Source organism: Triticum urartu, chromosome 3A (genome assembly GCF_056163025.1).
Source record: "Triticum urartu cultivar PI428250 chromosome 3A, HENAU_Tu73, whole genome shotgun sequence".
In the NCBI taxonomy this organism is placed as follows: Eukaryota; Viridiplantae; Streptophyta; class Magnoliopsida; order Poales; family Poaceae; genus Triticum; species Triticum urartu.
The window spans coordinates 181,034,196-181,106,284 of NC_141875.1; the positions used below are offsets into that span (position 1 = coordinate 181,034,196).

The window sequence follows — 72,089 nt, forward strand, 5'->3', positions numbered from 1 at the left end:
TACCAGTACTGTGATCACTCAAGCAAGTTGTCTGGCATCGACATGACCCTGCGCTGCTGGTATGTGTCTCGTAAGTCAAGCAGCGTGCTGTAGTCATCATCACCTGTCCACTTCCCGTAGCACATATTCGCTTCTCCATCTTTGTCCGCACATAATCTCGTCCAATCTTCCATCCCCGCTAAGGCGCCTCCCCCCCCCTCGTCTGAAACCCAAGCACTAACAATGGCAGAACCAAGCAGCGTCCGCCGAAAGAGTGGCTGGAATTCGCTCCCCACAGAGGTAATCAAGCTCATTGTTTCGCATGTGGACAATCTCACTACCATGCCGCTCGCCGCGTGCTCGTCGGGGCTGTACCATTTACTCAAAGCCCTCAGGACGGAGCTTTTTAAGCCAGCTCCTTGCTTGCTGATGCCGCCTAATCTTCAGAAATGGCGCGTCACGCAGCATAACGATCGTAGGGTGGCGAGCATCAACCCCCTTGACTGCGATCCAATCCCCGTCAGCCTCAACTACATTAATGGTATGTACTGGGTCGGCATGAACACGTCTTGGATGGTGCTCGTCGACGGTCGCGGCAGCTGGATGCTCGTGGAGGTCTACACCCGGCGATTGATCCCCCTTCCTTCGATTAACACTGCACTGCTTTGGCACCGCGGCCCAGAATACTCGGAATCTTACAGTAGCCAACATGATACCAAGTTTGATTTGCTCAAGGTTGTAATCTGCCAAGTGCCCACAAGATCTGCGAATTATAAAGACTTCAGGCTAATTGCGTTCTTCAACCGCGGTCTCGCCTATCTAACAGGTCACTGCGGTAAGTGGATAAATCTGCACGTCCATCGCAGGATCATACATCCTCCATGGTTCTCTGATGCCATTGAACACAAGGGCTTCATTTACGCTGTCGACTCCTTCTATGGCTGGACGTATTGCTGGCCTACTCCAGTCATCGCTACAAACGGCTATTACAATAGTATGTTACTTTCCTATGATATCATGATGGCTTGCTTATATTACTATCAACATTTGCTGAAAAAATATTCATGCTCATAACATGCTGTTCTTAAGATTGACTAAACCAAGAGCCCTTTTTTATTTGACTCCAACTTGATATGATGTTGTAGGCCGCCTGGTGTCCCTACCCTTCCCAATCTCAGAACCTTTCAAAGAAAAGCGGCATGGCAGTTGCAGGTGGTTCCTGGCTCGATCAGACGACGGCGAAAGATTGATGATCGTTCGCACGTACCGGACGTGTTGTTTCGCGGAATACAATCACAGTCACTGCTAGGTCTTTGAGCAGGATCCCAGCTTCTTTGGGCCTTCAGGAATTTTTGACTGGAGGCTGGTAAGTAGCCTTGGTACACGCTCTCTGTTTGTCGGACTGAATTATCCGATTAACCAGGAGATAACCGACGGCAAGGATCATGATGGCAGCGCGGTTTCTTTCATCAGGCAAAAGAATATGGTCAATGTCTGTTAAAAGTAATATCAAAAGGGGTTGAAAATTCCAAAAAAATTATAGCAAATGGGATATAAGTTTCTTTTTTTGTTTTTGTTCTTCACTGATATCTTATACGTATTTCATTGGATTTAACATGACATAGTACTAATTTATTTTTAAATTTGTTTTAGTATGGCTATTAATTTTTGGATTAAGAATATTTCGTTCCCCAGCAAAATTTGCGAATTTTCAAAATTTCCCACATATTTAGTTAATTTTTTGACCCTGGTACTGACCAGAAAATGACCAGCAATTCTAAAAATGGAAAACGGGCTGCAATAAATTCCATATGAATTAGAAAATGAGTAAAAATTATAAAAATAATAGCAAATGGGTTGTACACGCCACAGATTTCGAGGCTGACTTATTTACGCAAGGCTTTGTCAGTGAACACATGATTCTAGCAGCAGTTAGTGTTGGATGTCCATCCAACGGCCGACGTGCTTCTTCAATCTCTGATCTTCTTGCTCCAGCCGCCTAAACTAGCGCCAGCGGGACTGCCTGCTCCCTCCTCTTGTAGCCCGCTGTGATGCCGCGCAGGCTTCTCCGACCCACCCTACTCCTTCTGCTGGCCTGGCCGCGCGCAATCAACTAGCTCCTTATTACGCGAAAAAAATGATTCCTCCCACTGACATCTGGGGCGCACTAGTTGGGAGGCTGACCTATGGGCCTACTAAGTTGACGCGTACGCAGGGCTTGTCAACTTAGTCAACAAACGATTCTAGCAGCAGTAACCGTTGGATTTGAATCGAACGGTCCTGCTGCTTCTTCAATCGCTCCTCTTCTTACACCAGCCGCCCAAACCAGCGCCGGGGAGACCGCCTGCTCCTGCCTCCAGTGGCCAGCTATGCTGTCGACGAGGCATCATCGCCCCCTACTACTCCCACCGCTAGCCAGGCCCTGCGGCGACGACAGCCTCACACCGTAGCCGAACCAGTGAACCCTTGTACTCCTCTCCGTGTGGGCATCCACTGTCGCGTATTCCCCGGCTCTGCGTCGTCCCCTTCCAAGGCCTCGTCGTCGTCCACCGTCGTGGTGCTCGCGGCGCGGCGTGGTCAACGTGGTCAACGACATTCCATCGGAAGAGTATTGTACGTGGAGAGGTTGACAGCTGGGTCCCCGACCACAGCCCAGTTTTTTTGTGATTTCCCAAGTAAGTCGCTTTGTCAGGCCTGTTGGGCTGCAAATCTTTCAAGATGAGGAGAGCTTTCATTCGGCTAGCCGAGAAAATGGCCCATCAGTAATGAGAAATGGGTTGTACATTTTTAAAACACATCAAACAGGCAATTAGTTTCAATTATCTTTTCTTCATTTCGAGATTTGAAGTTACATTAATTTTTATGCGTGGAGAATTTGTTGGATTTTATATTGATATACATTTATTTTTAAAATTAGTTTGAATGTGAGTCGAAATTTTGGGATTAAAAACAGTTCGGACCGCACCGAAATATGCAAAATTTCATATAATTTTTTAACCGCGGCCACAATATGGGCTGTAATGCTAACAAAAAGAATATGGGCTCCAAAAAAACCTTAATAATTAGCAAATGGGCTGTAAATTATTAGAAATAATGGCAGATGGGTTGTATGCTGTTTTCCACGGATTTGAGGCTTTCCTAAAAAAAGGTTGACGCACAAGCAGTGACTGTTGGATGGCCATCCAACGGCCGTCGTGCTTCTTCAATCTCTGCTCTTCCTGCTCCAGCCGCTCAAACAAGCGCCGGCGGGACTGCCTGCTCCCTCCTCCCCACGGCCGGCTCTGCTGCCGCGCAAGCCTCACCACCCCACCGTACTCCCATCGCTGGCCTAGCCATCCCTCTACTCACCCACACCTGCTGTTATTCTCCGGCGATGGCAGAGGAACCAGTAAACCCTCATACAGTCGTACTCCCCTCCGCGTGGGAAACAACTGTCGAGTCTTCCCTGCCTCCGTGTCGTTCCCTTCCTAGGCCTCGCCGTCGTCCACTGCCCTGGTGCTCTCTGCGCGGCCTGGTCAACGTGGTCAACGACCGACATGCATCTGAAGTGGACTGTACGTGGAGAGGCCGACAGCTGGGTCCATGGCCGCACGCAAGTAAATGCCTCCTTATTACGCGCAAAATAATGATTCCTCCACCTGACATCAGGGACCCACTGAAAAGGCCTCTGTATTTCACGAAAAAACGTTACCGCCGGTGACAGCTCGGACCCACCAGCTATATCTTCGCACGCAAGGAAGTGCCTCCTTATTACGCTCAAAAAAATGAATACCCCCTGCTAGCTGGGACCCACCTTGGTGGGAGGCTGACTTGTGGGCCTACTAAGTTGACAGGGACGGAGGGCTTTGTCAACTTAGTCAATATGCACGATTCTAGCTCAGGTGACCGTATGATGTCCATCCAATGGCCGTAGTGCTTCTTTAACCTCTGGTCTTCTTACTCCAGCTGCCCAAACCAGCATCGGTTGTGCCTCGTGCTCCTACCTCTCGTGGCCGGCTGCGATGCAGCGGAGGCCTCACCGCCCCCTACTACTCCCACCGCTGGTCAGGCCATCCCTCTACTCACCCACACCCCCTGTTATTCTGCGGCGACGGCAGCCTCACACCGCAGCGAACCAGTGAACCCTCGTACTCCTCTACGCGTGGGCATCCACTGCCGCGTCTTCCCCGGCTCCGCGTCGTCCCCTTCCTAGTCCTCGTCGTCGTCCACCGCCCTGGTGCTCTCGGCGCGGCGTGATCAACGTGGTCAAGGAACGGCTTCCATCGGACGTGGACTGTACGTGGAGAGGCTGACAGCTGGGTCCACGGCCGTAGCAAGGAAGTGTCTCCTTATTACATGCAAAATAATTATTCCTCCACCTGACAGCGGGACCCACCGGACGGGCCACCCTATTTCGTGAAAAAAAACATTTCCTCCTGATTGCTGGGACCCACCAGCTATATCTTCGCATGCAAGGAAGTGCGTCCGGGCAAAAAAAATGATTCGCCCCCTGACTGCTGGGACCCACCAGCTACATCTTCGCAGGCAAGGAAGTGCCTGACAGTTGGGACGCACCTGGTCGAAGCGTACGTAATGTTGTCAATCTTGTCGCGAACATGTACGTACATACTAATCGATGTAGAGGCGCGCACGTGTCGTAGTAGAGGCACGCACGTAGCATTTACACGTACGTACAGCGGCCAAGGTGCAAGAAAGAAAATATGGCCACGTATGTGTACATACGGGCGGGGTCTCGAACGCCTACTCGCGCATACGTACAGCCAGGGCTCGTGTACATGGCTGAGTCGGAACGGAGAAATAGCGTCGTCGTCGTGTTCATGGGGAGGCAACGGAATGCGTCGTGTTCATGGGGAGGCAACGGAATGCGTCGTGTTTATCGGGAGGGCTTGGACGGAACAGGCGATGGAAACGAGGCCTGGTGTACCGCAGAACGGAGGAAACGGCCTTGTGTTCGACCGGCCACGTTCGAAACGGGATCATGTTCATCGGGAGGGGTTTGGCGTACCACAAAACGGAGGAAACGGACCTCCTACGGTTGAAACGGGGGTCCTGTTGATCGGGAGGGGTGTGGCGTACCGCAAAACGGAGGAAACGGACTTGTGTTGGAGCGCTACGGTCGAAACGGGGGTCCTATTCATCGGGAGGGGTGTGGCGTACCGCAAAACGGGACTCCACGGGATACTGTTCATCTCCACCGCGACCTCCTCCAGCATCCACGGGCTCCTGTTCATCCAGCCTCCACGGGCTCCTGTTCATCCAGCCTCCACCGCGCACTACTCCACCGGCTACTGTTCAACCACCCCTCCACCGTCTAATGTTCATCCAGCCCTCCACACCACGCGGTCCTGTTCAACCACCCCTCCACGGGCACCCCTCCACCGTCTATTATTCATCCAACCCTCCACACCACGGGGTCCTGTTCAACCACCCCTCCACCATCTACTGTTCATCCAGCCCTCCACACCACGGGGTCCTGTTCATCCACCCCTCCACGGGCACCCCTCCATCGTCTACCGTTCATCCAGCCCTCCACCACACCACGGGGTCCTGTTCATCCAGAGGCAATGCCACCGCTCACTGTTCATCCAACCCCCCCACCCCCCCGCACGCGCAACGCTCACTGTTCATCCCATCGATCAGCTTCAGTTAGCAGCAGTAGCGAAGGAATCGCTCGATCGGGTTCAGTTAACAGCCATCGATCGATCGCTCGGGTTCAGTAACGCGTAGCCTGCAGTGCAATCGCTCGGGTTCGGTTAGAGCCCAACGCCTTGCTCGGGTTCAGTTAGAGCCAACGCCTCGCACACACGCGTGTACGTGTACGAGAGAAACGCGCATCGCTCGGCCCCCGACCTCCCACCGTAACCGGGAACTCCCCGAAATTTTCCTCCCCCTCACTTCTACCATGGTTTTTTCCGTCATGGACGGCCCAAAGAATGTCATGCAGCTGCGTCTCCGGCCCTCCCAGGACGAAAAGCCCATTTTCTGTCATGATTTTTTGTCATAGAAGTAGGAGCCCACCACATCTATGATGATATCGGGTTTTGTCACAATTGTCGTGTACATGGCTGGGTGGGAACGGAGAAACAGCGTCGTCGTCGTGTTCATGGGGAGGCAACGGAATGCGTCGTGTTCATGGGGAGGCAACGGAATGCGTCGTGTTCATCGGGAGGGCTTGGACGGAACAGGCGATGGAAACAAGGCCTGGCGTACCGCAGAACGGAGGAAACGGCCATGTGTTCGACCGGCCACGTTCGAAACGGGATCCTGTTCATCGGGAGGGGTCTAGCGTACCACAAAACGGAGGAAACGGACCTCCTACGGTCGAAACGGGGGTCCTGTTGATCGGGAGGGGTGTGGCGTACCGCAAAACGGAGGAAACAGACTTGTGTTGGAGCGCTACGGTCGAAACGGGGATCCTGTTCATCAGGAGGGGTGTGGCGTACTGCAAAATGGGACTCCACGGGATACTGTTCATCTCCACCGTCGACCTCCTCCAGCCTCCACGGGCTCCTGTTCATCCAGCCTCCACTGCGCGCTACTCCACCAGCTACTGTTCAACCACCCCTCCACCGTCTACTGTTCATCCAGCCCTCCACACCACGGGGTCATGTTCAACCACCCCTCCATGGGCACCCCTCCACCGTCTACTGTTCATCCAGCCCTCCACACCACGGGGTCCTGTTCAACCACCCCTCCACCGTCTACTGTTCATCCAGCCCTCCACACCACGGGGTCCTGTTCATCCACCCCTCCACGGGCACCCCTCCACCGTCTACTGCTCATCCAGCCCCCCACCACACCACGGGGTCTTGTTCATCTAGAGGCAACGCCACTTCTCACTGTTCATCCACCCCCCCCCCCCCCGCAACGCTCACTGTTCATCCCATCGATCGACTTCAGTTAGCAGCAGTAGCGAAGGAATTGCTCGATCGGGTTCAGTTAACAGCCATCGATCGATCGCTCGGGTTCAGTAACGCGTAGCCTGCAGTGCAATCGCTCGGGTTCAGTTAGAGCCCAACGCCTCGCTCGGGTTCAGTTAGAGCCAACGCCTCGCACACACGCGCGTACGTATATGAGAGAAACGTGCATCGCTCGGCCCCCGACCTCCCACCGTAACCGGGAACTCCCCGAAATTTTCCTCCCCCTCGCTTCTACCATGGTTTTTTCCGTCATGGACGGACCAAAGAATGTCATGCAGCTGCATCTCCGGCCCTCCCAGGATGAAAAGCCCATTTTCCGTCATGATTTTTTGTCATAGAAGTAGGAGCCCACCACATCTATGATGATACCGGGTTATGTCACAATTATCTTCATAGATGTGTCATATTTATGACATAAAAAAATTTTGTTCGGCCCAAAATGTCACGGATGTGTCTTTTTTTTGTAGTGCGGAAAGCGGGGGTGGCTACCCACTTGGTACTTCGGGGAGCTGTGATGTAAAACCACTCCCGCTGCCATAAGTTGGACACCTCCAGGAAGGAACCCTTCGGCCATGGAGCGTCGGCGCCTTTGCTTATTATGGCACCTCCACATTCTGCGTGTCGCCCATCGATCATCTTCGGCTTCACAGTGAAGGTCTTGAGCCATAAGCTGAAGTGTGGGGTGATGCGGAGGAAAGCCTTACACACGACGATAAACGATGAGATGTGAAGGACGGAATCCGGGGCTAGATCATGGAAATCGAGCCCGTAATAGAACATGAGCCTTCTGACAAAGGGATCAAGACTAAAACCTAGCCCTCGAAGGAAGTGGGAAACAAATACGACGCTCTCGTTGGGTTCGAGAGTGGGGATGACCTGACCTTGAGCGGGCAGCCTGTGCGACATTTCGGCGGTCAGGTACCTGGCTTCCCTTAGCTTCTTGATGTCCCCCCCCCCCCGTGTGACAAAGGATGCCATCTAACGACCTCGAAGGCTGGATCCGGACATGGTTGAAGGTCCGAAGCGCGTAGCCTGAGCCTTGGGTGTTGGAACTCGAGGTGAGGGGAAGGATTGAGTGCGAGAAGAAAAGGACAGGCCTTGGCCCCTTTATAAAGAGGGCGAATATCAAGCGTCCTCCGCATGCCCATTTGGAACTTTCCTAAAATCGAGGAGTCACACCAGCAGGCGCGGTTGGGTTACCCACACCAGTATTAATGAGAATCCCATGATGAGGGGACACGATCTCTGCTTCGACAAGACGTGCCAAGAAAACCGCCTCGCAATATGTGTAGTAGTTGGTTGAGAAAACGGTTCGAATAATGACCGGGCCATGGTGTGATGTCACGTTATGAAAAGTTGTCAGCACATTAGATTTGTGGAAATATTATACTCTCTACGGTGGTATGTGGAATTTGTTTTGCAGAGCCGGACACTATCCTTGTGTTCAAAATCCTCTATGGAGTATTCGGAGAAGGAACCCGCCTTGCAATGCCGAAGACAATCTACGTGCCGGACTCGTCATCATTGAAGCCTGGTTCAGGGGCTACTGAGGGAGTCCTGGATTAGGGGGTCCTCGGACAGCCGGACTATATACTTTGGCCGGACTATTGGACTATGAAGATACAAGATTGAAGACTTCGTCCCATGTTCGGGTGGGACTCTCCTTTGCGTGGAAGGCAAGCTTGGCAGTTCGGATATGTAGATCTCCTCCCTTGTAACCGACTCTGTGTAACCCTAGCCCCCTCCGGTGTCTATATAAACCGGAGGGTTTAGTCCGTAGGACAACAACAATCATAATCATAGGCTAGCTTCTAGGGTTTAGCCTCTACGTTCTCGTGGTAGATCAACTCTTGTAATACTCATATCGTCAAGATCAATCAAGCAGGACGTAGGGTATTACCTCCATCAAGAGGGTCCAAACCTGGGTAAACATTGTGTGCCCCGCCTCCTATTACCATCTGCCTTAGACGCATAGTTCGGGACCCCCTACCCGAGATCCGCCGGTTTTGACACCGGCACCCTCCGGGATCCTCCTCCATAGCCTCCGGTAATGATGGCCCCCTCTGGCAGGGTGCCAGAGAGGGCCTAGATTGATTTCTCGTGGCTACAGAGGCTTGCGGCGGGGGAACTTCCGATCTAGGTTATTTCTCGAGGTTTGGGTATTTATAGGAGAGGTTGGCGTCGAGAACAAGTTAGGGGCCCCACGGGTAGTCCACGAGGCACAGGGGCGCGCCCCAGGGGGGTGTGCGCGCCCCCACCCTCGTGGGGCCCACGAGACTCCCCTCTGGTATATTTTTGTGACGCCCGGATAACTAAGCTACAGTAATCCCCTTCTGATAGTGCCATGTCACCACGATTACTGTTCTTAAACTCGCGTTGGTTCGAAACCGGTTGAAATTTTCAAATCTAAAACAAAGTCAAACAATAAAAGTTTTCAAATATTAAAACAAAATGCTCGAATAAATCTATAAATTCCCGTGTTCATTGCCATGTTGAAACTAACTTCACTTGACTCACAAATCAATTCCTAGGAAAATAATAAATGATCCAACATCACATAAAATGGCCTTTTCAAAATAAATAATTAGTTAAGATTGTCCAGTTAACCCCAAACCTTGTGTGCACCCTTAATATATGGCCTAGTATTTATGTGCCAATTACTTTGTGGAAAGAAATCATTTGCTATTTCTATAAAAATGCAAACAGTGAAAGAAAAGCAAATAAATAAAAAGAAATAGAAAAGGGAAAAGAAAAGGACCTACACTACTGGACCCAGGCCTATCAAGAAAAACAGCCCAGCCCACCTCCAGCATCCCTTACCTCATGCTACAGGAGGCAGAGGAAGGCGTCGCGCGCATCCGAGCCGCCTTAGCCATGGATGGGAGTTAATTGCACAGAAGTACCACAATTCGGGCATCACATGTAGATTGGTACCATGATTGCTAATTTTTGTGTGTCAGTACCAACATTGGTGTAAGTTTTTGCAAATTAGGCTAAAACATGTATTTATACGTATTGACGCCCGATCCGACAACTCGGGCCCACCCGTCAGGTGCCACGCTGGCCAATCGGCGCGTGCCCGCGCGTGCCCACGTGCTGACTAGGACGAGCCGGTGCGCTGCTGCTCTCCAACCTAGTCCGGTCGCACCAGTTCCAGCCCGGCCGCACCATTCCCCTCCCCTCCTCCTCCTCGCTCGAACCCTAGTCCATGGCGTCGGCGATTCCGCCAGGCGGCGGTGAGGGCGTCCACAGCGGTGGTGAGATGCCGTTCTGGCCTCCTAGCGGAACGGCTGGCGTCGACTGGGATGGCGGCGACGACTCCAGCTCCGCGTACTCGACCGACGACGAGGAGTCGATGTTACTCACCATGGAGCAGCGGTTGCGGTTGGCGCATCAGTGGGTGGCGAACCCTAGCAGCAGCCATGAGTTGACGCATGGACTTGGCGGCGTGCTATAAGTACCCTTGTCCTCTTCCTCCTCTGATTTATCCAATTGGGCATTTTTAGGGTTTGTTCATCTTCTGCTTTATCCAGTTGGGGATTAGGTTTTATCCAATTGAAGTGACTAGTATAGGACAATTAAACTAACCTAGTAACATAGTGTATTGCACTCTCAAATTAGTTCAATGACAGTAAAAATTTGCGATTATTGTGGCTCTCCAAGTTGTTCTGTACTATCTGGTACTGTTACTTTAAATTGTTTTGTACTGTACTGTTGCTCTCCAAATTTTGCTATTGTGCTCAATTAGTAAATAATAGACTTACACGTTACTTTAAATTGCATTGTACTGTACTGTTGCTCTGCAAATTAAGAGTAATTATAATGAATACATGAAATTTAATTTGTTCTGTAGTTTGGATGAAGACATTTGGGAAGTAAGGATCCATTTTGATGCAAGAGAGCCATTGGAGATGAAGCTGTGTGGTTCAGATATTACTTATCTGAATTTGGTTGCAGTGATGGAAACCCAAGGATTTAATGCATATGATTGTTTGTTTCACATTGAAAATCCATCTTTAGGAGAGAAAGGGCTGGATTTGGTAGACAGTCATGCAGAATTACAGATGATAAAGAGGAAGATCCAGGACAAATTGGTGCTTAATTTGCTAGTCAGGGCTTGTCCACCCCGTGATACTAATTTTGAGAGCCAGCATTTTGAAAAGCCAGACTTGTCCACTGTGGTGTACCAAGAGCCTCTTGTTTATGATCTGAGTGAGCCTCCTATCTTAGCTGTTGATAAGGAAGGAGTAGTCTTTGACAGTCAATGTAGCACACATCACCCTGCTGGTCATGCTGGTGTTTGCACACAAGAAAGCAAAAATGCAACAGACAAGTTGAAAGCAGTTTTGGAAGAAGAAGAAGAGGGATATCAAGGATTTGAGGCTTATGAGGACAGTGATGCCTCTGATGAGGATGGTCAAATTGGAAGTGACCCTAATTACATGGTTGATGATGAAGATGTAGAGGTGGAAGAGGGAAAGAGACAGAGAGAGCTAGAAGCACAAGAGGAAGAATCAGATGATGATCAATCAGAAGAGGAAGAAATGCTGCATTATGAGGGTGACACTGAAGTTGAGGACCCATTTGAGGTAGAACAAGATAGGACTTTTGAACAAGAAGAAGAAACTATAGTTGAACCTGTAAAGAAGAAGCAGAAGCTGCTAGTTAGAAGAGGCCCAACTACTAGGTCACATTGTAGTGAGCTACCAGAGGTTGAACCTGATTTCAGACCATCATCAGATGAAGAAGAGAAGGGGTTGTTGAGGGATAGTGATGATGATGGTTTTGAGCCACTCTCTTTTGTCCTACCAAATAAAAGGAAGAGTAGGGCAAAGAAAAGGCCTGCTAGGAAGTGGTATAATGAGAAATTGGAGCAACCACATGAGCAACTGTGTATGAAGTTGTGTTTTAGGGATCAGCATCAATTCAGAGATGCTTTGTTGAATTTGCACATCACCTAGGCCAGGAATTTCAGGTATCACAGGAATTCAGATTAGAGGATAATTGTTGAGTGTCCAGATAAACAATGCCACTTCTTAATGGTGGCAGCAGTTATAAAAGGGGAGAAAACCTTTGTAATTAAGAAGATGAGACTAGAACACACTTGCCTAGTACCACAGAGACCACCAGGGTTAGTGCTAAGTGGCTAGCACAGAAATATGAGCATCTCTTTAGATATGATATAACTACTGGTATTCAGACTATAATTGATGCATGCAATGAAAAATATGGTGTAGATGTGCCCAAGTGCATGGCATATAGGGCAAAGAACATAGCTATTGAAGCTGTGTTAGGAGATCACAAGAAGCAATATCCTAGGCTTAAAGACTATGCTCAGACTGTCATGGACACAAACCCTGGGAGCAGAGTAATAGTCACTACTGTTACTCCAACACCAACTGCAAGAATACCCTACCCAGGCCCAAGATTCAATGCCATGTTCTTTTGCATGAATGGAGCAAGGGAGGGGTTTCTCAATGGGTGTAGGCCATTCATTGGTTAGTTCCTAAACCTTGTGCACCATTTACATATTGTAGAGTACTACATTTTGTTTCTCACTTCAATGTATTTAATGTTTGGAAATGTTGATTATGCAGGTGTTGATGGGTGCTTCATTAAGCTCACTACAGGTGCTCAACTCCTTGCTGCCACTGGTAGAGATGGCAACAACAACATATATCCACTGGCATTTGGCATAGTTGGACAAGAGGACAAAGCTAGTTGGTGTTGGTTTCTACACCAACTGAAAATTTGCCTAGGGGGAGAAGTGGGCAAGTTTGGACCTTATACTATAATGTCAGATAGACAAAAGGTATGTGTTTTGCAGAAGTGTTTACATTAGCTTAGAGTTTCATTATGTTTTGCACAAGTGTTTATAGTAGATTAGAATGCATATTTAATTCATTGGTGCATATTTCTTTAGGATGTAGCTTAGACTTGTTATATTGTTTGTGTCAGGGGTTACTGTATGCAGTGAATGCTGTGTTTCCAAATTGCAACCAAAGGTTCTGCCTTAGACATATATATGCAAATTTCCAAAATGCTGGGTTTAGGGGTGAAGATCTTAAGAAGTGCATGGATAATGCTAGCTATGCCTACAATGAACACAAATTTAATATTGCAATGAATGATCTTAGAGCTGAAAGTGAGGAAGCTTGGGAGTGGCTTACTGCAATACCAAAAAAGACATGGGCAAGGCATGCATTTGACACAAACTGCAAGACTGACTTGGTAGTGAACAACTTGTCTGAGGTGTTCAACAAGTACATTCTAGATGTTAGGAGAAAACCTACAAGGACAATGTGTGATGGGATAAAAGATAAGCAGATGGTGAGGTGGCACATGAAGAGAGAGAGTGTGTTAAGGAAGCAAGATGGGAGATAACACCTCATTACAGTGAGAAGCTAGAGGCTGAGAAGGAGAGGGCCAGATACTGCAAGCCAATACAGGCAGGGGTCAACTTATGGAAAGTTACAAGTGGGCAGCAAACACATGCTGTCAACCTGGAACTTCAGACATGTGGATGCAGGAAGTGGGACCTTAGTGGCATACCTTGCAACCATGCCATCTCTGCAATAAACAAGGCTAAAAGGAAACCAGAGGATTATGTCAGCAAATTCTTCAAGAAAGATTTTTATGCTGCAGCTTATGAACCAATGATCTTTCCTGTGCCTGGTGAGCATGATTGGACAAGGACCCCTGGTCCAGACATAGAACCACCTGCATTCAAAATCAAGAGAGGAAGAAGGAAAGAAAAGAGGATCAAGGGCAAATTTGAAGTACCAAAGCCAAAAGAAACTTCAAGAATGGGGACCATAACATGTGGCAATTGTGGTCTCCAAGGGCATAGGTACACAAACTGTCTTAAACAGTTGAAGCCTGAGCTAGCTTTGAGGAAGAATAAGCATGTGGTAATAATTTTTCACCTTGAAATATACTAATGTTTTCTTTCTTGTACATTTCTTTCTAGCATTATTAATTGTTTCCTTTTCTTTGCAAGGCTACTCCAAGTACCTCACAGCCAAGAGTTGCTGGTCCTTCTACTCCACCAACAGCAAGACAGCCAAGACCTGCTGCTTCTGCTCCTACACCACCATCATCTGGAAGAAGAGGAGCTGGCAGAGGAGCTGGTGCTACTTCTACTACAACACCACCATCTGGAAGAGGAAGGGGAGCTGGCAGAGGAGCTGGTGCTACTTCTACTACACCACCACCATCTGGAAGAGGAGCTGGCAGAGGCAGAGGAAGAGCTGGAAGAGGTGCTCCCAGGCAATATGCTGACATTCCTACTGATGGCACACACACTGGATGGATGTCCTACTTCAATGCTAGCATGGGAGGAGGAGGAGCCATGTAATGTGAAATATTGTGGTGTTATTTTGGTTGAACTTGATGCTTGAGGTGGAGTACTAGTGGAGTACTCTAGTAATGTTGAACTTGATGCTTGTAATGTTGAACTTGAGGTGGAGTACTGGATATGTATAACTTGCTACTGGATATGTGGTTGAACTTTAGGTGATTATCTGAATGTTGAACTTTAGGTGGTTATCTGAATGTTCACCTTTAGGTGGTTTTCTGAATGTTGAACTTTAGGTGGTTTTCTGAACTACCAGTATTTGCAAAGCAGTACCAAAATTGCAGTTACTTGTGACAAATTAGTACCAATACTGCTGCTATCTGTTGCATGTCAGTACCAATATTGGGGCATCACATAACATGCAGTACCACATTTGGGGATTCTGACATGTGGGACAGATACCTCTTCTACTATTAAATTGACAGCACCAGATCTCAGAGTGGGGAACGAAACTAGGGTTCATCCACGGAGCCACCTAAGCCTAACCATTAGGGTTTACGGTGATTCGGGGTCGACGGAGCCACCTAAGCCTAACCATTAGGGTTTATGGTGACTCGGGGTCGACGGAGCCACCTAAGCCTAACCATTAGGGTTTACGGTGACTCGGGGTCGAGGAAGCCACCTAAGCCTAACCATTAGGGTTTACGGTGACTCGGGGTCGAGGAAGCCACCTAAGCCTAACCATTAGGGTTTACGATGACTCGGGGTCGACGAAGCCACCTAAGCCTAACCATTAGGGTTTATGGTGACTCGGGGTCGACGGAGCCACCTAAACCTAACCATTAGGGTTTACGGTGACTCGAGGTCGACAGAGCCACCTAAACATAGGCTTCCAATGCATGATATAACATAACCATCTAATAATCCAGTGCTAACATAACCATCAAATAGTCTTCCAATGCTAACATAATCATCAAAACCTAGTGCATGAGAAATCATAATCTGAAGTCTAGCAAACATAACATAGAATATCTGATCCAGCAAACATAACACACATAACACACAATACTTACTACAGTTCAACATATTATAAAGTACACAACCATTGTTCACAATACATAGTGGAGTTTTGATGCATAGTTCATCCTTTTCTCACAAAAGGATGAAAAGCATATCTACTACATACATACATAGCCATAGTTCATCTTACAGAAGTTCACATTTAGTAGAGCCATACACTACACAACCATCATGCCCAAAAGGTCAGCATTGCCCACTACTCTCATATTCATTTTCTTCACTTCTCTAAGATGGCCTGGATCCCCTTGATCTTCCCCTTCAGCTTCTCCTCAGACTTTGTGAGCTCTGCATTCTTCAACTCCAAGTTCATCTTAGCTTCAGTAAGCAATTGCTTATCAGTAATATGCTTCAACTTCAGGTTCTGGATGACTGTAGCTTGAGCTCTTGTCAGGTTCAGTAGCACATCATAATTCTCCTTAAACTTCTCAAACTCTGCATCTTTCTTTGCCATCTGTGCATTCATATCAGCCACCAGTTCACTTCTGCATTCATGCTGATATGTAATGGCAGACTGCAGATGTCTGAAATCCACCACCCTATCCTCCTGGAAGCTCATAAGCTGATGCACATCTTGGACTAGCTTGTCATAGTTGGCCTCCAGGTTGTTCTTCTCTTCTGTCAGATGGTGGATAGTGAAAGAACTTTCAAGATTTTCATTCACCCTAGCACTTTTGGCATCTTCAACCATTGCCCATAGCTTCAATAATGCATTCTGCATTGTTGGGGGCCACTGGTGATCAACCCATTCAACAAAGCCACAATTGCTACCTTCCTGCAAAAACAACAACAACAACAAAACAGTTCATACATCAAGTAATTACACAAAATCACTGCAGTTGCCAAAAAGAATGTCTAAATTTAGCATCAGACCACTACATTTAACAAGAGGAGCAGCCACTTGAGTAGCTGACTGACTAGTTTAGTTACTGTACTGTTCATATCAAGGAGTGTTCAAATATTTGTAAGCTACTCTACTACCACTATTAACATAAATTACTATGTTAGCACCAGACCACTACATTTAACAAGAGGAGCAGCCACTTGAGTAGCTGACTGACTAGTTTAGTTACTGTACTGTTCATATCAAGGAGTGTTCAAACATTTGTAAGCTACTCTACTACCACTATTAACATAAATTACTATGCCATTGTACTCCAGCAAAATATACTCATGCTTGACCTAAATAAGCTACTCTAACCACTATGAACCAAAATGTTGACAGCAAGGAGAGTACTCCAGCAAACAGAGTTCAATATGGCACTGACCAAGTAAGAAAAAAAATCAGTATGCCTACAATCCTACAATCCATACCGGATGTGCACATGCTAAAAACCTCCTGCCTGTGTCTGTTCCTTCAAAGGCAACAAGCCTCTCAGATGCCATGCCGTGCTTCTCACATGGAGACATCACATCCAGCTCAAGCCCCTTGTAATCTGGATCTTCAATGCTGAAAGGGACCTGCAGAAGCTCGCACAAAGACAATGGCCAAATCAAAACCTAGCGATATTAACCAAATCAAGAAATCCCAAATCTGAAACCCTAACCCTAACCCTGTACTGACCTCGTTGAGACAGTCTGTGGAGGAACACTGCATGTACGGGAGGCTAGAATGGTCGTCGCTGCTTTCGTCCTCCAAAACCATGGCGTCGGCGGGGTGGTGCGGCGGCCGGCAGCCGGGACACGGGCGGCGGCGACGGAGGAAACGAGCGACGAGGAGGAGGGGAGGGGAATGGTGCGACCGGGCTGGAGCTGGTGCGACCGGACTAGGTTGGAGAGCAGCAGCGCACCGGCTCGTCCTAGTCAGCACGCGGGCACGCGCCGATTGGCCAGTGTGGCACCTGACGGGTGGGCCCGAGCTGTCGGATCGGGCGTCAATACGTATAAATACGCGTTCTAGCCTAATTTGCAAAAACTTACACCAATGTTGGTACTGACACGCAAAAATTAGCAATCATGGTACCCATCTGCATGTGATGTCCGAATTGTGGTACTTCTGTGCAATTAACTCCATGGATGGTCTCCACGTCGCCCCCCACGACCTATAAACGCGTCCACCGAAAACCCTAGATCGAGCTCGTCCGATCCCCATTCTTTCCCCATCGTGCCCCCTCTCCTTCCGCTCGAAAACAAGCCCGCGAGAGCGCGCTGTGGCTATGTCTGTCATCGCCGTTGCCGTGGCCTAAGTACTCCCCGGCGTTGGAGGAGTTGTCCAGGCGAACCCCTGTCGACCACCGCGTCTTCTTCGAGTCCTCGTTCGTCGGGAGCAGCACCACACGACGGCATCGACCGGCTCCACCAACCTCGACCGCCGCCATCTCGCCATCGTCCTGCGAGCTCCGGCCGTCCCCAACCCCCTCGAGCTCGTCCACGACCTCCCCGCAGTGAGTCCCTCGTCAAATTCCCCTTCCCCCTTAGAATTTGTGCCGTAGCCGCCGCCCTTAAGTTCGCCCGAAGCTCCGCGTGCCCGTTGGCCTGTGGCCGCGCTCACCGCGCCTAGCCCGCGACCTGGGCTCCTCCATGCCGTGCGCACGCGCCCAAGACATCCCCTGGCCGCGTCCGCCTGGGCGTGCTGCGGCGGCCGCGCGTGCCCGTCACCCACTCGCTCGGCTGCCCATACTGCTGCTTTTGCCGCCCACACCATAGCCGCCCGCTCGCCCGACTCGCTGTTGCGGCTGCGCCCGCCGTTGGCCTCGCCCCTCGCGTTCGCTCGTGTGCTCCCCGCAGCCGCCGCAACTCGCGAGCCTCCCTGCAACGCCCTATAGCGCGTGCACACGCCCGTGGCCTCGCCGTCGCTGCCTAGCGCCCGCACGGCACCGTTGCACTCTGCTGCTACTCTGCTACAGTAACATTCAGTTACTGTAGCAGTAGCTAGCTTGGTTGCTGCTACGCTAACTGGCCCTCTGTACAGCCCCTAAACAGTAGCTAAACAATAATTAATATGAGTAAAATTCATGTGGGCATGTAGTACACTTGATAAGGTTCAAAACATCCCATTGGACCAAATTCAAAAGATGTAAGGATTAAATTCTATGAAAATCACAAAATCCTATGTTCGTAGATTTTAACAGTTTCTGGAATTAACTTCAAGTGGCACTTTTCAAGCGCAGTTTTGATCAAGCAAATGAACTCTAATATGGATGAAAGTGATACTAACATGTAGATCGCAGAGAAATGCTCACAATTGATATAAGGGACAAAATCATAGAACGTACAGAACACTAGTTATAGCCTCCAGAAAATAGCTAAGTAATGTTTAAAACTGGCGAATTCTTAGACTTAGTAAAATTTCAGGGATTTTTAGAATATTGGTTAAAACTTTAGAAATTCATATAAAATAAATCGTAGTTCAGATGAAAAAGTTTTATACATGAAAGTTTCTCAGAACAACGAGACGAATCGGAATACGCTCTCCGTTCATCTGTCACATGCCCCTAGCATAGCGAACATCGAACCTTTCCCCTCCGGTTCGTCTGTCCAAAAATGCAAACTTCGGGAAAACTTTCCCGGATGTCCCCCCCCCCTTCGCCAGTATCGCCTAGTACTGCGTTAGCTCACCCCTAGCACCACGTTTTGCCTTGTTATGCCTTGTGATGCATTGATTGCTCTGTATTTACTGTTTCTTCCCTCTCTTCTCTCCGATAGACCCCGAGACCGATGATGCCGCTGTGATCGACTACATCACCGACGACCCTTCCTTCCTGTCTGAGCAACCAGGCAAGCAAACCCCCCTTGAGCATTTCGATATCGCCCATTTCTTTCCCTCTCATGCTTGCATTAGAACTGCTACTGCTTTATGTATGATCCTACTCTGATGTATAGTCTGTTTTTGTTACCTGCTTTTATACCTTACCTGCTTATCCTAATCTTCTTAGTATAGGTTGGATAGTGATTCATCAGTGACCCCCACCTTGTCCCAGTTGCCTCGCTTTATGTTCGATGACTCGATCAACGTGATCGACGTCCAGGCCCCGACACCGCACATCACCCCCCTAGTTGTACGACTCTCTAGAGTTACCATCGAGTGCCGAGGGTGGAACCTCTTACATCACTCCTGATGAGATCTCTGTAGTGTAGCTATACGGTCGAGGTCATTGAGGGTGATTTCCTCCTTAACCACTTCCGTTACGGCTCTGTCGTGCAACCCATCAAATGTGAACCTCGAGGGTGGATCCTCTTACGTTCACCTTGACGACAACATCGAGTGGAATTCACCGGGGGTGATTCCTCGGGTTTTCCCCTTGGTGTTAGACACACAGTTACTATGGTTACTATGACTTTGCACTGAGCCATGTTACTAAGACGGGTCGGCCCTGAGGGGTACCCGCGCGAGCTTAATAGCGAGTGATGTGGAGTCGGGTTGACCTGGAAGGTGCCCGCGAGATACTTACGAGGCGTGGCCGGGCATTTTTAGCCCTTGCTGCAAGTACTCGAGACGGGGCGACGGGGTCACATCTTTCGTGAGTCTCTGCTTGTTACCGCGCGTTCCTAATCCACTACGATTTGGATATTTGATCCGAGGGGCCTCTGGCCTGATAGCACTAACCATCACGTGGGCATAGTATGGGCGTTCTGCGTCGTATACATCAGCCGAAGCTTAATAGATGTCAGCGACTGAGAGGCGCGCGCTGGGTTGGACTGGAAAGCACCTACCTTGTTGAAGGAGGTAGCTAGGTCTGCTCACTGGCCGCGTACGCAACGTGCAGGAGTTCCCGGGGAGATGGCCCGTGACCCCTGGGGGCATAGGTTTGGTCCGGCGTGCTGGCCTCTCTATTAAACCTAGGTCGGGTTGCGGCGTATTGTTTGGCCGAGGCCGGGCATGACCTAGGAAAGTGTGTCCGGCCGGAGTAAATCGAGTGTGGTGGGTAAGTTGGTGCATCCCTGCAGGGAACAAAACATCTATCGATAGTCTGTCCTACGGTAACGGACACTTGGAGTTGTATCTCGATCGATACAACTAGAACTGAATACTTGTGATGAGAACTGAATGATGATGAGAACTGGATTGTGATGATAACTGGATAGTATGGCTCTGGGATTGCTTTCTCGGAGGGAGTCGAGAAAGGATCTCTGGCCGAGGTTGATAACATTACTGCTACTTTACTTTATACTACTCTACTCCCTCCTGTTGCTGCAAGATGGTAGTTTCCAGAAGATGCTAGTCTTCGATAGGCTAGGCTTTCCCCTTCCCTTCTGGCATTCTGCAGTTTAGTCCACAGATACAACCCATTCCTTTGATACAGATGCATACTTAGTTTAGATCTGATGTAAGTCTTACGAGTATTTTGGATGAGTACTCACAGTTGCTTTGCTACTTCATTTTCCCCCATACCCGTTTGTTGCGACCAGATGACGGATCCTAGGAGCCATACGACGCCACTGATGACTACTGCTACCCTGAGGGTGCCTACTACTACGTGACGGCCACTGACGACTTGGAATAGTTAGGAGGCTCCCATGCAGGAGGCCTTGCCTTTTCGATTGTTGTTGCTTTTGTGCTAGTCTTCTTAAGGCAATCTTGTCTAACTTATGTCTGTACTCAGATATTGTTGCTTCCGCTGACTCATGTGTCTTTGAGCTTATGTTTTCGAGCCTTCAAGGCCCCTGGCTTGTAATATAAAGCTTGTATTATTTTACATTGTGTCTAGAGTTGTGTTGTGATATCTTCCCGTGAGTCATTGATCTTGATCATACACATTTGCGTGTATGATTAGTGTACGATTGAATCGAGGGCGTCACAATTTTTGTTCCAGTATTTTTTATATATTTCAAAAAATTCTCCGTTGATTTTCATCGCATTCCGAGAACTTTTATTTCTGCACAAAAACAACACCACGGTAGTTCTGCTGAAAACAACGTTAGTCCAGGTTAGTTCTAATCAAATCATACCAAAATCATATAAAACTATTGTAAACTTGGCATGAATACTTCATAAATTATCGATATGTTGGAGATGTATCAGTCTCTGCCCATGGTATTTTTAGTGTGTAGTTATGTACGCGCGGTACGTATGCCGCCACTTGGTCGGGACTGAGACGAGGTCGAATTGCTAGTCTAACTCCTGACGAGCGGGAATGTCATGCTGTGGAGTAGTCCGGACTCGTTTGACAGTGTACGGGATCTTGGCGGCTGAATTAAAGTTCTGCCTTAAAAGGCCGCTCTATACTTCCGCTGCCAGGGCCGCAGTGTGTTCCTCGGTACGGAGGGAGCGCTCCGTGTTTCCATTGACTGTTATGACACCGCGTGGTCCGGGCATCTTGATCTTGAGATAAGCATAGTGCGGCACCGCATTGAATCGAGCAAACGCGGTTCGTTCGAGCAATGCGTGATAGTCGCTGCAGAAGGGGACGATATCGAAGATTAACTCTTCGCTTCGGAAGTTGTCCGAAGATCCGAAGACGACCTCCAATGTGATTGAGCCCGCGCAACAGGCCTCTACACCTGGTGTAACTCCTTTAAAGGTAGTTTTGGTCGGCTTGATCCTTGATGGATCGATGCCCATTTTGCGCACTGTATCCTAATAGAGCAGGTTGAGGCTGCTGCTACCGTCCATGAGGACTCGTGTGAGGTGGAATCCATCAATTATTGGCTCGAGAACCAGTGCGACTGAACCACCATGACGGATAATGGTCGGATGGTCCCTGCGATCAAAGGTGATCGGGCAGGACGACCATGGATTGAATTTTGGGGCGACTAGCTCTATCGCATAGACATCTCTAAGCGTGCGCTTGCGCTCCCTCTTAGGGATATGGGTAGCGTATATCATGTTCATCGTTTTGACTTGAGGGGGAAACTTCTTCTGTCCCCCTGTGTTCAGTGGACGAGGCTCCTCGTCGTCATTCTCTCTTTGCGACCCCTTCTCCTTGTCTTCGGCATTTAACTTGCCGGCATGTTTGAAGACCCAACAACTCCGGTGGGTATGATTGGCTGGTTTATCAGGGGTGTCGTGGATCTGACATGGACGATCGAGTATGCGGTCCAGGATGGAAGAGCCCGAACTGTTCCTTTTATATGGCTTCTTCCACTGACCGGACTTGGAGCCACGTGTCTTCAGTATTATCACTATTGTTTCGGCGTTTATGCCTATTGCGTCGGGGCTTGCCATTGCTATTTCTGGCTTCACAGGTGCCAGAATGACTTGCATTGTTATTACTATGGGCTAGCCAGCTATCTTCGCTCATGCAAAAGTAGGTCATGAGTACCGTGAGGGCTGCCATGGACTTTGGCTTTTCCTGGCCTAGGTGTCAGGCAAGCCATTCGTCGCGGATGCTATGCTTAAAGGCCGCTAGGGCTTCGACATTCGGGCAGTCGACTATCTGGTTCTTTTTAGTTAAGAACCTGGTCCAGAATTTCCTGGCTGACTCTCTGGGATGTTGAACTATATGACTTATGTCATCGGCATCCGGAGGTTTTACGTATGTGCCTTGGAAGTTGTCGCGGAAGGCGTCTTCTAGGTCTTCTGTAACACCCCGGATGTAACTTGCCATATTTGTAACTCCAACTCTTGCCTTTTTCGGCTTTAAGTTATGAGATTCCCTTTGTGGTTGGGTTTTGCCTTCGTTTTGCATTTTGTTCATGTCATGCATTTCATATCATGTCATCATGTACATCGCATTTGCATTCGTGTTCGTCTCATGCAGCCGAGCATTTTCCCCGTTGTTCGTTTTGCAATCCGACACTCCCACATGCACCGGTGCACCCCTCTTGTATGCTTTTGTGAGCGGGTGTTGAACGTTCTCGGAATGGACCGAGATTTGTTAAGTGGCCTTGGTACACCACCGGTAGACTGCCTGTCAAATTTCGTTTCATTTGGAGTCCGTTTGATGCTCCAACGGTTAACCGGGGAACCGCAAAGGCCTCGTGTGTGTTGCAGCCCAACACCCCTCCAAAACAGCCCAATAACCCTTCCAAACCACTTCCATGTCCTTCGTCGTTGGATCACGATCGTGTGGGCAAAAACTACACCTCATTTGGACACTCCAAACTCCCTCTACCTATAAATATGTGCACCACGTCCAAAATCCGGGTCCCGAAACCCTAAAAAAACCTCCGCGCCGTCGGACACGTCCGCCGTCGGCCGGACACGTCCACCGCCGCCCTCAGCCAGTCCAGGCGCGACACGTCACGCCGCCGCCGCCGTCCGCCCGCGGCCCGTCGGGGCCCAAGGTCAGCCCCCTCGGCCCGAAGCGCCGCCGCCTCCTCCCACCACGCGCCCACGCCCGCTCCTCCGCCCGGCGCTGCCGCGCCCTCGCCGGCGTTGCAAGCTGCTGCCGCCTCCCACCGGCGCCGGCCTCGCTGACCACCGCCGCCACCGCCGCGGGGCCGTGCCTCCCGGGGCCGTGTCTCCTCCGCCGTCCTCCGCCAACCGGCAATCTCCGCCGCCCTCCTCTGACCCGGGGCCGGCCACCCTCTCCTCAAGCTCCGACCGCCGCCTCCGCAAACTCTGGCGAGCTCGGCCTCGCCTCGACATCCGTGCCTTGAAATCCTAGATCTGGTCCGGAGGGTATATTTCTCCAAGTCCTTTTTCTACAACATTTTATGCCCCTATTCATGGCCTCATATCTTCATGACCGTAGCTCTATTTCATGCATACGATATATCAAAATGTTCATTGTGAGATGCTCTTCACTTCATTACATTCCGGCATGCTTGTTTGAGTTCATATTGATGCCCTAATCATTGATGCAAGAGTGCTAAACATGTAAACTGATGTTACTAATCATATCATGGTGATTTGTCATTTTTTGTCACATTTGATGTGTGCTTCATATGAGCATGAGCTCTACATCTGTTTTGAACTATGTCATGCCATCTTTACAGGGGTGCTTGTCTTGTATTTTTGTGATCTATGTGGTGACTAGCACAAGCATACAAACTAGGCTTCGTGATATTGCTGTTTTTAGGGACTTAGGTTTTTGTTGTCTTTTGCCTGCTGTTATTTTGATGCCATGTAAACTTGATGCTACAGTGATATTCATGCGTGTTTTGAGATACTTCGGTAACGATGTTTTGAACATATGTTTATGCTCTATCCATCCATGCCCCTGTTTGCAATTATGGAGTGCCCTAGCATGTCTTGTTCTTGCTCTACTTTTGCTATAAAATGTTCCTGGCAGATTGTTTACATGTTAATCAATTTTGCCATGGTTGTTGCTATTGATCCATACATTCTATGAACTTGATCTTGCCATGGTTAGCTTCATGAACATGTCATCTTGATGTTAGTATGCTTGTTTTGTCATGCAAGGCTTTGTGATGAGTGGTTTGAGCTCGCAAAGATGCCTTCATAATATTGTTTATGCCATGCTCTATTTTCTGCCAAGTCTGAAACTGCTAATAAAACTCGCTATGTTTACATGGGTGCCATCATATCTTCTGTGCTTTTTTGGCTCATGTTCAGTAAGGGACTTTTGATATATGCATTTAGTAGGTTCATGCCATGCCTTTTTTTGCTATGATATATTCCTGTAGCATGTTGTTTGCTTGCTCTAAATAGTGATTCCTGATGTTGTTTTTGACATGTTAGTATTTTCACTAAGTCTGTGATGCTGATATCTTTTGCACTTTTGCCATGCTTGTTTGAACCTGCTCTTGTGTGATTTAGCCGTAGCTCAGTGTTCATTTTTTGTCAAGCATCTTGTGTACATCACTTCCATATGCTTTGTTGCTATGTTGGAGTCAAGTAGCTTAGTTTCTCGTTGCATTCTAAGTGGCATCGTGTTGTTAATCGCAGAATTGTGCCATTCTTGTTTTGCTTGACTTTTGCAAACCATGCATCCGTTTCCGGTGATCTTTATATCGATTTCAACCGAAATCATCTCATCTTTCCAGAGGCACACTTGGTTTGCCAAGTTGATGCCTTGTTCATCATCTTCCTTCCGGAGCACTCATATGCATTGCATATCACATCTCGCATATCATGCCATGTTTTGCATCATGTTGTTTATGCATTGCACCGTGTTTGATTGTTGTTCCTTTTCTTGTGTTCTTGCTTTGGGTAGAGCCGTGAGACGAGTACGTGAACGAGGAACCTGTTGAGTACATGATACGTCTCCAACGTATCTATAATTTTTGATTGCTCCATGCTATATTATCTACTGTTTTGGACTATATTGGGCTTTATTTTCCACTTTTATATTATTTTTGGGACTAACCTATTAACTGGAGGCCCAGCCCGGAATTGCTGTTTTTTCCTATTTCAGTGTTTCGGATAAACAGAATATCAAACGGAGTCCAAACGGAATAAAATTTTCGGAAACGTGATTTTCTCGCCGAACGTGATCCAGGAGACTTGGACCCTACTACAAGGGATCAAAGAGGTGGTCACGAGGGTGGGGGGCGCCCCCCCTAGGGCGCGCCCCCTGCCTCGTGGGCCCTTCGGTGCTCCACCAACGTACTCCCTCCTATATATACACATGTACCCCCAAATGATCTGAACAGGAGCCAAAACCCTAATTCCACTGCCGCAACTTTCTATATCCACGAGATCCCATCTTGGGGCCTGTTCCGGAGCTCCGCCCGAAGAGGGCCGTCATCACGGAGGGCTTCTACATCATCCTAGCCCCTCCAATGAAGTGTGAGTAGTTTACCTCAGACCTTCGGGTCCATAGTTAGTAGCTAGATGGCTTCTTTTCTCTCTTTGAATCTCAATACAAAGTTCTCCGCCTCTCTTGTGGAGATCTATTCGATGTAATCTTCTTTTTGCAGTGTGTTTGTTGAGACCGATGAATTGTGGGTTTATGATCAAGTCTATCTATGAATAATATTTGAATCTTCTCTGAATTCTTTTATGCATGATTGGTTATCTTTGCAAGTCTCTTCGAATTATCCATTTGGTTTGGCTAACTAGATTGGTAGTTCTTGCCATGGGAGAAGTGCTTAGCTTTGGGTTCGATCTTGCGGTGTCCTTACCCAGTGACAGAAGGGGCAGCAAGGCACGTATTGTATCATTGCCATCGAGGATAACAAGATGGGGTTTATTTCATATTGCATGAATTTATCTCTCTACATCATGTCATCTTGCTTAAGGCGTTACTCTATTTTTAACTTAATACTCTAGATGCATGCTGGATAGCGGTCGATGAGTGGAGTAATAGTAGTAGATGCAGAATCGTTTCGATCTACTTTTCACGGACGTGATGCCTATATACATGATCATGCCTAGATATTCTCATAATTATGCTCAATTCTATCAATTGCTCAATAGTAATTTGTTCACCCACCGTAGAATACTTATGCTCTTGAGAGAAGCCACTAGTGAAACCTATGGCCCCCGGGTCTATTCTCATCATATCAATCTCCATCACTTTTATATTGTTTTGCTATTTACTTTGCCTTTACTTTTTACTTTGCATCTTTATATCAAAAATACCAAAAATATCCTATCTATCAGATCTCACTCTCGTAAGTGACCGTGAAGGGCTTGACAACCCCTAATCGCGTTGGTTGTGAGTAGCTATCGCTTTGTGCAGGTACGAGGGACTTGAGCGTGGGCTCCTACTGGATTGATACCTTGGTTCTCAAAACTGAGGGAAATACTTACGCTACTCTGCTGCATCATCCCTTCCTCTTCGGGGAAAACCAACGCAAGCTCAAGACGTAGCAAGAAGGATTTCTAGCGCCGTTGCCGGGGAGTCTATGCAAAAAGTCAATATACCAAGTACCCATCACAACCCCTATCTCTCGCATTACATTATTTGCCATTTGCCTCTCGTTTTCCTCTCCCCCCAATTCACCCTTGCCGTTTTATTCGTCCTCTCTCTCTATTTGCCTCTCTTTGCCAGTTTCTTGTTTGCTCGTATGGTTGGAATAGTCATTTATTCATTACTAAACAGAGAACCTAAGATCTATGGATCCTCATCCTCTTGCCAATCTTTTTAAGAGATCCAATTATGATGAACCAATTCCTAGTGATTTGGATGCACTAGATTATCTTTATAAGCTTTTGCCTGAAATCCGTAAATCTGAAAATTGTGATGAACTGCTTTATGAAGTGACTCATGATAGATCTTTGAATGAAAAGCATGATTGCAATGATTTTATTATAAATTCTCTTGATGTCAATTGTGCTAATAAGATGCAAAACCCTAAGCTTGGGGATGCTAGTTTTGCTATGTCTACTACTTGTTGCAATGATTATGATTGGGGTGATTCTTCTTATAATCTTGAAAATTTATTTAAACCCCATGATGAATATGAGATTGATAATAGTGTTTGCAATATTATTTAAAGTGGGTTTATAAGAGTGTGAACTTTAGATCCCACATATTTGGAGAATGTTCAATCTTATGAAAATCTTGATAAAAGTGGGTTTGGAGAAGTCATGACTTTAGCTAATGTTAATCCCACTATTTTGGAAGAGTGTCAACTTTGCATGCATGTGGATCGTGTTGAAAATATTTTATGTGATAGCTATTTTGTTGAATTTGCTTATGATCCTACATATAATTATTATGAGAGAGGAAAATATGGTGGTAGAAATTTTCATGTTACTAAATTACCTCTCGTTATGTTGAGATTGCTATTGTTTCTTTCCGCTTCCTTGCATATGCTAGTTTTTGCTTGCCTTGATAATTTTTTTGCCTATAAGATGCCTATGCATAGGAATTATGTTAGACTTAGATGTGTTTGTCACTTGTTTTATGATACTCTCTTTGTGCTTCAATTCTTGTCTTTCATGTGAGCATCATTGAAATATTATGCCTAGCTATAAGGCTTTAAAGAAAAACGCTTGTTGGGAGTCAACCCAATATTTATCCTTGCTGTTATTAAATAAATAAATTATTTAGACTCTGTTTTGGTTGTGTTTTTTGTGTTTAATTAGTGTTTGTGCCAAGTAGAACCATTGGGAAGACTTGGGGAAAGTCTTGTTGAACTTTCTGTAAAAAACAGAAATTTTAGCGCTCACGAGAACTGATGTAATTTTTATTTGAAGAGTTATATTTAGTTAATTATTTTTGAATATGATTAATAGATAAATTACTCACGTCCAGCAATTTATTTTAGAATTTTTGGGGTTCCAGATCTTGCGCTAGCTACAGATTACTACAGACTGTTCTGTTTTTGACAGATTCTGTTTTTCGTGTGTTGTTTGCTTATTTTGATGAATCTATGGCTAGTAAAATAGTTTATAATCCATAGAGAAGTTGGAATACAGTAGGTTTAACACCAATATAAATAAATAATGAGTTCATTACAGTACCTTGAAGTGGTCTTTTGTTTTCTTTCGGTAACGGAGCTCACGAGTTTTCTATCTTGAGTTTTGTGTTGTGAAGTTCTCAAGTTTTGGGTGAATTCTTTTGAAGGATCATGGAACAAGGAGTGGAAAGAGCCTAAGCTTTGGGATGCCCATGGCACCCCCAAGATAATCCAAGGACACCAAAAATTCAAAGCTTGGGGATGCCCCGGAAGGCATCCCCTCTTTTCGTCCACTTCCATCGGTAATTTACTTGGAGCTATATTTTTATTCACCAACATGATATGTGTTTTGCTTGGAGCGTCTTGTATTATTTGTGTGTTTGTTTGTTAGTATGCCACTATCATCCTTGCCGTACACACCTTTTGAGATAGCCATACATGAATTAAAATTTGATAGAATACTCTATGTGCTTCACTTATATCTTTTGAGCTAGATAATTTTGCTCTATGTGCTTCACTTATATCTTTTCAGCTAGATAATTTTGCTCTATGTACTTCACTTATATCCTTTGAGCTAGATAATTTTGCTCTATGTGCTTCACTTAGATCTTTTAGAGCACGGTGGTTGATTCGTTTTAAAGAAACTATTGATCTCTCATGCTTCACTTAAATTAATTTGAGAGTCTCTTAATAGGATGGTAATTTGCCTAATAATAATATGCTTGGTATTCAAGATTTGTGAAACTTTCTTTTGAGTGTGTTGAATACTAAGAAAAGATTGAAGCATGATAATTGTTTTGAGATATGGAGGTGATAATATTAAAGTCATGCTAGTTGAGTAGTTGTGAATTTAAAGAATACTTGTGTTGAAGTTTGTGATTCCCGTAGCATGCACGTATGGTGAACCGTTATGTGATGAAGTCGGAGCATGATTTATTTATTGATTGTCTTCCTTATGAGTGGCGGTCGGGGATGAGCGATGGTCTTTTCCTACCAATCTATCCCCCTAGGAGCATGCGCGTAATACTTTGCTTTGATACCTTCTAAATTTTTGCAATAAGTATATGAGTTCTTTATGACTAATGTTGAGTCCATGGATTATACGCACTCTCACCCTTCCACCCTTGCTAGCCTCTCTAATACAGCGCAACTTTCGCCGGTATCATACACCTACCATATTCCTTCCTCAAAACAGCCACCATACCTACCTATTATGGCATTTCCATAGCCATTCCGAGATATATTGCCATGCAACTTTCCACCATCTAGTTCATCATGACATATCCATCATTGTCTTATTGCTTAGCACGATCATGTAGTTGACATAGTATTTTTGGCAAAGCCACCGTTCATAATTCTTTCATACTTGTCACTCGTGGTTCATTGCATATCCCAGTACACCGCCGGAGGAATTCATATAGAGTTATACTTTGTTTTAGTATCGAGTTGTAATCATTGAGTTGTAAATAAATAGAAGTGTGATGATCATCATTCAATAGAGCATTGTCCCAAAAAAAGAGAAAGGCCAAAGAAAAAAAAAAGAGAAGGCCCCCAAAAAAAAGGGCAATGCTACTATCCTTTTTCCCACACTTGTGCTTCAAAGTAGCACCATGATATAGCAAGTCTCATATATTGTGCTTCAAAGTAGCACCATGTTCTTCATATAGAGAGTCTCATATGTTATCACTTTCATATACTAGTGGGAATTTTACATTATAGAACTTGGCTTGTATATTCCAATGATGGGCTTCCTCAAATTGCCCTAGGTCTTCGTGAGCAAGCAAGTTGGATGCACACCCACTAGTTCCTTTTGTTGAGCTTTCATACATTTATAGCTCTAGTGCATCCGTTGCATGGCAATCCCTACTCACTCACATTGATATCTATTGATGGGCATCTCCATAGCCCGTTGATACGCCTAGTTGATGTGAGACTATCTTCTCCTTTTTGTCTTCTCCAAAACCACCATTCTCTTCCACCTATAGTGCTATATCCATGGATCACGCTCATGTATTGCGTGAAGATTGAAAAGGTTTTGAAAAAGTTAGAGTATGAAACAATTGCTTGGCTTGTCATCGGGGTTGTGCATGATTTAAATACTTTGTGTGGGGAAGATGGAGCATAGCCAGACTATATGATTTTGTAGGGATAACTTTCTTTGGCAATGTTATTTTGAGAAGACATAATTGCTTTGTTAGTATGCTTGAAGTATTATTATTTTCTATGTCAATATAAACTTTTGTCTTGAATCTTTCTAAATCTGAATATACATACCACAATTAAGAAGATTTGCATTGAAATTATGCCAAGTAGCACTCCGCATCAAAAATTCTCTTTTTATCATTTACCTACTCGAGGACGAGCAGGAATTAAGCTTGGGGATGCCTGATACGTCTCGAACGTATCTATAATTTTTGATTGCTCCATGCTATATTATCTACTGTTTTGGACTATATTGGGCTTTATTTTCCACTTTTATATTATTTTTGGAACTAACCTATTAACCGGAGGCCCAGCCCAGAATTGCTGTTTTTTGCCTATTTTAGTGTTTCGGATAAACAGAATATCAAACGGAGTCCAAACGGAATAAAATCTTCGGAAACGTGATTTTCTCGCCGAACGTGATCCAGGAGACTTGGACCCTACTGCAAGGGATCAAAGAGGTGGTCACGAGGGTGGGGGGTGCCCCCCCTAGGGCGCGCCCCCTACCTCGTGGGCCCCTCGGTGCTCCACCAACGTACTCCTTCCTCCTATATATACACACGTACCCCCAAACGATCAGAACAGGAGCCAAAACCCTAATTCCACCGCCGCAACTTTCTATATCCACGAGATCCCATCTTGGGGCCTGTTCTGGAGCTCCGCCAAAAGAGGGCCATCATCACGGAGGGCTTCTACACCATCCTAGCCCCTCCGATGAAGTGTGAGTAGTTTACCTCAGACCTTCGGGTCCATAGTTAGTAGCTAGATGGCTTCTTTTCTCTCTTTGAATCTCAATACAAAGTTCTCCCCCTCTCTTGTGGAGATCTATTTGATGTAATCTTCTTTTTGCGGTGTGTTTGTTGAGACCGATGAATTGTGGGTTTATGATCAAGTCTATCTATGAATAGTATTTGAATCTTCTCTGAATTCTTTTATGCATGATTGGTTATCTTTGCAAGTCTCTTCGAATTATCCGTTTGGTTTGGCCAACTAGATTGGTAGTTCTTGCCATTGGAGAAGTGCTTAGCTTTGGGTTCGATCTTGCGGTGTCCTTACCCAGTGACAGAAGGGGCAGCAAGGCACGTATTGTATCGTTGCCATCAAGGATAACAAGATGGGGTTTATTTCATATTGCATGAATTTATCTCTCTGCATCATGTCATCTTGCTTAAGGCGTTACTCTGTTTTTAACTTAATACTCTAGATGCATGCTGGATAGCGGTCGATGAGTGGAGTAATAGTAGTAGATGCAGAATCGTTTCGATCTACTTGTCACGGACGTGATGCCTATATACATGATCATGCCTAGATATTTTCATAATTATGCTCAATTCTATCAATTGCTCAATAGTAATTTGTTCACCCACCGTAGAATACTTATGCTCTTGAGAGAAGCCACTAGTGAAACCTATGGCCCCCGGGTCTATTCTCATCATATCAATCTCCATCACTTTTATATTGTTTTGCTATTTACTTTGCCTTTACTTTTTACTTTGCATCTTTATATCAAAAATACCAAAAATATTCTATCTATCAGATCTCACTCTCGTAAGTGATTGTGAAGGGCTTGACAACCCCTCATCGCATTGGTTACGAGTAGCTATCGCTTTGTGCAGGTACGAGGGACTTGAGCGTGGGCTCCTACTGGATTGATACCTTGGTTCTCAAAAACTGAGGGAAATACTTACTCTACTCTGCTGCATCATCCCTTCCTCTTCGGGGAAAACCAACGCAAGCTCAAGACGTAGCAAGAAGGATTATCAGTACGCTAACGAGGATCAAGCTTTCGACAACTCTGAGAACTTTGCAGGCAAGATGACCATACCCTGGAAATCACTTCTATCTTTGCTTGCTAGTTGTTTGCTCTATTGATATGCCGTGCTACCTACCACTTGCTACCATGCCTCCCAGATTGCCATGTCAAGCCTCTAACCCACCTTTCCTAGCGAACCGTTGTTTGGCTATGTTACTGCTTTTGCTCAGCCCCTCTTATAGCGTTGCTAGTTGAAGGTGAAGATGAAGTTTGTTCCATGTTGGAACATGGATATTGTTGGGATATCATTATTATCTCTTATTTAATTTCATGCATCTATATACTTGGTAAAGGGTGGAAGGCTCGGCCTTATGCCTGGTGTTTGTTCCACTCTTGCCGCCCTAGTTTCCGTCATACCGGTGTTATGTTCCTTGATTTTGCGTTCCTTACACGGTTGTGTGTTATGGGAACCCCTTGACAGTTCGCTTTGAATAAAACTCCTCCAGCAAGGCCCAACCTTGGTTTTTCCATTTGTCACCTAAGACTTTTCCCTTGGGTTCCGCGGACTCAAGGGTCATCTTTATTTTAAACCCCCGGGCCAGTGCTCCTCTGAGTGTTGATCCAAACTAGTGCCCCTTGCAGCGCCACCTCGGGGAAACTTGAGGGTTGGTTTTAGTTGTATGGATTGCTTATCCGGTGTGCCCTGAGAAAGATATATCTGCAGCTCCTATCGGGATTTGTCAGCACATTCGGGCGGCTTTACTGGTCTTGTTTTACCATTGTCTAAATGTCTTGTAACCGGGATTCCGAGTCTGATCGGGGCTTCCTTCGTTGGCCGTGAGATCTTGTGATGGGCTAAGTTGGGACACCCCTGCAGGGTTTTGAACTTTTGAAATTCGTGCCCGCGGTTATGGGCAAATGGGAATTTGTTAATATCCGGTTGTAGAGAACTTGACACTTAACTTAATTAAAATGAATCAATCGTGTGTGTAGCCGTGATGGTCTATTTTAGGCGGAGTCCGAGAAGAGAACACGGTCTTGTGTTATGCTTGAACGTAAGTAGTTTTAGGATCACTTCTTGATCACTTATGGCTTCTCGACCGTGCGTTGCTTCTCTTCTCGCTCTCATTTGCGTATGTTAGCCACCATATAAGCTTGTGCTTGCTGCAGCTCCACCTCACTACCCTTTCCTACCCTTAAGCTTAAATAGTCTTGATCTCGCGGGTGTGAGATTGCTGAGTCCTTGTGACTCACGGATACTTCCAAACAGATGCAGGTGCCGATGATGCCAGAGCAGGGGGCGCTACCGAACTCAAGTGGGAATTCGACGAAGACTTGGGTCGCTATTATGTTTCTTTCCTGATGATCAGTAGTGGAGCCCAGTTGGGACGATCGGGGATCTAGCATTTGGGGTGGTCTTTCTTTATTTTGGTTCCGTAGTCGGACCTTTGTTTGTACCTTGGATGATGTATGGATTATTTATGTATTGTGTGAAGTGGTGATTGTAAGCCGACTCTTTATCCCTTTCTTATTCAGTACGTGGGTTGCGTAAAGATTACCCCTCTTGCGACAGACCTACCATGCGGCTATGCCTCTAAGTCGTGCCCCGACACGTGGGAGATATAGCTGCATTGTGGGTGTTACATCTTCCCAGCTGCCAATAGAGTTTTCAGGCAGGCTGTTCAGCCAGTGCCGGGCTGATCCCTTGAGTTTTAGGGGGAGGTATTTGATGGCATGAAGATCATCACCGCGGGCCATATGAATATGAAGAATAAAGTCTTCAATCCATACCGCGGGATCTGTTGTTCCATCATATGATTCGATATTCACGGGTATGAACCCTTTTGGGAATTCATGTTCCATTACTTCATCAGTGAAGCAAATGGGGTGTGCGGCGCCTCTATATCGGGCCAGATCATGGCGTAGTTCGGATGGAGTTCGTCTGCGGTTTTCGGCCTAGACGTGATTGTGCCTGTCATGTTCGGCTTGATAGCCGTCGTCGCCCGTCGGGGTATGCCCCCGCGATCCATAGATCGATCTGGCCAGATCTGCTTTATTCTTCAGGTCCTGTCGCAGGTCATGTGTATATTCCCGAGTTGTTTTATCTCTGCCTCTATGGTGAGGTGGGACGGGTTGGTGTTCGGCTTGAGTTGCCGCTTTGTCCCGGCCACGTGGTGGTCGGTCAACCGCATTACGTGCTACTGGTACGGGCTCGCGTGCCTCGTCGTCGAATTGAGGTAGCAGTTTACGCTTCGGGTAATGTTTGGTTGGGCGCACGAGGCCGTATTCCTCGGCTGCCAGGACATTGGTCCATCTGTCGTTGAGTAGATCTTGATCAGCTTGAAGCTGATGTTGTTTCTTTTTCAGGCTCCTTGCAGTGGCTATTAGCCGTTGCTTACAGCGCTCCTCCTCGAGAGGTTCCTCAGGCATGATAAAGTCTTCGTCGCCGAGGCTCACCTCATCCTCGGAGGGTGGAAGGTAATTACTATCCTCTAAGTCTTCATTTGCAGCATGTTCATCAGGGCTAACTTGCCCATCCTCCTAATCGTCTTGTTCAGAGTTTTGCTCGACGGGGTTTTCTTGGTCTTCGGCATCATCCGGAGTATTGTTGTCTCTCGTGTCGGTATTGTTGTCTTTGCTGCGGCGTGATTTAGAGCGGCACCGTCGGCGCTTTGGTTGTATCTCTGGAGGTTTAGCCTCTACTGGATTTTTCTCATTATCATTGTCACCCTCCTTGGGTGTATCCACCATGTACACGTCATGCGAAGAGGTGGCAGTCCAGCGTCCGGTAAACGGCGGGTTTTCGGCTTGCTCCTCTTTGGCATCGTCGTCCATACCGTCGATGTCTTCAGAGCTGTAATTGAGCATGTCAGTTAAGTCCTCGACTGTGGCGATGAAGTGGGTGGTGGGTGGGACGTAAAATTCCCCGCTCTCAGCCCCTAGTCCGGGCTGGGCGTAGTTCGTACATTGCTCCTCTGTAATCACGAGGGATCGCATCAAGTCCAGAGCCTCGCTTAAAGGCAAGGTTTGTCGAGGGAGAAAAGAATTCGTGGAGTATGGCGGGAAGGGAATTTCCTGGCCGAGCTCACACGATGCTGACTCCGAGAGTTCGGAGCCAGCGTCCGAGGAAGAGTCCGGCTTTGTGATGGTTGTCAGCGACACTGCTTCCTCCGGCTCTCTAGTACTGTGCCTAGTGGCCATAGATAGTCTGGTGGGTTTAGAAATCCCGTCTTCAGTCCTGGCGAGGCGCTCCGGCTCTAAGTCCAGAGCGGAGGTTGGGGTCGTGAATCCTTGGAAGATCAAGTCTCCTCGGATATCAGCGACATAATCCAAGTTTCGAAAACTAATCTGCTGACCTCGGGCATAGCTATCGATCTGCTCTAGATGGCCAAGCGAATTGGCCCGCAGTGCGAAGCCGCCGAATACGAAGATCTGGCCAGGGAGAAAGACCTCCCCTAGGGCAGCATCGTTGCAGATGATGGATGGAGCCATCGAACCTTCTGACGGCGACACAGTGCAACTCTCAATGAAAGCACCAATGTCGGTGTCAAAACCGGCGAATCTCGGGTAGGGGGTCCCGAACTGTGCGTCTAAGGTTGATGGTAACAGGGGGGCAGGGGACATGATGTTTTACCCAGGTTCGGGCCCTCTTGATGGAGGTAATACCCTACATCCTACTTGATTGATATTGATGCGTATGAGGATTACAAGAGTTGGTCTACCACGAGATCGTAATGGCTAAAACCCTAGAAGTCTAACTTGTATGATTATGATTATGATCGCCCCTACGGACTAAACCCTCCGGTTTATATAGACACCGGAGGGGGCTAGGGTTGCACAAAGTCGGTTACAGAGAAAGGAATCTTCATATCCAAAAGCCAGGCTTGCCATCTACGCCAAGGAGAGTCCCATCAAGACACGGGAGAGAATCTTCTGTCTTGTATCTTCACGGCCCATCAGTCCGGCCCATGTCCAACAGGTCGGACGCCCGAGGACCCCTTAATCCAGGACTCCCTCAGGGGGCGCCGCCCCCACCCCTTGTCCAATTCGGACTAGGCAAGGGGGGGCGTGCGCCACCTCCTGGCCGGCCCTCTCTCTTCTCCACTAAGGCCCAAGGTGGCCCATTAACCTTCAGGGGGGTCCCGTAACCCCCGGTACTCCGAAACGACCCGAACCATTCCGGTGACCGAATGTAGCCTTCCAATATATGAATCTTTATGTATCGACCATTTTGAAACTCCTCGTCATGTCCGTGATCTTATCCTGGACTCCGAATAACTTCAGTTCATCAAAACACGAAACTCATAATAGAAATCGTCATCGAACGTTAAGCGTGCGGACCCTACGGGTTCGAGAACTATGTAGACATGACCAAGACATATCTCCGGTCATTAACCAATAGCGGAACCTGGATGCTCATATTGGCTCCTACATATTCTACTAAGATCTTTATTGGTCAAACCACATAACAACATACGTTGTTCCCTGTGTCATCGTTATGTTACTTGCCCGAGATTCGATCGTCGGTATCATCATACCTAGTTCAATCTCATCACCAGCAAGTCTCTTTACTCATTCCATAATGCATCATCCCATGACTAACACATTAGTCACATTGTTTGCAAGGCTCATAGTGATGTGCATTACCGAGAGGGCCCAAAGATACCTCTCCGATACATGGAGTGACAAATCCTAATATCGATATGTGCCAACTCAACAAACACCATCGGAGACATCTGTAGAGCATCTTTATAATCACCCATTTACATTGTGACGTTTGATAGCACACAAGGTGTTCCTCCGGTATTTGGGAGTTGCATAATCTCATAGTCTGAGGAACATGTATAAGTCATGAACAAAGCAATAGCAGAAAAACTAAACGATAATTATGCTAAGCTAACGGATGGGTCTTGTCCATCACATCATTCTCTAATGATGTGATCCCGTTCATCAATGACAACACATGTCTATGGTCAGGAAACTTAATCATCTTTGATTAACGAGCTAGTCAAGTAGAGGCATACTAGGGACACTCAGTTTGCCTATGTAAACACACATGTACTAAGTTTCCGGCTAATACAATTCTAGCATGAATAATAAACATTTATCATGATATAAGGAAATATAAATAACAACTATATTATTGCCTCTAGGGCATATTTCCTTCAATCTCCCACTTGCACTAGAGTCAATAATCTAGATTACATAGTAATGATTCTAACACCCATGGAGTCTTGGTGCTGATCATGTTTTGCCGTGAGAGAGGTTTAGTCAATGGGTCTGCAACATTCAGATCCGTATGTATCTTGCAAATCTATATGTCTCCCTCGTTGACTTGATTGTGGATGGAATTGAAGCGTCTCTTGATGTGCTTGGTTCTCTTATGAAATCTAGATTCCGTTGCCAAGGCAATTGCACCAATATTGTCACCAAAGATTTTCATTGGACCCGACACACTAGGTATTACACCTAGATCGGATATGAACTCCTTCATCCAGACTCCTTCATTTGCTGCTTCTGAAGCAGCTATGTACTCCGCTTCACACGTAGATCCCGCCACGACGCTCTACTTGGAACTGCACCAACTGACAGCTGCACTATTCAATATAAATATGTATCTGGTTTGCGACTTAGAGTCATCTGGATCAGTGTCAAAGCTTGCATCAACGTAACCGTTTACAACGAGCTCTTTGTCACCTCCATCAACTAGAAACATATCATTAGTCATTTTCAGGTATTTCAGGATGTTCTTGACCGTTGTCCAGTGATCCACTCCTGGATTACTTTGGTACCTCCCTGCTAAACTAATAGCAAGGCACACATCAGGTCTGGTACACAACATTGCATACATGATAGAACCTATGGCCGAGGCATAGGGAATGACTTTCATTTTCTCTCTATCTTCTACAGTGGTCGGGTGATGTCTACTACACAACCTTCTTCTTGTAGACGTTGTTGGGCCTCCAAGTGCAGAGGTTTGTAGGACAGTAGCAAATTTCCCTCAAGTGGATGACCTAAGGTTTATCAATCCGTAGGAGGTGTAGGATGAAGATGGTCTCTCTCAAGCAACCCTGCAACCAAATACCAAAGAGTCTCTTGTGTCCCCAACACACCCAATACAATGGTAAATTGTATAGGTGCACTAGTTTGGTGAAGAGATGGTGATACAAGTGGTATATGGATAGTAGATAATAGTTTTTGTAATCTGAAAATATAAAAACAGCAAGGTAACTAATGATAAAAGTGAGCACAAACGGTATTGCAATGTGTTGAAACAAGGCCTAGGGTTCATACTTTCACTAGTGCAAGTCCTCTCAACAATAATAACATAATTGGATCATATAACTATCCCTCAACATGCAACAAAGAGTCACTCCAAAGTCACTAATAGCGGAGAACAAACGAAGAGATTATGGTAGGGTACGAAACCACCTCAAAGTTATTCTTTCCAATCAATTCGTTGGGCTATTCCTATAAGTGTCACAAACAGCTCTAGAGTTCGTACTAGAATAACACCTTAAGACACAAATCAACCAAAACCCTAATGTCACCAAGATACTCCAATGTCACCTCAAGTATCCGTGGGTATGATTATACGATATGCGTCACACAATCTCAGATTCATCTATTCAACCAACACATAGAACCTCAAAGATTGCCCCAAAGTTTCTACTGGAGAATCACGACAAAAACGTGTGCCAACCCCTATGCATAGGTTCATGGGCGGAACCTGCAAGTTGATTACTAAAACATACATCAAGTGAATCACATGATATCCCATTGTCACCACAGATACGCACGGCAAGACATACATCAAGTGTTCTCAAATCTTTAAAGACTCAATCCGATAAGATAACTTCAAAGGGAAAACTCAATCCATTACAAGAGAGTAGAGGGGGAGAAACATCATAAGATCCAACTATAATAGTAAAGCTCGCGATACATCAAGATCGTATCACCTCAAGAACACAAGAGAGAGAGAGAGAGATCAAACACATAGCTACTGGTACATACCCTCATCCCCGAGGGAGAACTACTCCCTCCTCGTCATGGAGAGCACCAGGATGATGAAGATGGCCACCGGAGAGGGATTCCCCCTCCGGCAGGGTGCCGGAACGGGTCTAGATTGGCTTTCGATGGCTATAGAGGCTTCTGGCGGCGGAACTCCCGATCTATTGTGCTCGCCGATCGTTTTAGGGTGTATGGGTATATATGGGATGAAGAAGTACGTCGGGGACTTCTGGGCTGCCCACGAGGTAGGGGGGCGCGCCCAGGGGGTGGGCGCGCCCTCCACCCTCGTGGGCAGCCCGGGACTATCCTCGTGCAACTCCGGTACTCCGTGGGATTCTTCTGGTCCAAAAATAAGTTCCGTGAAGTTTCAGGTTAATTGGACTCCGTTTGATTTTCCTTTTCTGCGATACTCTAAGACAAGGAAAAAACAGAAACTGGCACTGGGCTCTAGGTTAATAGGTTAGTCCCAAAAATAATATAAAAGTGTATAATGAAGCCCATAAACATCCAAAACAGATAATATAATAGCATGGAACAATCAAAAATTATAGATACGTTGGAGACGTATCAGCATCCCCAAGCTTAATTCCTGCTCGTCCTCGAGTAGGTAAATGATAAAAACGGAATTTTTGATGTGGAATGCTACCTAACATATTTATCCATGTAGTTCTCTTTATTGTGGCAAGAATATTCAGATCCATAAGATTCAAGACAAAAGTTTAATATTGACATGAAACCAATAATACTTCAAGCATACTAACTAAGAAATCATGTCTTCTCAAAATAACATGGCCAAAGAAAGCTATCCCTACAAAATCATATAGTCTGGCTATGATCCATCTTCACCACACAAAATATTTAAATCATGCACAACCCCGATGATAAGCCAAGCAATTGTTTCATACTTTTGATGTTCTCAAACTTTTTCAATCTTCACGCAACATATGAGCGTGAGCCATGGATATAGCACTATAGGTGGAATAGAAGGGTGGTTGTGGAGAAGACAAAAAGGGAGAAGATAGTCTCACATCAACTAGGCATATCAACGAGCTATGGAGATGCCCATCAATAGATATCAATGTGAGTGAGTAGGGATTGCCATGCAACAGATGCACTAGAGCTATAAATGTATGAAAGCTCAACAAAAGAAACTAGTGGGTGTGCATCCAATTCGCTTGCTCACGAAGACCTAGGGCATTTTGAGGAAGCCCATCATTGGAATATACAAGCCAAGTTCTATAATGAAAGATTCCCACCAGTATATGAAAGTGACAACATAGGAGGCTCTCTATCATGAAGATCATGGTGCTACTTTGAAGCACAAGTGTGGTAAAAGGATAGTAGCATTGCCCCTTCTCTCTTTTTCTTATTTGGGCCTTTCTATTTTTTATGGCCTCTTTTTTTTCTCTTTTTTTATTTGGGCTTCTTTGGCCTCTTTTATTTATTTATTTTCATCCAGAGTCTCATCCCGACTTATGGGGGAATCATAGTCTCCATCATCCTTTCCTCACTGGGACAATGCTCTAATAATGATGATCATCACACTTTTATTTACTTACAACTCAAGAATTACAACTCGATACTTAGAACAAGATATGACTCTATATGAATGCCTCCGGCGGTGTACCGGGATGTGCAATGATGCATGAGTGACATGTATGAAAGAATTATGAACGGTGGCTTTGCCACAAATACGATGTCAACTACATGATCATGCATAGCAATATGACAATGATGAAGCGTGTCATAATAAACGGAACGGTGGAAAGTTGCATGGCAATATATCTCGGAATGGCTATGGAAATGCCATGATAGGTAGGTATGGTGGCTGTTTTGAGGAAGGTATATGGTGGATTTATGATACCGGCGAAAGGTGCGCGGTATTAGAGAGGCTAGCAATGGTGGAAGGGTGAGAGTGTGTATAATCCATGGACTCGACATTAGTCATAAAGAACTCACATACTTATTGCAAAAATCTATTAGTTATCGAAACAAAGTATTACGCGCATGCTCCTAGGGGGATAGATTGGTATGAAAATACCATCGCTCGTCCCCGACCGCCACTCATAACGAAGACAATCAATAAATAAATCATGCTCCGACTTCATCACATAACGGTTCACCATACGTGCATGCTACGGGAATCACAAACTTTAACACAAGTATCTCTCAAATTCACAACTACTCAACTAGCATGACTCTAATATTACCATCCTCATATCTAAAAACAATCATCAAGTATCAAACTTCTCATAGTATTCAATGCACTTTATATGAAAGTTTTTATTATATCCCTCTTGGATGCCCATCATATTAGGACTAGTTTCATAACCACAGCAAACTACCATGATGTTATAAAAGGCTCTCAAAATAATATAAGTTAAGCATGAGAGATCAAATATTTCTATAAAATAAAACCACCACCGTGCTCTAAAAAGATATAAGTGAAACACTAGAGCAAATGACAAACTACTCCGAAAGATATAAGTGAAGATCAATGAGTAGTCGAATAATTATGCAACTATGTGAAGACTCTCTAACATTTAAGGATTTCATATCTTGATACTTTATTCAAACAGAAAGCAAAACAAAATAAAATGACATCTAAGAATAGCAAACATCATGTGAAGAAGCAAAAACTTAGGATCAACCGATACTAACCGATAGTTGTTGAAGAAGAAAGGTGGGATGCCAACCGGGGCATCCCCAAGCATAGACGCTTAAGACTTCTTGAAATATTATCTTGGTGTGCCTTGGGATCCCCAAGCTTGAGCTTTTGTGTCTCCTTAATTCCTCTCATATCACGGTCTCCCTAAATCTCAAAAGCTTCATCCACACAAAATTCAACAAGGACTCGTGAGATAACTTAGTATAAACCATTGCAAAAACCTTATCATACTCTACTGTAGCAAATCACTAAAATTATTATTCAACATTGAATACTAAATTCCTCTGCATATTTAATAGTCCTATCCTCAAATAGAATCATTAAAGAAGCAAACATATGCAAACAATGCAAACATAACAGCAATCTGCCTAAACAGGATAGTCTGTAAAGAATGCTGCAACATCCATACTTCCCTAGCTCCAAAAATTATGAAATAAAATTCCCACTGTAGTAAATTTATCAGATCTTAATATGAAAAATGTTTCAACATTTTATCACATTCTGACTTTTCTAGGGAATTATTGCAACAGCGGTAAACTTTCTTTTTTCAAACAGCAACATGTGGACTTCTAAAATAGGCATAGTAAAGGCTATCAATGCCACTTTTATTGAAATAAAAGATGCAAAACATTGTTCTAAATAACAGAAAGCAAATCTTAATAAAATAAATTGATGCTCCAAGCAAAACACATATCATGTGGTGAATAAAAATATAGTTCCAAGTAAAGTTACTGATGAACGAAGACGAAAGAGGGGATGCCTTCCGGGGCATCCCCAGGCTTAGGCTCTTGGCTATCCTTGAATATTACCTTGGGGTGCCTCGGGCATCCCCAAGCTTAGGCTCTTGTCACTCCTTATTCCATAGTCCATCGAATCCTTACCCAAAACTTGAAAACTTCACAACACAAAACTTAACAGAAAACTCGTAAGCTCCGTTAGTATAAGAAAGCAAATCACCATCATAAGGTACTGTAATGAACTCATTCTAAATTCATATTGGTGTAATATCCAATGTATTATAACTTCTCTATGGTTCATACCCTCCGATACTACTCATAGATTCATCAAAATAAGCAAACAACACGATGAAAACAGAATCTGTCAAAAACAGGACAGTCTGTAGTAATCTGAATAAAACGTATACTTATGGAACTCATAAAATTATCAAATAAATTGCTGGACCTGAGGAATTTATATATTAATCATCTGCAAAAATAATTAACTAAATATCACTCTTCAAATAAAAATGGCAGCAATTCTCGTGAGCGCTAAAGTTTCTGTTTTTTACAGCAAGATCAACAAGACTTTCCACAAGTCTTCCCAACGGTTCTACTTGGCACAAACACTAATTAAACACATAAAACCACATCTAAACAGAGGCTAGATGAATTATTTATTACTAAACAGGAACAAAAATAAACTTGGGTTGCCTCCCAACAAGCGCTAACGTTTAACGCCCCTAGCTAGGCATGATGATTTCAATGATGCTCACATAAAAGATAAGAATTGAAACATAAAGAGAGCATCATGAAGAATATGACTAGAACATTTAAGCCTAAACCACTTCCTATGCATAGGAATTTTGTGAGAAAACAACTTATGGGAACAAGAATCAACTTGCATAGGAAGGTAAAACAAGCATAACTTCAAAACTTTAAGCACGTAGAGAGGAAACTTGATATTATTGCAATTCCTACAAGCATATGTTCCTCCCTCATAATAATTTTCAGTAGAATCATGAATGCATTCAACAATATAACCAGCACCTAAATCATTCTTTTCATAATCTACAAGAATAGAAATTTTATTACTCTCCACACAAGCAAAATTCTTCTCATGAATAATAGTGGGAGCAAACACAACAAAGTAATTATCATGTGAGGAATAATCCAATTGAAAACTAAAATCATGATGACAAGTTTCATGGATATCATTATTCTTTATAGCATACAAGTCATCACAATAATCATCATAGATAGCAACTTTGTTCTCATAGTCAATTGGAACCTCTTCTAAAATAGTGGAATCATTACTAAATAAAGTCATGACCTCTCCAAATCTACTTTCATCAATATAATCATCATAAATAGGAGGCATGCTTTCATCATAATAAATTTGCTCATCAAAACTTGGGGGACAAAAAATATCATCTTCATCAAACATAGCTTCCCCAAGCTTGTGGCTTTGCATATCATTAGGATCATGGATATTCAAGGAATTCATACTAACAACATTGCAATCATGCTCATCATTCAAATATTTTATGCCAAGCATTGTATGTAATTCTTCTTCTAGAATTTGAGCACAATTTTCCTTTCCATCATATCACGAAAGATATTAAAAAGATGAAGCGTATGAGGTAAACTTAATTCCATTTTTTATAGTTTTATTTTATAAACTAAACTAGTGCTAAAACAAGAAACAAAAAGATTCGATTGCAAGATCTAAAGATATACCTTCAAGCACTCACCTCCCCGGCAACGGCACCAGAAAAGAGCTTGACGTCTACTACACAACCTTCTTCTTGTAGACGTTGTTGGGCCTCCAAGTGCAGAGGTTTGTAGGACAGTAGCAAATTTCCCTCAAGTGGATGACCTAAGGTTTATCAATCCGTAGGAGGTGTAGGATGAAGATGGTCTCTCTCAAGCAACCCTGCAACCAAATAACAAAGAGTCCCTTGTGTCCCCAACACACCCAATACAATGTTAAATTGTATAGGTGCACTAGTTCGGCGAAGAGATGGTGATACAAGTGGTATATGGATAGTAAAAAATAGTTTTTGTAATCTTAAAAATATAAAACAACAAGGTAACTAATGATAAAAGTGAGCACAAATGGTATTGCAATGTGTTGAAACAAGGCCTAGGGTTCATACTTTCACTAGTGCGATTCCTCTCAACAATAATAACATAATTGGATCATATAACTATCCCTCAACATGCAACAAAGAGTCACTCCAAAGTCACTAATAGCGGAGAACAAACGAAGAGATTATGGTAGGGTACGAAACCACCTCAAAGTTATTCTTTCCAATCAATCCGTTGGGCTATTCCTATAAGTGCCACAAAGTGCCCTAGAGTTCGTACTAGAATAACACCTTAAGACACAAATCAACCAAAACCCTAATGTCACCTAGATACTCCAATGTCACCTCAAGTATCCGTGGGTATGATTATACGATATGCGTCACACAATCTCAGATTCATCTATTCAACCAACACATAGAACCTCAAAGAGTGCCCCAAAGTTTCTACCGGAGAATCACGACGAAAACGTGTGCCAAACCCTATGCATAGGTTCATGGGCGGAACCCGCAAGTTGATCATCAAAACATACATCAAGTGAATCACGTGATATCCCATTGTCACCACAAATACGCACGGCAAGATATACATCAAGTGTTCTCAAATCTTTAAAGACTCAATCCGATAAGATAACTTCAAAGGGGAAACTCAATCCATTACAAGAGAGTAGAGGGGGAGAAACACCATAAGATCCAACTATAATAGCAAAGCTCGCGATACATCAAGATCATGTCACCTCAAGAACAGGAGAGAGAGAGAGAGAGAGAGAGATAAACACATAGCTACTGGTACATACCCTCAGCCCCGAGGGAGAACTACTCCCTCCTCGTCATGGAGAGCACCGGGATGATGAAGATGGCCACCGAAGAGGGATTCCCCCTCCGGCAGGGTGACGGAACGGGTCTAGATTGGCTTTCGGTGGCTACAGAGGCTTCTAGCGGCGGAACTCCCGATCTATTGTGCTCCCCGATCATTTTAGGGTATATGGGTATATATGGGAGGAAGAAGTACATCGGTGGACTTCCGGGCTGCCCACGAGATAGGGGGCGCGCCCAGGGGGGTGGGCGCGCCTTCCACCCTCGTGGGCAGCCCGGGACTCTCCCCATGCAACTCTGGTACTCCGTGGGCTTCTTATGGTCCAAAAATAAATTCCGTGAAGTTTCAGGTCAATTGGACTCCGTTTGATTTTCCTTTTCTGCGATACTCTAAAACAAGGAAAAAACAGAAACTGGCACTGGGCTCTAGGTTAATAGGTTAGTCCCAAAAATAATATAAAAGTGTATAATAAAGCCCATAAACATCCAAAACAGATAATATAATAGCATGGAACAATCAAAAATTATAGATACGTTGGAGACGTATCATCGGGCATTGAGTCTGACTCAACTTCACACCTTGTAACACAGGCAAGAACCCTTTATTTGACTGATCTATTTTGAACTTCTTCAAAACTTTATCAAGGTTTGTGCTTTGTGAAAGTCCAATTAAGCATCTTGATATATCTCTATAGATCTTGATGCCCGATATATAAGCAGCTTCACCGAGGTCTTTCGTTGAAAAATTATTATTCAAGTATCCTATTATGCCATTCAGAAATTCAATATCATTTCCGATCAACAATATGTCATCCACATATAATATTAGAAATGCTACAGAGCTCCCACTCACTTTATTGTAAATACAGGCTTCTCCAAAAGTCTGTAAAAACCATACGCTTTGATCACACTATCAAAGCGTATATTCCAACTCCGAGAGGCTTGCACCAGTCCATAAATGGATCGCTGGAGCTTGCGCACTTTGTTAGCACCTTTTGGATCGACAAAACCATCTGGTAGCATCATATACAACTCTTATTTCAGATATCCATTAAGGAATGCAGTTTTGACATCCATATGACAAATTTCATAATCACAAAATGCGTCAATTGCTAACATGATTCGGACAGAGTTAAGTATCGCTACTGGTGAGAAGGTCTCATCGTAGTCAACTCCTTGAACTTGTCGAAAACCTTTCGCAACAAGTCGAGCTTTGTAGATAGTAACATTACCGTCAGCGTCAGTCTTCTTCTTGAAGATTCATTTATTCTCTATTGCTTGCCGATCATCGGGCAAGTCAACCAAAGTCCATACTTTGTTCTCATACATTCCATCTCAGAATTCATGGCCTCAAGCCATTTCGCGGAATCTGGGTTCATCATCGCTTCCTCATAGTTTGTAGGTTCGTCATGGTCAAGTAACATGACCTCCAGAATAGGATTTTTGTACCACCCTGGTGCGGATCTTACTCTGGTTGACCTACGAGGTTCGGTAGTAACTTGATCAGAAGTTTCATGATCATCATCATTAGCTTCCTCACTAATTGGTGTAGGAATCACTGGAACTGATTTCTGTGATGAACTACTTTCCAATAAGGGAGAAGGTACAATTACCTCATCAAGTTCTACTTTCCTCCCACTCACTTCTTTCGAGAGAAACTCCTTCTCTAGAAAGGATCCATTCTTAGCAACGAATATCTTGCCTTCGAATCTATGATAGAAGGTGTACCCAGCAGTCTCCTTTGGGTATCCTATGAAGACACATTTCTTTGATTTGGGTTCGACCTTATCAGGTTGGAGCATTTTCACATAAGCATCGCAGCCCCAAACTTTAAGAAACGACAACTTGGGTTTCTTGCCAAACCAAAGTTCATATGGTGTCGTCTCAACGGATTTCTATGGTGCCCTATTTAATGTGAATGCAGCCCTCTCTAAAGCATAACCCCAAAACGATAGTGGTAAATCAGTAAGAGACATCACAGATCACACCATATCAAATAAAGTGTGGTTACGATGTTCAGACACACCATTACGCTGTGGTGTTCCAGGTGGCGTGAGTTGTGAAACTATTCCACATTGTTTTAAATGAAGACCAAACTCATAACTCAAATATTCACCTCCACGATCATATCGTAGAAACTTTATTTTCTTGTTACGGTGATTTTCCACTTCACTCTGAAATTCTTTGAACTTTTCAAATGTTTCAGACTTATGTTTCATTAAGTAGATATACCCATATCTTCTCAAATCATCTATGAAGGTCAGAAAATAACGATACCCACCATGAGCATCGATACTCATCGGACCGGCATACATCAGTATGTATTATTTTCAATAAGTATGTTGCTCGCTCCATTATTCCGGAGAACGGAGTCTTAGTCATCTTGCCCATGAGGCATGGTTTGCAAGCATCAAGTGATTCCAAAAGCCCATCAGGATGGAGTTTCTTCATGCGCTTTACAACAATATGACCTAAACGGCAGTGCCACAAATAAGTTGCACTATCATTATTAAACTTGTATCTTTTGGCTTCAATACTATGAATATGTGTATCACTACTATCGAGATTCAATAAAAATAGTCCACTCATCAAGGGTGCATGACCATAAAAGATATTACTCGTATAAATAGAACAACCATTATTCTATGATTTAAATGAATAACCATCTCGCATCAAACAAGATCCAAATATAATGTTCATGCTTAACGTTGGCACCAAATAAGAATTAGGTCTAAAACTAATCCCGAAGGTAGATGTAGAGGTAGTGTGCCGACGGCTATCACATCGACTTTGGAACCATTTCCCACGCGCATCTTCACCTCGTCCTTAGTCAATCTTCGTTTAATCTGTAGCCCCTGTTTCGAGTTGCAAATATGAGCAACAGAACCAGTATCAAATACCCAGGCTCTACTACGAGCGTTAGTAAGGTACACATCAATACCATGTATATCAAATATACCTTTCACTTTGCCATCCTTCTTATCCGCCAAATACTTGGGGCAGTTTTGCTTCCAGTGACCAGTCCCTTTATAGTAGAAGCACTCAGTCTCAGGCTTAGGTCCAGACTTGGGCTTCATAACTTGATCAGCAACTTTCTTGCCATTCTTATTGAAGTTCCCCTTCTTACCTTTGCCCTTCTTGTTGAAACTAGAGGTCTTGTTAACCATCAACACTTGATGCTCCTTCTTGATTTCTACCTTCGCATCCTTTAGCATTGCAAAGAGCTCGAGAATTGTCTTATCCATCCCTTGCATATTATAGTTCATCACGAAGCTTTTGTAGCTTGGTGGCAGTAATTGAAGAACTCTGTCAATGACACTATCATCAGGAAGATTAACTCCCAATTGAGTCAAGCGGTTGTGGTACCCAGACATTCTGAGTATATTTTCACTGACAAAACTATTCTCCTCTGTTTTGCAGCAGTAGAACTTATTGGAGACTTCATATCTCTCAACCCGGGCATTTGCTTGAAATATTAACTTCAACTCCTCGAACATCTCATATGCTCCATGATGTTCAAAACGTTGTTTTAGTCCCGATTCTAAGCCGTAAAGCATGGCACACTGAACTATCAAGTAGTCATCAGCCTTGCTCTGCCAGACATTCATAACATCTGGAGTTGCTCCTGCAACGGGCTTTGCACCTAGCGGTGCTTCCAGGACGTAATTCTTCTATGCGGCAATGAGGATAATCCTCAAGTTACGGAGCCAGTCCGTGTAGTCGCTACCATCATCTTTCAACTTAGCTTTCTCTAGGAACGCATTAAAATTCAAAGGAGTAGTAGCACGGGCCATTTATCTACAACAACATAGACATGCAAAATACTATCAGGTACTGAGTTCATGATAAATTAAAGTTCAATTAATCATATTACTTAAGAACTCCCACTTAGATAGACATCCCTCTAGTCATCTAAATGATCACGTAATCCATATCAACTAAACCATGTCCGATCATCACGTGAGATGGAGAAGTTTTCAATGGTGAACATCACTATGTTGATCATATCTACTATATGGTTCACGCTCGACCTTTCGGTCTCAGTGTTCTGAGGCCATATCTGCATATGCTAGGCTCGTCAAGTTTAACCTGAGTATTCTGCTTGTGCAAAAATGGCTTGCACCCGTTGTATGTGAACGTAGAGCTTATCACACCCGATCATCATGTGGTGTCTCGGCACGACAAACTATAGCAACGGTGCATACTCAGGGAGAACACTTGTACCTTGAAATTTAGTGAGAGAGCAAAATAAGATGCATAAAAGATAAACATCACATGCAATCAAAATAAGTGATATGATATGGTCATCATCATCTTGTGCCTTTGATCTCCATCTCCAAAGCACCGTCATGATCACCATCATCACCGGCTTGACACCTTTATCTCCATCGTAGCATCGTTGTCGTCTTGCCAACTATTGCTTCTACGACTATCGCTACCTCTTAGTGATAAAGTAAAGCAATTACATGGTGATTGCATTTCATACAATAAAGCGACAACCATATGGCTCCTGCCAGTTGCCGATAACTATTACAAACCATGATCATCTCATACAACAATGTATATGATCATGTCTTGACCATATCACATCACAACATGCCCAGCAAAAACAAGTTAGATGTCCTCTATTTTGTTGTTGCAAGTTTTACGTGACTGCTACGGGCTTCTAGCAAGAACCGTTCTTACCTACGCATCAAAACCACAGCGATTTTTCATCAAGTGTGCTGTTTTAACCTTCAACAAGGACCGGGCGTAGTCAAACTCGATTCAACTAAAGCTGGAGAAACAGACACCCGCTAGCCAGCTATGTGTGAAGCACGTCGGTAGAACCAGTCTCATGAACGCGGTCATGTAATGTCGGTCCGGACCGCTTCATCCAACAATACCGCCGAATCAAAGTAAGATGTTGTTGGTAAGAAGTATGACTATTATCGCCCACAACTCATTGTGTTCTACTCGTGCATATAACATCTACGCATAGACCTGGCTCAGATGCCACTGTTGGGGAACACATTATTTCAAAAAAAACTCCTGCGATCACGCAAGATCTATCTAGGGGATGCATAACAAAGAGGGGAAGAGTGTATCCATGTACCCTCGTAGACCGAAAGCGGAAGCGTTTAGTAACACGGTTGATGTAGTCGAACATCTTCGTGATCCAACCGATCCAAGCACCGAACGTATGGCATCTTCGCGTTCAGCACACGTTTAGCTCGATGACGTCTCTCGATCTCTTGATCCAGTTGAGGGCGAGGGAGAGTTCCGTCAGCACGATGGCGTGATGATGAAGTTACCGGCGCAGGGCTTCGCCTAAGCACTACGACGATCTGACCGAGGTGTGTAACTATGGAGGGGGGCACCGCACACGGCTAAGAGAAGATTTGGTGTGTCTTTGGGGTGCCCCCTCCCACGTACATAAAGGGGGAGGTGATACGTCTCCAACGTATCTATAATTTTTGATTGTTCCATGCTATTATATTATCTATTTTGGATGTTTAATGGGCTTTGTTATGCACTTTTATAGTATTTTTGGGACTAACCTACTAACCAAAGGCCCAGTGCAAATTGTTGTTTTTTTGCCTATTTCAGTGTTTCACAGAAAAGGAATACCAAACGGAATGAAACCTTCGGGTGAGTTATTTTGGGAACAAACGCAATCCAGGAGACTTGGAGTGGACGTCAAGGAAGCAACGAGGCAGCCACGAGGTAGGAGGGTGCGCCCCCCACCCTCGTGGGCCCCTCGTGGCTCCATCGACCTACTTCCTTCGCCTATATATACTCATCTACCCTAAAAACATCCGAGAGCACCACGAAACCCTATTTCCACCGCCGCAACCTTCTGTACCCGTGAGATCCCATCTTGGGGCCTTTTCCGGCACTCCGCCAGAGGGGAATCGATCAAGGAGGGCTTCTACATCAACACCATAGCCTCTCTCATGATGTGTGAGTAGTTTACCACAGACCTTCGGGTCCATAGTTATTAGATAGATGGCTTCTTCTCTCTCTTTGGATCTCAATACAAAGTTCTCGATTCTCTTGGATATCTATTCGATGTAATTCTTTTTGTGGTGTGTTTGTCGAGATCCGATGAATTGTGGGTTTATAATCAAGATTATCTATGAACAATATTTGATTCTTCTCTGAATTCTTTTATGCATGATTTAATATCTTTGCAAGTCTCTTCGAATTATCAGTTTGGTTTGGCCTACTAGATTTATCTTTCTTGCAATGGGAGAAGTGCTTAGCTTTGGGTTCAATCTTGTGGTGTCCTTTCCCAATGACAGCAGGGGCAGCAAGGCACGTATTGTATTGTTGCCATCGATGATAAAAAGATGGGGTTTATATCATATTTCTTGAGTTTATCCCTCTACATCATGTCATCTTGCCTAATGTGTTACTCTCTTCTTATGAACTTAATACTCTAGATGCATGCTGGATAGCGGTCGATGTGTGGAGTAATAGTAGTAGACGCAGAATCGTTTGAGTCTACTTGTCGCGGACGTGCTGCCTATATACATGATCATGCGTAGATATTCTCATAACTATTTGTTTTTCTATCAATTGCTCGACAGTAATTTGTTCACCCACTGTAGATTATGCAATCTTGAGAGAAGGCACTAGTGAAACCTATGGACCCGGGGTCTATTCTCCATTATATTATTCTCCCAACAACTAGCCATTTCTGTCGCCGTTTATTTTGCAATCTTTATTTTCCAATCTATACAACAAAAATACCAAAAATATCAGATCTCACTTTCGTAAGTGGCCGAGAAGGGATTGACAACCCCTTTATCGCGTCGGTTGCAAGGTTCTTGTTTGTTTGTGCAGGTATGAGGGACTTGTGTGTAGTCTCCTACTGGATTGATACCTTGGTTCTCAAAAACTAAGGGAAATACTTACGCTACTTTGCTGCATCACCCTTTCCTCTTAAAGGGAAAACCAATGCATGTTCAAGAGGTAGCAGGAGGAGAGGTGGTCGGCCCTAGGGGGCGCGCCATGGGGGGAGTCCTACTTGGACTCCCGGTCCAAGTAGGTTTCGGTCCCCCCCTTTCCTATTCCAAGTAGGAGAAGAAGGGAAGGAGGAAGAGGAGAGAAGGAAGGAGGGGGGCGCCGCCCCCACCCCTTGTCCAATTCGGACTGCGCAAGGGGGGGGCACGCGCCACCTCCTAGCCCGCCCTCTCTCTTCTCCACTAAGGCCCATGGTGGCCCATTAACCTCCCGGGGGGGTTCCGGTAACCCCCAGTACTCCGAAACTTATCCGGAACGACCCGAACCATTCCGGTGTCCGAATGCAGCCTTCCAATATATGAATCATTATGCATCGACCCTTTCAAGCCTCCTCGTCATGTCCATGATCTCATCCAGGACTTCGAACAAAATTCGGTTCATCAAAACACGAAACTCATTATACAAATCATCATTGAATGTTAAGCATGCGGGCCCTACGGGTTCGAGAACTATGTACACATGACCGAGACATATCTCTGGTCATTAACCAATAGCGGAACCTGGATGCTCAGATTGTCTCCTACATATTCTACGAAGATCTTTATCGGTCAAACCGCATAACAACATACGTTGTTCCCTTTGTCATCGGTATGTTACTTGCCCGAATTCAATCGTCGATATCATCATACCTAGTTCAATCTCGTCACCGGCAAGTCTCTTTACTTGTTCCATAATGCATCATCCCATGACTAACACATTAGTCACATTGCTTGCAAGGCTCATAGTGATGTGCATTACCGAGAGGGCCCGGAGATACCTCTCCGATACATGGAGTGACAAATCCTAATCTCGATCTATGCCAACTCAACAAACACCATCAGAGACATTTGTAGAGCATCTTTATAATCACCCAGTTACGTTGTGACGTTTGATAGCACACAAGGTGTTCCTCCGGTATTCGGGAGTTGCATAATATCATAGTGTGAGGAACATGTATAAGTCATGAAGAAAGCAATTGCAGAAATACTAAACGACCATTATGCTAAGCTAACGGATGGGTCTTGTCCATCACATCATTCTCTAGTGATGTGATCCCGTTCATCAAATGACAACACATGTCTATGGTCAAGAAACTTAACCATCTTTGATTAACGAGCTAGTCAAGTAGAGGCATACTAGGGACACTCTGTTTGTCTATGTATTCACACATGTACTAAATTTCCGGTTAATAAAATTCTAGCATGAATAATAAAAATTTATCATGATATAAGGAAATATAAATAACAACTTTATTATTGCCTATAGGGCATATGTAGCGACCAGACCTCAAACAGTCTGATCTCTGTGCTCCAGTGCCATCCCTGGATCAGTAATGCTGACACCACACAGTACTCGAAGGATTTATAGCAGAGTAGCAATCACACACTTATTACATCGAGTGTCTCAAAAGAGAACTTATTACAATAAATATGGCTTAAGGCCATCTAGTGACGATAACAGCGGAAGGCTTGGAAGATAAGTGGGTCCATCAACTCCAACGGCATCACTGAGTATAGGACCACGACCTAAAACTCCTTAATCGTCGTCTGAAAAGTCTGCAACATTAACGTTGCAGCCCGAAAATGGGTCAGCACATGGAATATGCTGGCAAGGTAACACATAGAGAGTAATGGAATGCAACAACTATACTATATGCATATTTGGCTGGTGGAAAGCTCTATGGTTACAGTTTTTGCGTAAAGCCAATTTTTCCCTACTTCAAAGGAATAGATTAATTACTATCATGGTGGTTGTTAAACATTGAGAATGGTTCACAGCATTCTCAATCCCAATTAAAATAACATCATTAAAACCCAACAAAATTAACTTTAGAGTAACATGTTGAGATTCACATGAAAATCCAGGTACTAGATACTCAAGATGTCCATAACCGGGGACACGACTAACCATGATTAGTTTGTTACACTCTGCAGAGGTTTGCGCACTTTTCCCCACAAGACTCGATCGCCTCCGTTTGGTTTCTCGCACTACAGGGTGTTTGAGAAACGGATGACCGAGACATAGTCTTTCAGAAGCGCTAGCACCTTACGATCGGGTAGACCGTACCACCTACATCCCCTACATCTGCTAGTCTACCACTGTAAGAGTTCGCACAACTTAGTCAACTATGCCAGAGCCCATAATGGCTTGTGGCTGCACACGGAAGTTTCTAGTATGAATAATCTCATGATCCCTTTGAGCCTGGGTGGCGGTCCAAAATAAAACAGGCAAGTCTTGGAAACCCCAGGTGCCTCAATCCACCCAGATGTGTGTTAGGTTGCCACCTTAGATAAACCATTAAATTAACAATCTCACATCTGTCATGGATTTCACTCACCCAATCCACGTCTACTAGCATAGCATGGTATAATAAGCAAACGTAGAAGTAACTCCCAAAGGTTTGATAATAAACAGGTAATAGGTACTACCTCATCTACTTCCCATCCCACAAATTAATTAGATCCTATTCATGCAATGTGTGAGGATTGATCTAATGCAATAAAACTGGGTTGTAGAAAAAGGTATGATCAAAGTGTTACTTGCCTTGCTGATGATCCGCGAAACCTAGAGATTCGAAGTAATAGGCGGCGCACTCCGGGTATTCTATCACAGACAAACAGCGAGCATACAATAAGTACTCATCTAATGCACAGGTAAAACTCAAATAGAAGATCTAACCAGAAAGTTCAACTTAAGAACCCTGGTTGGCAAGAAGAATCAAATCGAACGAAGCAAAAGAAAACAAACGGCGAAAGAAACAACTTCGTTCTAGTAATCTGGATCTAGGGCAAATTTTACAGTAGCAAAAACATGTTTAAGTTGATTATTCGGAAAGAGGGTTTCGAGACGAAACTCCAGGCGCTTGAATCGCCTGATTCCGATAAACGAGCGAAAAGTTATACTAAAACGAAAATCGGATCAGAAATCGCGATCAGAAAATAACCGCGAAAATCCGACGAAAAAAAGAAAAACGACGAACAGATTTTTTTTTAAAACGGCACGGAAAACGAGGCGGCGGCGAACCTCGGGCGGCGCGCACTCCGGCAAGTCGGCGGCGGGGCGGCGGCGGCGACGGCTAGCGGCGGCTAGGGTTAGGGCAGGGGCGGCTGGCTTATATAGCCTTGGCCGGCGGTGTCCTGGCCGAGTACGGCCCAAAGTCGGTTCCGCGTTTTTTTTTATAAATCCGCTCGGAAGAAAATAAAAAGAAATACTAAACGGACTTCAAAAATCACGAAATAAATTTTCCCGGGTTCCTAAAATCAAGCCCGATAAAGTGAACATTTATCTGGGCCCAAACTACAACTTTGGAAAACGCGCATTTTTCCTAAATTCAAATAAAAAAACCGAAAAACTCCAAAATAAATCTTACTTGATTTTTTTATTAAATCCTCAATATTTCTATATTTTGGGAAAGTCATTTTATTCCCGCTCTCATATTTTTGTAATATAAATAATTGATGATAAAATAAATAAAATCAAATAATCCTGTTTACAAAATTTGAGGAAACTCAAATATGTAAATAACGAAATCCCCAACTCTCTCCGTGGGTCCTTGAGTTGCTTAGGATTTTCTAGGATCAAAACCAAAAGCAAAATAAAATATGATATGAATGATGACCTAATGTATAACATTCCAAATTGAAATTTTGGGATGTTACAAACCTACCCCCCTTAAGATGAATCTCGCCCTCGAGATTCGGGTTGGCTAGAAAATAGGTGAGGGTGGTCTTTGAGCAAATCTTCCTCTCGCTCCCAGGTGGCTTCATCCTCCGTGTGGTGGCTCCACTGAACTTTACAAAACTTGATAACCTTGCTGCGAGTGACTCGGCTGGCAAACTCAAGAATCTTGACTGGTTTCTCCTCATAGGTCAAATTGTTATCCAACTGAATTGCTTCCAATGGTACTGTGTCTCTCAAAGGTATGTCAGCCATCTCCGCGTGACACTTCTTCAACTGAGAAACATGAAACACATCATGAACTCCTGTCAATCCTTCTGGCAATTCCAACTTGTAGGCCACTTCTCCCATACGCTCCAAAACTCGATATGGTCCTACAAATCGTGGCGCTAACTTCCCCTTAACTCCAAAGCGCTTAATCCCTCGAAGTGGGGATACTCGAAGATAAGCTCTGTCTCCGACTTCGTAAACTATCTCCTTGCGTTTAGCATCTGCGTAGCTCTTCTGCCTGGACTGGGCTACCTTGAGCCTATCGCGAATCAACTTCACCTTCTGTTCAGACTCTTTAATTAGATCTAGTCCAAACAACTGGCGGTCTCCAACTTCGTCCCATGACAACGGTGTCCTGCACCTCCTTCCGTACAGAGCTTCGAAAGGGGCCATCTTCAAACTGGTCTGATAGCTATTATTGTAAGAGAACTCTGCATATGGCAAATTATCGTCCCAACTAGATCCATAATCTAGCGCACAAGCTCTCAGCATATCCTCCAAAATCTGATTGACTCTCTCGGTCTGTCCATCTGTCTGCGGATGAAAAGCTGTACTAAATTCTAGCCTAGTACCCAAAGTCTCATGCAACTGCTTCCAGAACTTTGAGGTAAACTGGGTTCCTCTATCTAATACGATGCTCCTCGGAACTCCATGCAAACATACGATCCTGGTCATGTATATCTTTGCCAACTTAGCACTGGTGTAAGTGGTCTTTACTGGGATGAAATGAGCTACCTTCGTCAATCGATCAACTACAACCCAAATCGAGTCATAGCCTGAACGAGTCCTTGGTAATCCCGTGATAAAATCCATGCCTAGCTTATCCCACTTCCATTCGGGTATCAGCAATGGTTGCAACAATCCTGCTGGCTTCTGATGCTCTGCCTTTACTCTCTGACATACGTCACAAACTGCTACATACTCCGCAATATCCTTTTTCATTCCGGTCCACCAGAAAATATCCTTCAAATCCAAACACATCTTGGTATTTCCTGGGTGAATCGAATACGGTGAATCATGTGCCTCTTGCAAAATCAACTTCCTGATCTCCGGGTTGTTGGGCACGTAAACACGGTCTTCAAACCATAGGGTGTCGTGCTCATCCTCACGAAATCCTTTAGCTTTTCCTCTGCTCAGTTTCTCTTTTATAGAAGCAATCTCCTTGTCAGTTTTCTGAGCTTCTCTAATTCTATCCATCAAAGTTGACTGAATCTCTAGTGCTGCTACATAGCCTCTCGGAACTATTTCCACACATAGTTCACGAAGATTTTCTGCTAACTCCTTGGGTATTTCTCCCGTTGTTAACGTATTGACATGGCTCTTGCGGCTTAATGCATCGGCTACTACATTAGCCTTCCTAGGATGATAATGCAATTTCATATCATAATCCTTGATGAGCTCCAACCATCTCCTTTGTCTGAGGTTCAACTCCTTCTGCGTGAAAATGTACTTCAAACTCTTATGAGCCGTGTACACCTCACAATGATTCCCAATGAGGAAATGTCTCCATGTCTTCAATGCATGCACTACGGCTGCTAACTCCAAATCATGCGTAGCATAATTCAATTCGTGAGGCTTCAGTTGTCGTGAAGCATACGAAACAACTCTCCCTTCCTGCATAAGCACTGCTCCAAGTCCTCGACATGAAGCGTCGCAATACACCTCATAATCCTTGGTTTGATCTGGCAAAATCAACACTGGTGAGGTAACCAAACGTTTCTTCAACTCCTGGAAACTAGCCTCACACTCCTCAGTCCATTTGAACTTAGCATCCTTCTTCAGCAACTCCGTCATAGGTTTCGCCATCTTTGAGAAATTTTCAATAAACCTACGGTAGTATCCTGCGAGTCCAAGAAAACTCCGGATCTCTCCAACTTTAGTGGGATCTACTGCTATACCTTCTCCAGATATAACATGTCCGAGGAATCCTACTTCCTTCAACCAAAACTCACATTTGTTGAACTTGGCATATAATTGATGTTCTCTGAGCTTTCCAAGTACCAAACGCAAATGCTCCTTATGCTCCTCTTCATTCTTTGAATAAACCAGGATATCATCAATGAACACTATGACAAACTTATCCAAAAACTCCATAAACACTTTGTTCATCATTCTCATAAAATAGGCAGGCGCGTTAGTCAGGCCAAATGACATAACGGTATACTCATACAGTCCATATCTTGTGGTGAATGTTGTCTTAGGAATATCCTGTTCTCAAATCTTCAACTGGTGGTATCTTGATCGCAAATTGATCTTGGAAAACACTTTAGCTCCTTGCAACCGATCAAACAGATCGTCGATCATTGGTAGTGGGTACTTGTTCTTGATCGTTACTTCGTTCAATCCTCGATAATCAACAACCATCCTTAACGATCCATCCTTCTTCTCCACTAGAAGTACTGGCGATCCCCAAGGCGAAGAACTTGGGCGAATATATCCCTTATCCAGTAACTCCTTAATCTGCTTCTTAATTTCCACCAAATCCTTTGCTGGCATCCTATATGGTCTCTTTGATATTGGCCCAGTGCCTGGCAAAAGCTCAATCAAAAACTCAATGTCTCTATCCGGTGGCATGCCTGGCAACTCTTCGGGAAATACATCAGGAAAATCCTTTACCACGGGTACTTCCTCCTGCACAACTCCTGTTAGGCAATTTACATGGGTCCTCTTTGGCACATGCCGGGATACATACTTGATCCTTCTCCCTTCTGGTGTGGTAAGCAAAATTGACTTACTAGCACACTCAATATTCCCTTTATACTTTGATAACCAATCCATGCCTAATATCACATCCAATCCTTGAGATTCCAATACTATTAGGTCTAAGGGAAAAACATAGTTACCAATCCTTAATGGTAACCGATCACACCATAGACTTGCCACATACTCTGCTCCTGGCGAGGTTACTAACATGGGTGACCTAAGGGCTTGGGTTGGTAGGTTATACTTATCCACAAATCCCCTTGAGATGTATGAATGCGATGCACCAGTATCACAAAGAACGAGTGCAGTAAATGACTTAGCCAAAAACTTACCTATTACTGCATCGGGCTGAGCTTCAACCTCCTCCACATTAACATGGTTCACCTGTCCCCTGTTGAAAGGGTTCGGCTTCTTCCCAGAACTTCCATTGCCATTTTGGCCTTCAAGACATTCATTGGCATAGCGTCCGGTCTTGGAACACTTGAAACAGGTGACTTGGCTTAGGTCCTTCTTGGCTGGGGTTGATGGGGTGTTGCGGTTCTGTCCATTGCTTCCTCCATTCCCATTACCATTCTTGGTGCCATTGTGATTGTGCGAGCTACCTACTCCATGGGTATGCTGAAAATGTCCTCCCGGTCTAGGGGTAAAACGTGGCTTCTGCTGAGCTCCTGAATTATACTTTCCTTGTCCATACTTTCTCTTGCGGTTCTCAATTTGCTGCTGCTTCCCTTCAATCATAAGAGCACAATCTACCAACTCCTGGTAGTTGTTGAAGGTGGCTACCATCAACTGCATACTCAACTCATCATTCAGTCCTTCTAGGAATTTCTCCTGCTTAGCTGCATCCGTAGTAACGTCATCTGGGGCATAACGTGCTAGCTTACTAAACTCCTCCACATACTGGCCAACTGTCCGTCCTCCTTGGCGCAAGTTAGGAAACTCACGCTTCTTCATGGCCATTGCTCCTGCTGAAACATGGGCAGTACGAAAAGCCTGCTGAAACTGGTCCCATGTGACAGTGTCGACTGGGAAGGTGGCTGTGAAATTCTCCCACCAAGATGCTGCGGGTCCTTCTAACTGATGTGCGGCAAACTTAACCTTCTCCACATCTGTGCATCCTGCTGTGGTCAACTCCCTAGCTATCTTGCGGAGCCAATCATCTGCTACTATCGGCTCGGTGCTGCTGGAAAACACCGGCGGATTCAGCCTAAGAAAACGGGCTAAGTGGTCAACATGTGGTGGTGGTGGTGGGTTGTTGTTGTTCCCCTGATTCTGATTCTGAACTAGCAACTGCATCAAGGTGTTCTGCTGCTGGATCAACAGGGTGAGCTCCGGCGGAAAGGCAAATCCGGGGTCACGTCTCAGAGGCATCTGAGGGTTTTGAAAAGATGAGATATAAGAATAGAGGGGGTCTAAAGAGAAAACACTACCCATATGCTCATGAGGCAAAAGCAAACAATTCACTTCATTCAATCAAACAAAGGCATACAATCGATCTAACTATCGCAAGAGTGCTCGGACTACTATATTTACATGGTGGACTACTACTACTGATGAGGTGGTCTAATAGAAATATTCTACGGTTGTAGACTCCATGATTTCTGCCCCTCCTTCATCAACATAGTCATCATCGCTACTATCTTGTTCCGAGTCGGTGCCGTCGATGATGATGTAGTCTTCCGGGCTAATCTCCTTGGGTTTTTCGTCTTCATCTACTAGTGTCGGGCCTCCCATAAATACTGCTAGCTTCATAGTTAGGTCGGCATTCTTATCCACCAATACTTCAATTTCTTCTTCATAATCTTCACGTGTAGCCTTGAGTTCTTCCTCCAGTTCCTTGATTCTAGTCTTAGCCTTCTTCAGATCTATCATGTCGGCACACATCTGATTCTCCTGTCGTCGAATGTGCTGGTTTAACTCCTGGATAAAAGCTGCAATTGATCTATCTTTCCTGGTGCTGATCATCTCCCAGTGTTCATCTCGGCGCCCACAAATCTGGTAGATAGTATCCTTGAGATCCTTGCGGTAGACTTCTCCAATGCGTCCCATGGCGATGTGAGCTGCCATACTCTTTCCTAGACTCCAAGTTGGTGCATCAAAAGAAAACTCTATGGGCTCAGTGACTGGCATGAACGTCCTTCCTGGAACTTGAACTTGAATCATCCAGCGCTCTTCTTCAGGTAAAGTGGCGTTGTAGGTTCCCGTGAAGCTTGGTACTCCTATGTTCAGGTATCTAGTGACTTCCTTCAAGTGGCGTCCAACGGGTGTATCTTCATCTGGTTGTGTGAACTTGTTCCTTGCATCCGCCATCCTAAAGAGTAGAAAAGATGAGAAGTCAGAAGAGAAGAGAGTGAGTGGTGATCTAGGTCTTTAGCTTAGTGGTCGTGTCCTACAGTCAGCGTGTGCTCTGATACCATCTCTGTAGCGACCAGACCTCAAACAGTATGATCTCTGTGCTCCGGTGTCATCCCTGAATCAGTAATGCTGACACCACACAGTAGTCGAAGGATTTATAGCATAGTAGCAATCACACACTTATTACATCGAGTGTCTCAAAAGAGAACTTATTACAATAAATATGGCTTAAGGCCATCTAGTGACGATAACAGCGGAAGGCTTGGAAGATAAGTGGGTCTATCAACTCCAACGGCATCACTGAGTATAGGACCACGACCTAAAACTCCTTAATCGTCGTCTGAAAAGTCTGCAACATTAATGTTGCAGCCCGAAAATGGGTCAGCACATGGAATATGCTGGCAAGGTAACACATAGAGAGTAATGGAATGCAACAACTATACTATATGCATATTTGGCTGGTGGAAAGCTCTATGGTTACAGTTTTTGCGTAAAGCCAATTTTTCCCTACTTCAAAGGAATAGATTAATTACTATCATGGTGGTTGTTAAACATTGAGAATGGTTGACAGCATTCTCAATCCCAATTAAAATAACATCATTAAAACCCAACAAAATTAACTTTAGAGTAACATGTTGAGATTCACATGAAAATCCAGGTACTAGATACTCAAGATGTCCATAACCGGGGACACAGCTAACCATGATTAGTTTGTTACACTCTGCAGAGGTTTGCGCACTTTTCCCCACAAGACTCGATCGCCTCCGTTTGGTTTCTCGCACTACAGGGTGTTTGAGAAACGGATGACCGAGACATAGTCTTTCAGAAGCGCTAGCACCTTACGATCGGGTAGACCGTACCACCTACATCCCCTACATCTGCTAGTCTACCACTGTAAGAGTTCGCACAACTTAGTCAACTATGCCAGAGCCCATAATGGCTTGTGGCTGCACACGGAAGTTTCTAGTATGAATAATCTCATGATCCCTTTGAGCCTGGGTGGCGGTCCAAAATAAAACAGGCAAGTCTTGGAAACCCCAGGTGCCTCAATCCACCCAGATGTGTGTTAGGTTGCAACCTTAGATAAACCATTAAATTAACAATCTCACATCTGTCATGGATTTCACTCACCCAATCCACGTCTACTAGCATAGCATGGTATAATAAGCAAATGTAGAAGTAACTCCCAAAGGTTTCATAATAAACAGGTAATAGGTACTACCTCATCTACTTCTCATCCCACAAATTAATTAGATCCTATTCATGCAATGTGTGAGGATTGATCTAATGCAATAAAACTGGGTTGTAGAAAAAGGTATGATCAAAGTGTTACTTGCCTTGCTGATGATCCGCGAAACCTAGAGATTCGAAGTAACAGGCGGCGCACTCCGGGTATTCTATCACAGACAAACAACGAGCATACAATAAGTACTCATCTAATGCACAGGTAAAACTCAAATAGAAGATCTAACCAGAAAGTTCAACTTAAGAACCCTGGTTGGCAAGAAGAATCAAATCGAACGAAGCAAAAGGAAACAAACGGCGAAAGAAACAACTTCGTTCTAGTAATCTGGATCTAGGGCAAATTTTACGGTAGCAAAAACATGTTTAAGTTGATTATTCGGAAAGAGGGTTTCGAGACGAAACTCCAGGCGCTTGAATCGCCTGATTTCGATAAACGAGCGAAAAGTTATACTAAAACGAAAATCGGATCAGAAATCGCGATCAGAAAATAACCGCGAAAATCTGACGAAAAAAAGAAAAACGACGAACAGATTTTTTTTTAAAACGGCACGGAAAACAAGGCGGCGGCGAACCTCGGGCGGCGCGCACTCCGGCGAGTCGGCGGCGGGGCGGCGGCGGCGACGGCTAGCGGCGGCTAGGGTTAGGGCAGGGGCGGCTGGGCTTTCAGGCCCCGGGGCGGCGGCTTATATAGCCTTGGCCGGCGGTGTCCTGGCCGAGTACGGCCCAAAGTCGGTTCCGCGTTTTTTTTTATAAATCCGCTCAGAAGAAAAATAAAAATAAATACTAAACGGACTCCAAAAATCACGAAATAAATTTTCCCGGGTTCCTAAAATCAAGCCCGATAAAGTGAACATTTATCTGGGCCCAAACTACAACTTTGAAAAACGCGCATTTTTCCTAAATTCAAATAAAAAAACCGAAAAACTCCGAAATAAATCTTATTTGATTTTTTTATTAAATCCTCAATATTTCTATATTTTGGGAAAGTCATTTTATTCCCGCTCTCATATTTTTGTAATATAAATAATTGATGATAAAATAAATAAAATCAAATAATCCTGTTTACAAAATTTGAGGAAACTCAAATATGTAAATAACGAAATCCCCAACTCTCTCCGTGGGTCCTTGAGTTGCTTAGGATTTTCTAGGATCAAAACCAAAAGCAAAATAAAATATGATATGCATGATGACCTAATGTATAACATTCCAAATTGAAAATTTGGGATGTTACAGCATATTTCCTTCACTAGTTGGGCCAGGGTCCAGGGGTTTCCCCTTTTCCTTTTCTTCTTTTTCTTTTAATGTTTTAATTTAATTTTTACCTTCTATTTTATCTGGTTTAGAGCCTTTAAACACTTTATAAAAATATTGGGTCACTACCATAATTTTCTATGGAATATTTACCACACTTTGAACATTTTAGTTTGCACGTTTGACAAAATTTGAATTTTGACTTTAAACTCGGCTTTAATTTGAATTGCGATTTGGATCTAGCGAAGATTAGCAACAGTAATATGATGATGTGGCATCATTAGCAAAAGATTACTATAGCATAATTATCCGGGTGTTACAAGTTGTGACCCGGCTGCGCGGGATGCCGGAACCAGCAGCCGGCCATGATGCAAGTCGCCACCAGCCATAGGAAGAAACTGCGTCGAGGGAGCACGAATGCTTTGACCGAACCACGCTGTTGAGTATCGTGATTAGTTAGTAAAGATAGGATAGTGTAGGATTTATTTTTACATTGTCTTGTACTCCAAGTTGGTTATGTACTCCTATATATATGCCCACTAGGCTCCCGCAATACATCGAACAAGTACACCAATATCCTTCCCTATTCCCTTCTATATTGTAGCAACCCTAAAACCTAGCGGCCGCCGCTTTTGCACCGGTGTCCTCTGGGGAGGTCGATCTCCATGATCTCCACTGGTGTTGTGTAACCTGTACCTAGGGTTCGTCTGCCGATCGCGTTTATCGGTTGCCCTAGAGAGTCTTTTTCCAGATTCATTGAGTGGGATTTTTCTCCCTCCCTGATCGATTGATCGGTGTTATTTTTCTTTAGTTTTTCAAAATAAGATCGATCTAAGTTGCTCGCAGCTGTCTGTCGATGCATGCCTACTTTGTTCGCATCTGTGCAATGCTCTAGGCTCCACGCACACCACGCGTCAGTTGCGCACGTAGGCGGTCGCTGTCGTGGTAGTGCGCCGGCTGCTCATCGTCGTCAAGCGTCCACTCGGGCGTAGCACTGGGCCACGCCATGCAGTTGGCTGCAAGACTGCTCACACATGTTTCGCCCTATGTAGATGTGGTGTGCTGCGTCGGCGTGGCCTACGGATCCTCCTGAACTGCAGTGTGCTGGCTCTCTACCATGCGTTCGGTCCGATCAGCCGTCTGCGCGTGGCTCCACAAGGTCTCATGAAAATTGTCTCTGAGTACGCGCGCATCTCCACCGATCGAGCAATGATTTGTCGTTCCGTCGCCTCGTCGGGCTGCAACACCGCCGCCTCGTGGTTCTCCCTATGGCTACATCGACCCGCACGCTGCCATTGTGTCGCCCCTTCGGGCCATAGTGCCATGGGACGCAGTCCATGCCGTCAGCATGAGGTCGTCTCAGCAGTTGCATCGACCCACGCATTGCACTGCGTCGCCCCTTCGAGTCATAGTGCCGCGGCCCATGGTCCACGCCACTACCACAAGGTCGTCCCCGCGGCTTCACCGACCCACATGCTGTCGTTGCGTCATGATACGTCCATTTCGCATCATGTTTTCTTACTGTTATTTATAATGTTTTTACCCATAATAATGCTTTTTGGAGTAACTCTAATGCCATTTCTCTCATATTTTGCAAGGAACACACCAAGAGGGAGAATTCCGGCAGCTACAAATCTGGACTTGGAAAAGCTATGTCAGGCCACCTATTCTGCACAAATCCAAATGAGCTGAAACTTCATGGAGAATTTTTATGGATTATTTAAGAAATATTGGAGCCAATAAACACCAGAGGGGGGCCACCAGGTGGGCACAATCCACTTGGGCGCGCTAGGCCCCCCTAGCGCGCCCTGGTGGGTTGTGGCCTCCTGGGCCCACCTCCGGTGCCCATGTTTTGGTATATAAGTGGTTTTGACCTAAAAAAAATAGGAGAGGACTTTCGGGACGAAGCTCCATCGCCTCGAGGCAGAACTTGGGCAGGAGCACTTTTGCCCTCCGGTGGAGCGATTATGCCGGGGGAACTTCCCTCCCAAAAGGGGAAATCATCGTCGTCATCATCACCAACAACGCTCCCATCTTGGGGAGGGCAATCTCCAGCAACATCTTCACCAGCACCATCTCATCTCAAACCCTAGTTCATCTCTTGTATTCAATCTTGTTACCGGAACTACAGATTGTTGCTAGGGGTGACTAGTAGTGTTGATTACATCTTGTAGTTGATTACTATATGGTTTATTTGGTGGAAGATTATATGTTCAGATCCACTATGCATATTAATACCCCTCTGATCTTGAGCATGATTATTATTTGTGAGTAGTTACCTTTGTTCTTGAGGTCACGGGAGAAATCATGTTGCAAGTAATCATGTGAATTTGATATGTGTTCGATATTTTGATAGTATGTATGTTGTTATTCCCTTAGTGGTCTCATGTGAACATCGACTACATGACACTTCACCATATGTGGGCCTAAGGGAATGCATTGTGGAGTAGTAAATGTATGGTGGGTTGCGAGAGTGATAGAAACTTAAACCCCAGTTTATGCACTATTTCGTAAGGGACCGATTGGACCCTAGAGTTTAATGTTATCGTTAGAATTTATTCTTAATACTTTTCTCGTAGTTGCGGATGCTTGCGGGAGGGTTAATCATAAGTAGGAGGTTTTTTCAAGTAAGAATAGCACCTAAGCACCGGTCCACCCACATATCAAATTATCAAAGTAGCGAACACAAATCAAACCAACATGATGAAAGTGACCAGATGAAATTCCCGTGTACCCTCAAGAACGCTTTGCTTATCATAAGAAACCGTTTTGGCCTGTCCTTTGCCTCAAAAGGATTGGGCTACCTTGCTGCATACTTGTTACAATTATGATTACTTGCTCATTACAAATTATCTTGCTATCAAACTACTCAACTACTTACAATTTCAGCACTTGCAGACATCACCTTACTGAAAACTACTTGTCATTTCCTTCTGCTCCTCGTTGGGTTTGACACTCTTACTTATCGAAAAGAGCTAAAATTGATCCCCTATACTTGTGGGTCATCAAGGATATTTTCTGGCGCCGTTGTCGGGGAATGAAGCGCCTTTGGTAAGTGGAATTCGGTAAGGAAACATTTATATAGTGTGCTGAAATTTATTCTAACTTGTTACTATGGAAAATAATCCTTTAAGGGGTTTGTTCGGGGTATCTTCACCTCGTCCGGAACCACAATTAGCCACCCCTCAACCTACTGCACTTACTGAAAATATTGAATATGAAATTCCTTAGGGTATGATAGAACAACTGCTAGCTAATCCTTATGCAGGAGATGGAACTGAACATCCTGATATGCACTTGATATATGTGGAACAAATTTGTGGATTTTTAAGCTTGCAGGTTTACCCGGAGATGAGGTGATGAGAAAGGTTTTCCCTTTATCTTTGAAGGAAAAAGCATTGGCATGGTATAGGCTATGCGATGATATTGGATCATGGAATTGGAATCGTTTGAAATTGGAGTTCAACCAAAAAATTTATCCTATGCATCTAGTTCATCATGATCGGAATTATATATACAATTTTTTGCCTCGTGATGGAGAAAGTATCGCTCTAGCTTGGGGGAGGCTTAAGTTAATGTTATATTCATGCCCCAACCATGAGCTCTCAAGAGAAATTATTATCCAGAATTTTTATGCTCGGCTTTCTTGTAATGATCAAACCATGCTTGATACTTCTTGTGCTGGTTCATTTATGAAGAATACTATTGAATTCCGGTGGGATCTTTTGGAAAGAATTAAAAACAACTCTGAAGATTGGGAACTTGATGAAGGTAAAGAGTCAGGTATTAAACTTAAGTATGATTGTGTTAAATCTTTTATGGATATCGATGCTTTTCAGAAGTTTAGCACCAAATATGGACTTGACTCTGAGATAGTAGCCTCCTTTTGTGAATCATTTTCTACTCATGTTGAACTCCCTAAAGAGAAGTGGTTTAAATATCACCCACTTATTAAAGAAGAAATTAAAGAACCAGTACCAGTTAAAGAAGAAACTATACTTTATAATATTGATCCAGTTGTTCCTTCTGCTTATATTGAGAAACCCCCTTTCCTGTTAGGATAAAGGAACATGCGAAAGTTTCAACTATGGTTAACAAAAGCTATGTTAGAACACCTAAACCTGATGAACAAATTACAGTAGAACGTAATGTTGCTATGGTTAAAGATCTCTTGGAGTAAGATATATATGGGCATGTTATTTACTTCTATGCAGAAGCTGCTAGAAATGCTAAACCCGAAAAAGGGATAAAAATAGACCAGTTGTTGGCCTGCCTGTCATTTCAGTTAAAATAGGAGATCAGTGTTATCATGGTTTATGTGACATGGGTGCTAGTGTGAGTGTTATCCCTTACACTTTGTATCAAGAAATTAGGAAAGACATAGCACCTACAGAGTTAGAAGACATAGATGTTACTATTAAACTTGCAAATAGAGACACCATATCACCTTGTGGGATTATTAGAGATGTTGAAGTCTTGTATGGGAAAATAAAATACCCTACTGATTTTCTTGTTCTTGGTACCCCACAAGATGATTGTTGTCCCATTATCTTTAGTAGACCTTTCTTGAACACAGTTAATGCTAAGATAGATTGTAAGAAACAAATTGTGGGTGTTAGCTTTGGTGATGAGTCTCATGAATTTAATTTTTCCAAGTTTAGTAGAAATCATCATGAAAAAGAATTGCCTAGTAAGGATGAATTAATTGGTCTTGCTTCTATTGCTATGCCACCTACTGATCCTTTAGAACAATATTTGCTAGACCATGAAAACGATTTACATATCCATGAAAGAAATGAAATAGATGAAGTTTTCTTTGAACAACGTCATCAACTTAAACACAATTTGCCTATTGAAACTCTGGGAGGTCCTCCCCCACCTAAAGGTGATCTTGTGTTTGAATTGAAACAATTGCCAGACACTTTGAAATATGCTTATCTTGATGAAAAGAAGATATATCCTGTTATTATTAGTGCTAACCTTTCAGAACATGAAGACGAAAGATTATTGAAAGTTCTAAGGAAGCATCGGGCTGCTATTGGATATACTCTTGATTATTTAAAGGGCATTAGTCCCACTCTATGTCAGCACAAAATTAATATGGAACCTGATGCTAAACCAGTTGTTGGTCACCAACGTCGATTGAATCCGAAGATGAAAGAGGTGGTAAGAACGAAAATATTAAAACTTCTGGAAGTAGGTATAATTTATCCTATAGCTGATAGTAGATGGGTAAGTCTTGTTCATTGTGTTCCTAAGAAAGGAGGTATTATTGTTGTTCCTAATGATAAAAATGAACTTATTCCACAAAGAATTGTTACAGGCTATAGAATGGTAATTGATTTTAGAAAATTAAATAAAGCAACTAGAAAAGATCATTACCCTTTACCTTTCATTGATCAAATGCTTGAAAGAGTATCTAAGCACACACACTTTTGCTTTCTAGATGGATATTCTAGCTTTTCACAAATACATGTTTCTCAACCTGATCAAGAAAAGACCACTTTTACTTGTCCATTTGGAACCTATGCTTATAGACGTATGCCTTTTGGTTTATGTAATGCACCTGCTACCTTTCAAAGATGTATGACTGCTATATTCTCTGACACTTGTGAAAAGATTGTTGAGGTTTTCATGGATGACTTTTCTGTTTATGGGAAGTCTTTTGATGATTGTTTAAGCAATCTTGAGCGAGTTCTGCAGAGATGTGAACAAACAAATCTTGTCTTGAATTGGGAGAAGTGCCACTTTATGGTTAATGAAGGCATCGTCTTGGGTCATAAAATTTCTGAAAGAGGTATTGAAGTGGACCAAGCTAAGGTTGATGCAATTGAGAAAATGCCATGTCCTAAGGACATCAAAGGTATTCGTAGTTTCCTAGGTCATGCTGGTTTCTATATGAGGTTTATTAAAGACTTCTCTAAAATTTCTAGGCCTCTCACTAGTCTTTTGCAAAAGGATGTTCCTTTTGTTTTTGATGATGATTGTTTAGAAGCCTTTGAAACACTCAAGAAAGCCTTAATATCTGCACCTATTGTTCAACCACCTGACTGGAACTTGCCTTTTGAAATTATGTGCGATGCTAGTGATTATGCTGTTGGTGCTGTTCTAGGACAAAGAGTTGATAAGAAATTGAATGTTATCCATTATGCTAGTAAAACTCTAGATAGTGCTCAAAGAAATTATGCTACTACTGAAAAATAATTCTTAGCGGTAGTGTTTTCTTGTGATAAATTTAGACCTTATATTGTTGATTCCAAATTAACTGTTCACACAGACCATGTTGCTATTAAATATCTTATGGAAAAGAAAGATGCTAAACCTAGACTTATTCGTTGGGTTCTCTTGTTACAAGAATTTGATTTACATATCATTGATAGAAAAGGAGCTGAGAACCTTGTAGCTGATAATTTGTCTAGGCTTGAAAATGTGCTTGATGGCCCACTTCCTATTGATGATAGTTTTCCTGATGAGCAGTTAGCTACAATAAATGTTGCTAATAGTATTCCTTGGTATGCTGACTATGCTAATTACTTCTTGCTAAATATTTACACCTAGCTTTACATACCAAGAAAAAATTGTTCTATGATTTAAGACATTAGTTTTGGGATGACCCACATCTTTATAAAGAAGGAGTAGATGGTATTATTAGATGTTGTGTACCTAAGCATGAACAGGGACAAATCCTATGGAAATGTCACTCTTAGGCTTATGGAGGGCATCATGCTGGAGATAGAACTGCATAGAAGGTATTGCAATCTGGATTTTATTGGCCTACTCTCTTCGAGGATGCCCATAAGTTTGTCTCTTCTTGTGATGAATGTCAAAGAATAGGTAATATACGTAAGCGTCAAGAAATGCCTATGAATTATTCACTTGTTGTTCAACCTTTTGATGTTTTGGGATTTGATTACATGGGACCTTTTCCTTCCTCTAATGGGTATACACATATTTTAGTTGCTATTGATTATGTTACTAAATGGGTAGAAGCTATTCCAACAAGTGGTGCTGATAACACACCTCTATTAAAATGCTTAAGGAAGTTATTTTCCCAAGGTTTGGAGTCCCTAGATATTTAATGACTCATGGTGGTTCACACTTTATGCATGGTGCTTTCCGTAAGATGCTTGCTAAGTATGATGTTAACCATAGAATTTCATCACCCTATCATCCTCAGTCTAGTGGCCAAGTTGAACTTAGAAATAGAGAAATAAAATTAATTTTGCAAAAGACTGTCAATAGGTCCAGGAAGAATTGGTCTAAGAAATTAGATGATGCACTTTGGGCCTATAGAACAGCTTATAAAAATCCTATGGGCATGTCTCCTTATAAAATGGTTTATGGAAAAGCTTGTCATTTACCTCTTGAGTTAGAACATAAGGCTTATTGGGCAGTTAAAGAACTCAATTATGATTTCAAACTTGCTGGTGAAAATAGGTTATTTGATATAAGCTCATTAGATGAATGGAGAACCCAAGCTTATGAAAATGCAAAGTTGTTCAAAGAAAAGGTTAAAAGATGGCATGACAAAAGAATCCAAAAGCGTGAGTTTAAAATTTGGAGAATCTGTTCTTTTGTACAACTATTGTTTTAGATTTTTTGCAGGAAGCTCCTCTCAAAATGGGAAGGCCCATATGTCATCGAGGAGGTTTACCGGTCTAGAGCCATCAAAATAAATAATTTTGAAGGCACTAACCCGAAGGTTGTCAATGGGCAACGAATAAAGCATTATATCCCAGGTATGCCTATTAATGTTGAAAGTAATATTATCCAAACTTTAACACCGGAAGAACACATAAAAGAGTCCTTCCGGAATACTCCAGAATCATGAAAATAAGGAGGTACGTGATACGGTAAGTAAACGGACTCGAAAAAATCTGCAAAAATATTTTTTATTAGTTTTGGAATATTTTAAAATTTTGCAAATAAAGAAACTT

General features: G+C 44.2%; 2 protein-coding genes across 2 annotated transcripts; one reads left to right on the forward strand and one right to left on the reverse strand.

Annotated features, from left to right (window-relative positions):
* The first annotated feature begins 12,243 nt into the window (after positions 1-12,243).
* Positions 12,244-14,180, forward strand: LOC147979120 (protein FAR1-RELATED SEQUENCE 6-like). Its single transcript, XM_087515048.1, has 5 exons — positions 12,244-12,397; positions 12,497-12,711; positions 12,858-13,234; positions 13,429-13,574; positions 13,900-14,180. The coding sequence occupies exons 1-5, from the start codon at positions 12,244-12,246 to the stop codon at positions 14,178-14,180; spliced, it is 1,173 nt and encodes a 390-aa protein (XP_087371174.1).
* Positions 14,181-15,493: 1,313 nt separating this feature from the next.
* On the reverse strand, positions 15,494-16,918 carry LOC147979121 (uncharacterized). Its single transcript, XM_087515049.1, has 3 exons — positions 16,838-16,918; positions 16,588-16,734; positions 15,494-16,048 (listed from the first exon to the last, which is right to left on the reverse strand). The coding sequence occupies exons 1-3, from the start codon at positions 16,916-16,918 to the stop codon at positions 15,494-15,496; spliced, it is 783 nt and encodes a 260-aa protein (XP_087371175.1).
* Between the last annotated feature and the right edge of the window lie 55,171 nt (positions 16,919-72,089).

Coding starts and splice junctions, on each gene's coding strand:
- LOC147979120 (XM_087515048.1), top strand. CDS start 12,244: ATGGACACAAACCCTGGGAGCAGAGTAATAGTCACTACTGTTACTCCA. Junction 12,398..12,496: donor TGGGTGTAGGCCATTCATTG/GTTAGTTCCTAA, acceptor TTGATTATGCAG/GTGTTGATGGGTGCTTCATT. Junction 13,235..13,428: donor AAAGATAAGCAGATGGTGAG/GTGGCACATGAA, acceptor ATGTGGATGCAG/GAAGTGGGACCTTAGTGGCA.
- LOC147979121 (XM_087515049.1), bottom strand. CDS start 16,918: ATGGTTTTGGAGGACGAAAGCAGCGACGACCATTCTAGCCTCCCGTAC. Junction 16,735..16,837: donor CCACAGACTGTCTCAACGAG/GTCAGTACAGGG, acceptor GAGCTTCTGCAG/GTCCCTTTCAGCATTGAAGA. Junction 16,049..16,587: donor TTTTAGCATGTGCACATCCG/GTATGGATTGTA, acceptor TTGTTTTTGCAG/GAAGGTAGCAATTGTGGCTT.